At 41.1% G+C, this 72,089-nt stretch overlaps 1 protein-coding gene and 1 long non-coding RNA gene across 2 annotated transcripts; one reads left to right on the plus strand and one right to left on the minus strand.

Moving 5' to 3' along the window:
• Positions 1 to 31,755: 31,755 nt before the first annotated feature.
• On the minus strand, positions 31,756 to 32,178 carry LOC117661078 (protein LDOC1-like). The gene has a single exon (XM_034409584.1). It carries the CDS (start codon positions 32,176 to 32,178, stop codon positions 31,756 to 31,758), a length of 423 nt encoding a protein of 140 aa, XP_034265475.1.
• A 2,079-nt stretch (positions 32,179 to 34,257) lies between these two features.
• Positions 34,258 to 49,497, plus strand: LOC148114773 (uncharacterized). The gene is made up of 4 exons (XR_015733527.1): positions 34,258 to 34,556; positions 35,720 to 35,847; positions 40,083 to 40,113; positions 49,004 to 49,497. It is a non-coding gene; the product is annotated as an uncharacterized LOC148114773 (long non-coding RNA).
• The last annotated feature ends 22,592 nt before the right edge of the window (positions 49,498 to 72,089 follow it).

Here is a 72,089-nt window from a genome sequence, read left to right on the forward strand (position 1 = left end):
CCCTGGTCCCTAAGCTCTTGGCGAGATTTAAGTCTCCCATTAATATCCAGAATTTCTTTGTATCGTATTACTTTTTGAGTAGGTGATGTGTTGGGGTGTATTGTATTGGGGTGCATTGTTGCCTCTAACGTAGATATCCAGCCTGGTACTTTCATATAGTGCTTACGTTTGATTTCCAACCAAGTATCAATTAATGAATGTCTAATTATATGGTTTTTAAAATGTTTGTATGTTTTGTTTCCGATGTTCCACAAGTAGGCATGCCAACCTTTTAATAAGTCGTGGCCTTCCAATTTCAATACTCTTTGGTTGTCCAAATTAACCCAATCCTTAATCCATATTAGACTTGCCACTTTATAATATTTTTCCCAGGCTGGTAGGCCAAAGCCTCCTCTGGTCTTATCGTCTTGTAATATTTTTAAATTTATCCTCAATTTTTTCCTTTCCCATATAAATTTGGCAATTAATTTATTCAAATTTGTAAAAAAAATTTTTTTTCTAATTTAACAGAAATAGTTTGAAATAAGTAGAGGGCCTTGGGAGTATATTCATCTTTATCGCCGCGATTTTTCCTAGCAGCGATAGTTTAAGTTTTCCCCATCTCTCTAGGTCTTTTTTAATTTGTTGTATTAGTTCTCCATAATTGTTATCCTTAATTGCTATATTTCTAGTTGTCAAATTTATACCTAAATATTTTATCTTTTTAACTACTTGCAATCCCGATTGTTGTTCCAATTCTTCTATTTGTTTTATTGTTAAATTTTTGGTTAATATTTTAGTCTTGTTTTTATTAATTTTTAACCCTGCCACCCTGCCGAATTTCTCTATTTCCTCCATCAATTTTAATTGCGTTTCTAATGGGTCTTCTGTGAAGAATACAAGGTCATCAGCAAAAGCTTGGACCTTGTATTCTTCTCCTTTTACTTTAAGTCCTTTTATGTTTTTATTTAGTCTAATTCTTCTAAGTAAATTCTCCAGGGTTAAAATAAAAAGTAGGGGTGAAAGTGGGCACCCTTGTCTTACTCCTCTACTTATTTCAAAGAAATCTGTTAATTCCCCATTAACTAATAGTCTTGCCTTCTAACTTGTGTATATTGTAGATATTATCTTTTCAAGTTTCTCTCCGAATTTCATATTTTTTATTTGTTGTGTCATGAATTTCCAATTGACCCGATCGAATGCTTTTTGTGCATCCAGAAAAACAAGCGCTGCTTGCTTCTCTGGATGCACCTCATAGTATTCTATTATGTTGATCACCATTCTTAAATTATTTTTAATTTGTCTTGTCGGCAAGAATCCATTCTGATCTGGATGTATTCTGTTATTTAATATCATTTTTAATCTATTCGCCATTAAATTCATAAAAATTTTATAGTCTGTATTTAGTAGGGAAATTGGCCTATAATTACTAATTTGTGTTGTGTCTGTCCCTTCTTTATAGATTAATGAAATATGTGCTTCTTTCCAAGATTCTGGTATTTTTGCATCTTTTAGTGCCTCGTTGTGGACCTCTAATAATATTCCATTTAGTGATGTTCCTAATCCTTTGTATAGTTCTATTGGTAGCCCATCTGTTCCCGGGGTTTTGTTATTTTTTTGTTTCCTAATAATTTCCTGTAGTTCTTCCATCGTAATCTCCCTATTTAGCATCTTTTTTTCCTCTTCTGTTATCACGGGCATTTCCTCCTTTTTTAAATATTGATCTATTTCTTCTACTTCCACCTTTTCTTGTTTATATAGATTTTGAAAAAATTGAATTGCTATTTCTTTCTTTTTTTCTGGGCACTGATGTAGTTTACCTTCATTGTCCTGTAGTTGGTGAATTATTCGTTTTCCCTTTCTTTTCTTAATTTATAAGCCATCCACCTCCCTGATTTGCCTGTTCAAATTGATTTTGTCTTATAAATTTTAATGCATTGACATATTTTTCTTGTTCAAGTATGTTCAATTTATGTTTAGCAGCCATCCAATTAACTCTTATCTGTTCATCCCCCGGTCTTTCCTGTAGTTTCTCTTCGCAATTTTTAATCTCACTATAAATTTTGTTATATTCCTTTTCCCTCTCTTTTTTTCTTTTACTATTATAGGCTAATGTTATTCCTCTGATGTAGGCTTTAGTTGTGTCCCACAGATTTTGTAAAGATGTCTGGCTTTTATTATTAATCTTGAAGAACCACTTCAGTTCTTCTATTCTTTCAATATATTCTTTTTCTTTCATTACTTGTGTATTCATCATCCATCTGCTTTTCCCCTTTCTCCATCCTCTCCATTCTATTATTAATGGGTTATGATAGGCCCAATCGTTTGTCCCTGTTTCTACTGATTGAATTTCATGTGTTAAAGTCCTCGTAGCCCATACCATGTCTATCCTCGACCAAGATTTGTGAGGGTTGGAGTAATATGTATATTTTTCCTCTTTAGGGTTATATAATCTCCAAACATCTACTAAATTCAATTCTTCTATGAAGGATAAAAATGTTTTCGGCAACAGGTTTTTCTTATTATTTTTTTTATTTTGATTACTTCTATAATCTTTTTTTGGGTCTACAATGGCATTAAGATCACTTAACAGGCATACGTTTTCTATATTTTGTTCTATTATTTTTTCATGTAAGTTTTGGTAAAATTCTTTTTGTTCACTATTTGGTGCATATACCACAACTAATAACATCTTTTTACCTTTAAGATTGACTTCAATCATCACAATTCTTCCTATTTTATCTACATATTTGAGTTTGCTTTCTATTTCTTCTTTAACATAGACTGCTATTCCTTTTTTCTTCTCATCTGTTAATGACATGTATAATTTCCCTAATTTTTTACATTGTAGATACTTTTCTTCTTGTTTTCTTATGTGAATTTCTTGAAGGCATATTATGTCTGCTTTTTGTTTGATTAATTTTCTAAATGTTTGATTTCTTTTTACAGGAGAGTTAAGTCCATTTATGTTTATTGATATGATTTTCAAATTTCTGTCCATTTTTAAAAGTTAGTCTTCTTTCTTTTTATTCCTTTACTTCCTTTCCCTTTTTTTTGCTTGGTCTTGTGCTCTTGTCATTACTCCTTTTTCTTCTTCTTGAATTTCCCGTTCTTCCTCTTTTTCTTTCTCCTTATTGTTCTCTTCACATAGGGTTATTTGGTCTTCTCGTCTCGATATTATTTGGCCTCTCCTTCTTGGCTCTTCTCCTCTACCATCTGTCCCTTCTTGTTCTATAATCTGGTCATATAAGTTTTGTGCTTTTTTGTAGGCAAAACGTTCATCTATCTGGACCCGTGCCAGTCGGGCTTCAGGCAGGGGTACAGCACAGAAACGGCATTGGTCGCGTTGGTGGATGATCTCTGGAGGGCTTGGGACAGGGGTTGCTCCTCTGTCCTAGTCCTATTAGATCTCTCAGCGGCTTTTGATACCATCGACCATGGTATCATGCTGCAGCGGTTGAGGGGGTTAGGAATAGGGGGCACCGTTCTGCGGTGGTTCTCCTCCTTCCTCTCCGACCACTCGCAGTTTGTGTTGGCAGGGGGACAGAGGTCGACCTCGAGGCATATCGCATGGGGAGTGCCGCAAGGGTCAGTCCTCTCGCCCCTCCTGTTCAACATTTATGTGAAGCCGCTGGGTGAGATCATCCGTGGTTTGGGGGTGAAGTGTCATCTGTACGCTGACGATACTCAGCTGTACATCTCCACCCCAGACCATCCCAACGATGCCCTTGATGTGATGTCTTGCTGCCTGGAGGCCGTGCAGGTCTGGATGGGGAGGAACAGACTCAGACTCAACCCTTCCAAGACCGAGTGGTTGTGGCTTCCGGCATCCCGATATAGTCAGCTGGTGCCATCGCTGACTATTGGGGGTGAATCTTTGCCCCCCACAGAGAGGGCTCGCAATCTGGGTGTCCTCCTGGATGCACGGCTGTCTTTAGAAGAGCATATGACGGCCGTGACCAGGGGTGCCTTTTATCAGGTCCACCTGATTCACCAGTTGCAGCCCTTTCTGGACCGGGACGCCCTGCGCACAGTCACTCACGCCCTTGTTACCTCCCGATTGGACTATTGTAATGCTCTCTACATGGGGCTCCCCTTGAAGAGCACTCGGAGGCTCCAACTGGTCCAGAGTGCGGCCGCACGGACCCGTTGCGCCCATGTGACACCCCGCCTGCGTGAGCTGCACTGGCTCCCAGTGGTCTTCCAGGTGCGATTCAAGGTGTTGGTCACCACCTTTAAATCGCTCCATGGCATAGGACCCGGGTACCTTCGAGACCGTCTTCTGCCACCAATAGCCTCCCACCGGCCAGTCCGCTCCCACAGAGAGGGTCTCCTCAGGGTGCCATCGGCCAAGTTATGTCGGCTGACGACACCCAGGGGGAGGGCCTTCTCTGTGGGAGCCCCAGTCCTGTGGAATGAACTGCCCCCGGAAATTCGTAAGATTTCTGACCTCTGGGTATTTCGCTGCGCACTCAAGACCCTATTGTTCCGCCAGGCTGGGTTAGCAACATAATTTTAAATTGGATGTTTTAAATTTTGGGGGTTTTAAATTAAGCCAAATTTATTTAATATTTTTAAATTATTTTAAATTGATGTCTATTCTGTTTTTAAATAGGCTGTACACCGCCCTGAGTCCTTCGGGAGAAGGGCGGTATAGAAATAAAATAATAATAATAATAATAATAATAATAATAATAATAATAATAATAATAATAATAATAATAATAATAATAATAATAATAATAATAATAATAATAATAATCTTAACTGCTGCTATTCTTCCAAGTAACGACAGCTGCAGTTTTTTCCAAGTCTCCATATCCTTTTGTACCTCTCGCCATAACACCTCATAATTATTCTGAAATAATTTTATATTTGAATCTGCAACTTGAACTCCTAAATATTCAACCTTTGATACTATTTCAAAGCCTGCCTTGCTTTCAAGTTCCTGCTTTCGATCTTGTGTCATATTTTTAACTATCATCTTAGTTTTTTTCTGGTTCAGTCTAAATCCTGATACCATACCATATTCTTTTATAATGTCTTTCATCTGAATTATTGATTCCATCGGCTGTGTTAGGGTAACAACCAGATCATCTGCAAATGCCCTAGTCCTATAATCTTCTTGCCTAATAACTATGCCATGTAGAGAGTTTGAGTCCCGTATTGTATTCAACAAGACTTCTAATGTTAAAATAAATAACAATGGGGATAGCGGACAACCTTGTCTTGTTCCTTTTTCAATACTAAAATTTGTAGTCAGACTTCCATTAATAATAATTTGTGCCGTTTGTTGTTGATAAATTGCTGAAACTGCCTGTATAAACTGATCCCCAAAGTCCATTTTTCTTAAAGTCTTTAATAGAAAGTTCCAATCCACTCTATCAAAGGTCTTCTCCGCATCCAAAAACACCAGCACTGCAGAGATCTGTTTATTCTTCTCAAAATATTCCAATAAGTCTATTATTTGCCTTACGTTATCCTTCATGTGTCTGCCTTCTATAAATCCTGCTTGGTCATGATGAATCACCTCTTGAATAACTGGCATTAACCTGTTGGCTAATACTTTTGCAAAAAATTTGTAGTCATTATTCAGAAGAGATATTGGTCTAAAATTCTCAGGTTTTTTAAGACCTGCTTGCTCTTTCGGTATCAATGAAATATAAGCTGCTTTCCATGAAGGAGGTATTTTACTCCCTTGTTGTATACTACAAAATAAATCTTTAAGATGTTCAATCATTTCTGCTTGTAAAGTTTTATAATACACCGCAGTTAAACCATCCGTCCCTGGTGCTTTAGCTGTTTTCAATTGTTTAATTGCGGCAGTAATCTCCTCAACTGTTATTGATTGGCTCATTCTTTCCTTTTGATCACTAGAAATTTTCATAACTCTTCTTTCTTCTAAATATTTATCTATAAGTCCAGTCTTTATATCATCTTTTTTGATATAATAATCTAAGAAAGCTTCTTTAATTAGTTTTTGTTGAAAAATTTCCTTCCCTCCACTCTCAATGCTGCCAATAACCTGTGTGCTCTGACGCTTCCTCAATGTGTAAGCCAGCCATCTGCCCGGTTTATTAGCATTGCAAAATGTATTATGTTTCGCAAATTGTAAGTTAATTGCTGTTTGTTCCACCATAAGCATATGAAATTGATCTTTCAAAAGTTTTATGGCTCCTCGTATTCTTTCATCTGTTGGATTTTTTATAAGTAACTGTTCTTTTTTCTTTATCTCTGCTTCCATTTCAAGTCTTTTCTTTTGTCGGTTTAATTTATGTTTAGAATTCATATGAATGAGTACCCCTCTCATATATGCCTTGCTCACATCCCACACAATTTCAATAGGGGTACCCTTATTCAAATTCATTTCAAAAAATTCTTTCATTTGCTTTTTGAGTTCATTTACATTCTTTTCATATCTAAACAAGTTTTCATTTACTCTCCATGATCTTCTCTCAATCTTTCCCATTTCAATTTCTATCCATACCGGGCTATGGTCAGTTAGAGTCCTTGGAAAAATCTTTGGTTTTTTTTGTTTTTACAAGTAAGTCAGATGATAATAAAATAAAATCAATCCTAGAGAAGGATCTGTGCCTGTCTGAAAAGAAAGTAAAGTCCAAATCTTTTGGGTTATGTATTCTCCAAATATCTTTTAGTTCCAAATCTTCTTTCATATCAAAAAAAGTCTGTGGTAGTCTAATCCTTGACTTTGCCAAACTCTTTTTATCTATTTTGGGATCAATTACTCCATTCCAATCTCCCATAATTAAAACAGATCTGTAATCCCATTGCAATATTTTAGAATGCAATGTTTTATAAAAATTTTCTTGTTGTTGATTAGGAGCATAAATTCCAATCACCAAAATTGGACCATTTTCTGTATAAAGTTCAATTGCTATAAACCTCCCACAGTCATCTGCTTCTATAATTTTAGCTGACAATCTTTTATTTATATAAATCACTACGCCGTTCTTTTTTTCCAAATTCGAAGCTATAAATTGTGTTCCTAATCTAGAATTTATTAAGTATTTTTGGTCTTGTATTCAAATATGAGTTTCTTGTAGGCAAATAATATCATTGTTAAATTGTCTCAAATAATTAAATAATTTCTTCCTTTTCTGTGGTGAATTTACACCATTCACATTCCAAGATAAAACTTAATTGTCATCTGGAGCCTCTTGAAGCGATAAGAACATTTGCTGAAGACTTTCTTCCAGGTTGATAGTCTTCGGCTTAGCTCCTCCCATGGCTTCACATGCTTGTATATTGCCCTTAGCTCCCTTCTTGACTTGCTGTGGCTTGGACCTTTCCTGTTGTTGTTTTTCTTTGATTTGCTTATGTCATGATAAATGCCTAACTACTACATCTCCCTGACCACCCGGTCCTTCAAGGGTTAACTAACCACGTATCCCATAATCCCTGTAACCACTCCTTACCTCTTGGCCCCTCCTCCTGGGTACAAAAGGTCCAACCACATGTTCCACAATTGATTCCAGATGTATACCTGAAAGAGAAAGGTACAAGGTCAGTGACCTCCAGTACCAACTGATCAACAATAAAACTGCTGAAAAGAATTGGGCTATGTCTTTGAGTTATTGGGCTAGATCCAGTTTCTAACAAATTGGTAGCAGAGGTCGGTTGCCCATAACTCCAGACAATGACTGAACCCAACACCTACCCAGAAGAAGCAAACAGAGCACAGACCAGAGCTCTTACCAAGAAGATGGCTGAGAAGCTTCCAACCAAAGCCACAGCCATGGAGGAGACAGAAGCTGGAAGCGAGCAGGACTCCAGCCTGGACTCACAATCAGATGAAGAGGGGCCATCCAAGGAAATCACCGCCCCGGAAGAAGAAACAGCACAGAAAATGAAAAAATTCAAACTCTCCATCCTGAAACTGATGGAGGGAAACAGCGACAAAGAAAACCTCATCACGGACCTTCAAAGCCTCTTCGAGCAACAAGAAGCAGCAATCGAGGCCCCAAAGACCACCGAGAAAGAAAAGCCAGCAAAAAACGGTAAGCCACCCCAACCTGATGATCCTGAGCCGGCAGAATCCATTTCCGTGCCCACTTCCCGGCGGCCATCTTGGGACGAGCACCAGCCAATGGGAAGCCAGGATTTGAATCCCTTGGCGCGAAAATGCCCGAACCCCGAAACAGACGAGGGGAGCTCAGAGAGCGACTACGAAGAACCCAGCTCTGAAAGCGACCACGAAGAGATCGCAATAACAAAAAGAAAAACGCCTACCGATCTCGAATTGCAAAAGGCAATCGAGACCATCACTGCTGCCCTAGGCTCCGCTTTCGAGCCTCCTGCAGCACTCAAAAAATCAAAGAAAAATCCTGGAGGGCACAAGAAGGCCAGGACAACCAACAGAGACCAGGCAACCGAGTCACAGCATACAAAAAACTCCGCGCGCACCAACAACCGGCACAAAAGACCGCCCACCTGCAGGAAAAATCAACCGCAGAACTCGAACTCACCACCCGCTACACCGGCAACGCGAGGCCCGAGGCAGAAAAGAAGAACCGGCTACTCACCAACGCCACGACACCCATCAGGCCAGTCCATGCGACCAGGGACCAGCGACCACGAGGGAGGATCAGCCGCCGCCGCCGCCATTGCCGCCGAGCCGCTGGGTGCAGGGAATCCTCAACCTACGACCTCCGCTGCTGCCGCGCCGCCGACCCGCGAAAGTCCTCGACTTGCGACCGCGTCGCCCCCTCACCTTCTCCCCTTCTTCGCCGGGGATCCGGCCATCCAGCAGTGGTGTCCAGCCTCAGGGGGGATCTTCGGACCCACCGGGGGCGGGTCCAGCCTCCCACCGACAGGCCTAGGCCTAGGCCTGGGAGCTCCAGCAACAGGAACCTCACCCGATGGACTCCAGCGCGGAATGAGCTTCGCGCATGCCCAGTACCTGCCTGTAATAAGAGAAGCAAGTTACATAGATCCAAGCAAGTACAGAATGGCCACAGACATCCCAAAGCCTTATTGTGAGTTTAATCACAACTTGGACCATGGACAGCTCCCCCCAGTAAGTAACCTTACTAACATTTCTGGGGCAAATTATGCCAATTTGCCAAAACTGCAGTTAGATGGGTGTAATATTATAGAATGGAGCCAACAATTAAGAGTTGCTCTCATGAGAGAGAATGCACTGTTCCTAGCTAACAAACCTCCCCAAAAGCCCTGGTCATTGGAAATTGACTGCATTCATCACAGGGCATTTTGCATCATGTTAACCTCCATTCCATCTGCTATGTATCCATCTATTGAGGACAATCTAACTGTTTATGATATTATGCAAAAACTATGTAACCTGTTTTATAGCCAAAGCAGAGCCACCACCACTAGACTATCTAGGGAGTTCCACTCCACCAAGCATAAGGCAGGGGTCCCCATGAGTGAGCACATCTTAAAGATGAATGCTGCAAGGACAGAACTCATGCAGAGGGGGGAAATCATCACTGAAGAGAGCATGATAAGCATAATCATAAACTCTCTTGATAGCAGCTGGGACATCTTCATGACCCAACTAAATAGCCTCAGCTTGCAATACCTCACACTAGGCTCACTGACCAGTCAGCTCGTTGCAGAGGACACCCTGAGGAGGGAACGCCAACTAGCCAAGGGGGACCCTAGACCCACAAAGAGGGTGGATTTCCAGGATAGGGCCAGGGATACCTCAGAATGTTATTCCTGTGGATCGAGGAACCACTTAAAGAAGGATTGCCCCAGGAACCATAGGGACAGGGGACAGCACGACAGTAGAGGGGGAAGGTCACCTGAACGCAGGTACCCAAAGGAAAGGGGGCGAGGATGGTCACCCAACCCCAGGAAACACCACGAGCGCAGAGACCACTCCAGGGAGAGTAGCTCTGGCTCCATGTACGGGATCAGGCACGATGACCCAAATGACAAACATAAGATAGAGAGAAACTCATGGCTTCTAGATTCAGGGGCCACAAGTCACACTACCTGTAATCCAGAGCTGCTAGACTCACTCACAAAAATAGACTCAGAAATAAAGGTGGCAAACCAAAGCAAGGTCAGAGTAGTGGGGAAAGGAAACGTACACATCACACAGGTAGGGGACTTAAAAGAGGTACTGTACATACCAGAGATTCCCCACAATGTGCTAGCCATCACAAGGCTAACACGAGACACAAATATAGAAATAAAATTTAAAGATGGAAAGGCACACTTGATCAAGCAAGGGAAAGAGATAGGAAAGGTAACCATACACGAGGGACTTCCCTACTTCACACCCAACGCAAGGGAGGAAGAAGGCATTGATACCAGCACAAACCACAGGATAGATAAGTATCCAGAAACAGAGGGGGTGCAGCAGGAGGCAGGAAGTAGCCATGAGAAGACAAACAAGTCTATATCTATCGGCAAGCCATTACATGATAACTGCGCCCACCTCCTCCACAGGAGACTGGGACACATAAGCTTCCCCATTGTAAAGAGAATGACGGAATGTACCGAGGGTCTCAAAGTAAAGAACTGCGAAAACTACTTGGAGTGTTCAGTTTGTAAGCGTTCTAAGATCAAGGTTAAGGCCATCCCCAGGGGATCCAAACGAACCACGGAATACCCCTTCCAACTGGTGCATATGGACTTGGTAGGGCCAATGAAACCCTCTGTAGGACATAGGAAGCGGTTCTTCCTCACGATTGTGGATGACTACACCAGATACGGGTATGTCTACTCCCTCAGGCACAAAAATGAAGTGTTCCAAAGGTTTAAAGAATTCCACAGGAGAGTAGATATGCAACACAACATGAGAATAAGGCAGATAATGACTGATAGGGGCTCAGAGTTCATGGCCAAAGAATTCACAAGGTGGCTGAGGGAGCAGGGCATAGCGCATTACACCTCTTCACCTTTCTCCCCCTTCCAAAATGGAGTCTCAGAGAGAAAGAACGGGATGTTGCAAACCATGATGAGATGCGCCCTGGAGGATGCAGGGATGGGGCAGCATTTCTGGTCAGAGGCATTACACTACGCCAATTACACCCTGAATAGACTGTGGTCAAGCTCTATCAATAAGACGCCATACGAGATGCTATATAACAGAAAGCCTAACATTGCTCACTTACACATATTCGGCGCCCCAGCTGATGTCCACATTCCCAGGCAGCTAAGAAGAAAGGGGGAGAAATTATCAAAAAGGTTAAGGTTCGTGGGTTACGAACCGGGCACAAAGGGCTACAGATTTGTCGACAACAATAACCGCTTTGTAGTTTCCAGATCAGCCAGTTTCCACGAAAACGCAAACTGGTCGAGGGTACACTCCAATGACATCCCAACCAATAGGGTCACGTTCGAGCATGACCAAGGGGAAAGGGAGGTCAGAGAGGTCACAGGGCACAAAGCCAACCATCGCAAGGCGAGCGTCAAAGGTTGGAAAGAAGGGCACCCTTCACTGAAGATAGATGACCTGACGGACAACGAGGCAGACAACATGCAGGAAACCGAGCCAACCCCCAGCAGGCCAATCAGAGAAACCAGAAACAAGCTACCAAAGAAGTTAGAGGACTACATTATGACCATCCACAACACCCATTTCACGCCCAGCTCATATGAAGACATCCTCGGGCTCCCCCAGGAAGAAAAAGAAAAATGGATGTCTGCCATGGAGAAGGAGATGGAAAGCCTAAGAAACCTCCAGGTATACTCACCTGCCCAAGTTCCAGAGGACAAAAAACCAATAGGAACCAAATGGGTGTTCAGGGTTAAGACATTAGAGGACAACAAGGTCCTATACAAGGCAAGATTAGTCGCACAGGGCTTCGCCCAAAGATACCCCGAAGACTATACGGACACCTACTCGCCAACCGTCAGGGCGGAAAGCGTCAAAAGCGCCCTGGTGGTGGCCACCATCCTGGGCTTGGAGGTCTTCCAGTTCGACGTACAAACAGCGTACTTACACGCCGAGCTGGATAAAGAAATATACGTCAAAGCCTGGGTACAACAGAGGCGGGGACCAAACCTGGCTGCTGAACAAAAGCCTGTACGGGCTCAAGCAGTCAGGCAAAAGGTGGTATGACTGCCTGGCCAAGGCCCTCAGATCCATGGGCTTCGAGGCCACCTCAGCCGACAAATGTTTCTTTACGAGGAGAGAAAACAACGCATTCGAGGGTGTGCTCGTTTACGTGGACGACATCTTGTACATCAGCAAACACAAGGACAGATGTGACAAGTTCGCCACTGACCTGGGTAGCCACTTCTCCCTAAAGTCACTTGGAAAGATTGACAGATACCTAGGGGTCTAAGTGATAAAAACCAACAAGGGCTTCCGCCTCTCCCAGAGAGAAAAGATCATCGAGCTGCTGTTCAAATGCAACATGTCCGAAGCAAAACCCAGCGAGACCCCCATGCAACCTGAGTTCCTGAAGACCATGTATGAGGAATCTGAACACAGACAACAAATTGTATAGATCAACGATAGGGTCACTGCTGTACATATCCAACTGGACCAGGCCCGACATCGCCTTAGCCGTCAATCTACTGTCCAGGCATGTAAGCAAGCCCACGTTAACACACTGGAACGCCATCAAAAGACTACTCAGATATTTAAAATTCAGTGCGGATGCCCTACTCTGCCTAGAACCAGAAACATTCGAGAAACCAAAGCTAACCTGCTATGCTGACGCTGACTGGGCTGGGGACATAGGTTGCAGAAAAAGCACCTCTGGCTACGTGCTACTACTCAACAATTGCCCCATACATTGGTACACTGGGAAGCAAAAACTGGTGGCCACATCAACTACGGAAGCAGAATTTGTTTGCCTGTCAAAGGCCGCAAACAATTTAGTATGGTTCGATGACCTGCTCTGCGACATCTGGGCTGAACCCTCATATCCAATAGTTATCCACGAAGACAACAAAGCAGCAATAGAGATCTCTAGGGCCGATGCCATAGGTCAGCGTTCTAGGCACATTGACATTAAATACAAACACGTCAGACAGTTTTCAGAGATAGGCTTCATTAGAGCAGTACACTGTGACACAGAGGAGCAAACAGCAGATATTCTCACTAAACCCCTACCACATAAACAACATGCTTACCTAATGTCAAAAATGCGTGTTTGCTTGTAATTCATATCTGTACTTGTGTATTTCCTGTATGTATGCAAACATTGCCCCAGGTACCCAGTTAGGCATTTAGAGGGGGTTTTGTCATGATAAATGCCTAACTACTACATCTCCCTGACCACCCGGTCCTTCAAGGGTTAACTAACCACGTATCCCATAATCCCTGTAACCACTCCTTACCTCTTGGCCCCTCCTCCTGGGTACAAAAGGTCCAACCACATGTTCCACAATTGATTCCAGATGTATACCTGAAAGAGAAAGGTACAAGGTCAGTGACCTCCAGTACCAACTGATCAACAATAAAACTGCTGAAAAGAATTGGGCTATGTCTTTGAGTTATTGGGCTAGATCCAGTTTCTAACAGCTTATAAGATGCTCGAGTTATACGCTGATCTTTAGCTTCACATATCCAGACTAGGTCCAAAGCCACTTCTCTTGTATTTTTGGGTGATCCAGTTACAGTTTCCAGAGGGAGATCTAACAGGGGCTCATCCAGAAATCTCCCTGTAGCTCCCTGCATTTCCATTGCCTCCCGCTCCATCTGTTTACACTGCTCTTCAGTCTCTTGCTCAAACTGCTTCTCCTTATCACTCTCCTTTGTCTCCAGCACTGAAGATGTACGTGGGGATGTTGAACCTGTTTTAAAAACTGTAGAATAAAATTCTTCCGCTTTCTCAACAGTATTTAATCGATATCTTTCTCCTTCAAACCTCAATATTATGCCAGTTGGAGCATCCCATCTGAATGGAATTTGCTGTTTCTTTAATTCAGACACTAAAAATCCAAAGTCCTTTCTATCTTTTAACATCTTAGGTGGCAGCTCTTTATAAACTCCAATTTCCCTTCCATCCACTTGCACAGTAGAAACAAAGGACCTTTGCAGAATATTATTTCTTATTCTTCTATCTGTAAAATATATCACCACATCTCTAGGCAATTGTCTTTGTTTAGCCACCCAGGAATTCACTCTGTAAACTTTTCCATCTTGCAAAAAATCTCTTCAGGGCTAATCTTTAACATCACAGCTAAAGCATCAGCACAGATCCTTCTCAGGTCTTCTCTACTATTCTCTTTTATACCTCTAAGTCTTATAGCAAATTCCATAGACCTGAATTGCATCATTGTCATCTCATTTTGAATCCTTTGCATTTTATTATCAACATTAAAAATTTTATGGTCAGCCTCCTTCATTTTAACATCTACTTCTAATCTATATTTCTCCACTTTTTTATCTGTTTGCACAACTGCATCTGACAGACCAGTCACCACTGTCATTAACTTTTTGGTCATCTTGTCATATTTTTCTTGAACCACCTCTTTGATTTCTTTAATCTCCTGCTTAATTTGCTGTTGAGATTTTTTAAACTTCTCATCCATATTTTCATCTTGCCTCATCAAAGCCTGAGCAATAAACTCTTTTAAATTTTCAAGATCAATCTCCTTTCTCTGGCTCTGCTGGCTAGGAGGCTGTTGTTGTGGCTTGTGCGTGGGAGATTCCCCCCCCTGCCACCTTTGCTTCTTGCTTGGTCTGTTTTGAGGCCATTCTGCCACGTAGTCTAACTTTTTCAAAGAAGGAAGTCTTTTTTCCCTTTCTTCCTCCACAAAATCCTCTAAAGAATTCCCCCAGGTTTGGTCAAATTAAATTAAATTGAAGATGAAATTAAGTCAGAATCAGGCTTACTTTAAGAGAATTTCCCTTTCTCTTCGCTTGTTGCAAACAATGTTACTTTGTAGCCTATTGAAATAACTATGCAAATCCACTTTTGCTTTCAGCTTTCCCTAGCGCTGAAGCTGGGCGCCATTTTCAAGAGACTTTCAATCTTTCACTTAAATTTAATCACAGGGCTAGCACAAATACTTGCTGTTTTGAAGTTCAAGTCCCGATTTCACCCTGTTCGATTAGGAAATTCTCTTTGTTTTTGCTAGTAAGGTTGGTCACGCCGTCTAGTTCTATGAGGTGTAGAATTGTCCCCGAGGACCGGAGCCTCAGCGAGCTGGATAGGGAGCCTCGCCTGTTTCCTCCCCAGAAGCAAAAAAAGAACAGTCTGGGGGCTTCACAGGGGCTCTACCTGTTCTCGCTGGCTCTCCTCACGATTCCTTTGGAATTCAGAGTTTTCCAAGCCGCTTCTCCTTTCTCGAAGCAGCTCTTTACAGGCGACGGGGCTGGCGGTCCGAAAAAAGACCGTCTGGCGAAGACGGGAACCAAACCGGAAGTCCTTTTTGGTATTTGTTTTAATGCGATTATCTCTTTTTGTTTGTAATATATTGGTTCTTCTTTCGCTATTTTAAAGACAATGTCTCTGACCTTCTTTCTTACAAAACGTACATGGACTTCTCTTGGGAGACTGTGTTGTCTCGCATAATTTGTATTCACTCTAAACACGTTGTCTATTTCATTAATAATCTCTTCCTTATCCTTTTGCAAAATCTCAGCAATCATTTCAGCCATTACTTGTGTCAGATCTTCATCTCTCTCCTCTCTTACATTTTGAAATTATAGGTAGAATGCAGCTTTTTCCATTTCCAATTGTGCTACCGTACTTTCAAGTTCTTTATTAAGGCCTTTATTGGTCTAAGCACCCTGTTATTAACACAGCTGCCTGCAATTTACTGCTGGTTCGAATCTCTCCAAGGCTCAAGGTTGACTCAGCCTTCCATCCTTTCTAAGGTAGGTGAAATGAGGACCCAGTTTGTGGGGGCAATAAGCTGACTTTGTATAAATATACAAAAGTATGAAGGCTATTGCTTAACGCATTGTAAGCCGCCCTGAGTCTCTGGAGAAGGGCGGCATATAAATCAAATTTTAAAAAAAAAGGCCTGTCATTTTTATGTCTAGCAACTCTAATTTCTCTTCTGTGTGTTCTGTTTTTTTCCTATAGTTGTAATCCTTTGTTTGTTTTTTGAAATCATCTCCTGAATGGAGTCCATTTGTCCATCTAATTTTTGAATATCTTCTTTGACCGAATTTTTAATTTCATCTAGATCTCTCCTGGTTTCCTCATGATTTTTAAACATACATTCTTGCATTTTTTGCATAGTCTCTTGTATTGTTGTTAACATGGTCTGTACCGTCTGCATGCTCATGGTCGGGGTTTGTTTTTCAGTTGGGAAAATTCCTTCTATAGTTTTTTGCATCACTGGAGATGCCATTAATCCAGCTGGTGTTGGAGCAACCTTCTTCCCTGTCTTTACTGTGGTTACTGTAGTAGATGTCATTTCTTTCAAAATTCTATGTTGTTTTTCTAAAATTCTATCAATTGTTTCCCAAATCAGCATCCGCTTCTCAATCGATCAATTTTTTTTGTACTATTTAGTATTAGTATTAAGATTTTAAATAACGTTAAGTATCTTCTATTTCTATTATTCTTATGGTAGATATATTCTAATTAATTTTCAATTCAGTTAGTTATACTATACCCAACTATAAATACTATGTATCCTATAAAAATTATATTAATTAATTGATTTTCTAATAGACGTTCAATCACAACATAGAAAGAAAACAAATTATTACAATATTACAATATTTAAGCAATACTAAGTTAATGTATATATCTATTAATACTATTTGAGTTAAATTGATCTTCTAATATATAATTAAGATAAATTAATTAAGAAATAATTGCCAATAAATAAATTACTATAGTTATAATTACACAGTAAGAAAATTAACGATTATTTTAGAATATCTTAAAAAAATATATAGTATCTAAGTATATAATATAAATATAAATATATATAGATTTTGCTTTTTTAACTTAATTACATAAAATTTACTATTCTTTGCATGGATCTCATTTTTGCGGTTCTCCAAAATCCACTAATATTAGTCCACTCTTCTTAAAGTTAGGAAATTAGAAGTTAGAAAGCAAAGGGGAAATTTCCAGTCTTTTACTCTTACTGTCCAAAATGGCGATAGTTATTTTCTAGATTCTTAATGTCCTGATTTAGTTGTTGTCTCTATTGTCCTTCTCCGTCAGTGTAGCTTAGCTCAAGAAAGAAAAATCAGCGTCCTGCTTCCTATTGCTCCTTCCTCCAAAATGTTCTCTCTTTCAAATGTTTTTTTAGTCAGTAGAACTAACATGACAGGTTTCGCTGAGTCACTTCGCTCCCCTCGTTGTTTGCCGCCTGCACCTTTCCGAGTCTTTCTGCTTCTCCACTACTCCTCCGGATTCTAGAATTGATCTCCTCCTTGCAGCAATCGTCAATAAAAATATTTTAACTTTTTATCCACCTGCTCACATCGATTTCCACCCCGTGCTCACTCTTTCGCTTCCTGCTTTTAAGATTTGAAGCGTTGGGTCTATGGTCTGGCCAACTCGGCCGTCTTCTTTTCGCGTCCGGAATAAGGGCTCTTCTCAGTGCGGCAGGAGACGTTCCAGAGGGCAGGAGCTGCCACAGAGAAGGCCCTCCCCCTGGGGGTCGCCAGCCGACATTGCCTGGCTGACGGCACCCTGAGGAGTTCCTCTCTGTGGGAGCGTACTGGTTGGTGGGAGGCTATCGGCGGCAGAAGGCGGTCCCGCAAATATGCCATAAATAGAAGCATTTTTTCATGACTACCAAGCCAAGGGGCCAGTTTGATTCTAGTTACTCAATGTGGTTTGATATTGACTGCAAGGAAAGGAAAAAACAGCTTAGGAAATCACTTAGGAGATACTTAATCAGCCCAAACATGGAATTACAGAAGGAGTATATCACCATAAGGCAGAAATATAAGCAGCTATTGAAGAGGAAAAAGTCATTTTATATTGATGACTTATGGGCTGGCCTAGAACAGGCAGCAAAGCTGGCTTCACCCACACTTTTCTGGTTGGAGGTCTCAAAAATTATTAGAGATAGAAAACCAATTAGTGACCCAAACATTACTGCAGAAAGTTGGGAAAAGTATCTGGCCACTCCAGCAGCAGCGGAAAGCTCTGATGAGGTGATATCCTCTCTGAGCTTGATACAGGGATATGAAGCCTTATCCCAGTGGGAAGAAGTGTCAATCATGGAGGTGAGGCATTTAATTTCCTCCCTGAAGACAAACAAAGCACCAAGACAAGATACGCTCCCGGCATTGTTATTTAAAGATAACATAGCCTGGTGGGCATCTGTCTCGGTGGGTCTCTTTACTTTTATCAATAGAATAGGGCAAATTCCTGCCAGTTGGCGTTCATCAATAATTATTCCATTATATAAAAAAGGCTCTAGAAATAACCCAGATAATTTCCATTTAATTAGTCTAATTGATATATCAGCAAAAATTTATGCTAAGTATTTGTTTCATAAATTAGAAGATTGGTTAATGAGAAATAATGTTTTAGCTAAAGAACAGACAGGCTTCAGGAGTAGATGATCTACTATGGACAATTGTTTTCTGTTGGACCATCTAATAACAAAGTTTAAGTTCTGGAAAAAACTACTGTATGTGGCATTCATAGACCTGAAGGCAGCCTTTGACTCAATTGATAGACAAATTGTATGGGATAAATTAGAGGCCATGGGAATAGAAAAGAAATTGTTATATTTAATTAATTATACATGGAAATCCAGGTAAGAGTTCAAGTGAACAGGACAGGATCGGTAACAAATGCAATCCCAATAAAGAAGGGAGTTAGACAAGGTTGCATTTTAGCCCCAACACTTTTCAATTTATATTTAAATGACCTTCCAAAATGTTTGGAAGACATATCACTCCATGGGCCTAGTATAGGAACAAGACAGGTAAATTGCTTGTTATATGCCGATATAATTTTGCTGTCGGCCTCACAGGTGGGGCTACGAAGTTCACTTGGGAAGTTGGCAGCATATTGTATAAAAATCACTTGACAATTAATGTAGAGAAATCAAAGGTAATGATATTTAGCAGGCAACAGAAGACGAGGAGATGGGTTTTAAATGGCAGAAGAATAGAACAAGTTCAGTCATTTACCTATTTAGGGCTAGTATTTCAGACAAATGGCAAATGGAATAAGCAGGTAAAAAAAGGAAGGCCTTGGCTCGGATGGCCCAACTAAACAAACTTATTTTAGAGAAAACTCCATCTTCATTAACCCCAGTGCTAAAGGTCTTTCAGGCAAAAATTGAACCAGTACTTACCTATGGAGCAGAAATATGGGGGTCGGTTAAGTTGCCTGGGCTGAAAACTCCTCAAAATAAGTTCTTGAGAATTTTGGCAGTGTCCCCTGGAATCCCAGCTTGTGTAGTAAGGGTAGAAATGGGAGTCCATGCAATTGGCACTAGGGCCATGCTGAAGACCGTTTATTATTGGTTAAGAATAATCGAGATGGAGGAAGGGAGGTTACCAAAGCTAGTGCTAATGGATCAGATTATCTCAAGTAATAAAAATAATTGGTTATCAAGAGTTCTGAAGCAGGTATCTAGCTCTGGTATTCCTTTAAATTGGCAGCAGTATAATCATAGGCAGATCTGAAATTGGATTGCACAAAGATTTAAGGACATAAGTGCACAATCGTATATTGCACAGGTGACAGCAGTAAAAGTTTGCCCCTGGTTATCGGCCAATAAACAAATTTTTAAAATAGAAAAATATTTAACTGTGCCTTTGTTTCCTATCATAAGGAGATTTTTTACCAAATTGAGATTAGACCAACTTCAAACAAACATGCTTTGGGGTAGGTATAGGGGTATCCCTGCAAGTGAAAGAGTCTGTTTATGTGGGAAGGGGGAAGTTGAAACAATGCCCCATGTAATTTTTGACTGCCCCCTGTACTCAGATTTGAGGGAACATCAGCTGGGCAGGATCTTTTACGCCAGCACCCCTAAGTCTAAAGAGCGCTTCTTGCAACATTGGTGGGTTTGTTTTTTTTTTTGCTTTAATTTATATGCCGCCCTTCTCCGGAGACTCAGGGCGGCTTACAATGCGTTAAGCAATAGCCTTCATACTTTTGTATATTTATACAAAGTCAGTTTATTGCCCCCACAATCTGGGCCCTCATTTTACCTACCTTTGAAAGGATGGAAGGCTGAGTCAACCTTGACCCTGGTGAGATTTGAACTTGTAGTAATTGCAAGCAGCAGATGTTAATAACAGTGCTTTAGTCCACTGTACTACAGGCTCTTTTTAAAGTTTGTTAGGTTCTAAGCTGCAAGTTTGCCAAATTTGCTATAAAATTGATGGAAAAAAGGACAAAGTTGGTGCAGCAGAATGGGGTAGATTGCAGGAAAGAGCATTTGACTTAGTAATGTAATTCTAATAGTAGTTTTAAGACTGATTGGGTAGACGCAGGGGTGACATTGTAATATAATCTTAATCTTATTTAATTGGTATCTCAAATTATTGTATTTTATTCTGATTTCATTCTAGATTGTATTTTACTCTAATTTCATTTTAAATGAAATTTAAAATGAACACATTTTAAATCATGTTTTATTCCTATTCCAATTTCATTTTAAATTGTTTCTACGAAATTTTTGTAATAATTGTTTCTGGAGCTCTGCACTTTGATATGGCTAATCAATAAATAAAGAATGAGTTAAAGGGTTGTTATTATTCCAATTTTAAGTTTTGTTATAATCCACCTTCTTTAATTGTCTTCTAATTTTTTAATTATTTCCACTCATTTTTTTTTATTGCAAAAGTTTTACAATTACATTTTCACCCCTTTCCCCCCCGCCTCCCCCCCAGACTTCCCAACCTCCCTAACCCTCCCTAACCCTCCCCTCCCCCCAGACTTCCCTATAATATACTCATACTCATAAAAAACCCTTAATATAACACTTATATATAAACTTGAACCCCTCCCTCCCCTGTATAATTTTTTTCTTTACCTCATTACATTAAAATATTTCCAATACATTATTTTCAAATAAAAGCTATTTGATACTTTCTAGTTTGATATTTGTTCTGAACATATTCTATCCACTTTTTCCATTCCCATTCATAAGTCTCTTGTGAACAATCTTTTAAATATGCTGAAATCTTCGCCATCTCTGCAAAACTGGCCATCTTCAAAGTCCATTCCTCGATAGTGGGCAAAGCTTCATTCTTCCAGTATTTACCTATCAACAATCTTGCTGCTGTTATCATATACAATATCAATTTTGTTTCACCCAATGTAAAACCCTTAACTATACCCAATAAAAACAGTTGTGGAGAAAATTGAATTTTTTTCTTCAAAACATTCTGCATGACCCACCAAATTTTTATCCAAAAAGCCTTAACTTTCCTACAGGTCCACCAAACATGATAATACGTAGCATCCAAACATTCACATCTCCAACATTTTGGCTGAACATTAGGGTACATACATGACAACTTTTTGGGATCTAAATGCCATCTATAAAACATTTTATAGAAATTTTCCCTCAGGTTCTGCGACTGTGTAAATTTAACATTCTGAACCCAAATTTTTTCCCATGTTTCCAACATCACTGGTTCTTCAAAATTTTGTGCCCACTTAATCATACAATCTTTAACTAATTCAGTTTCTGAGTCCCTTTCTAGCAAAACATTATAAAGCCTTTTGATATGCATTGGACCTTTCTCTCTTATATGTCTAACCAATTCTTCCTCATGCAACATAATACCAGTTTTTTGGTCCTCTTTCCATCTCAATTGTAATTGATTATATTGTAACCAAGTTAAATTAATCCCTTCGTCCAACAGTGTCTGCAATGTCTTCAGCTGCCATCTGCCCGCATCTGTAAAAAGAACCTCTTTGTATAAAAACCCCCCGAGTGACATTATATTTGTATTCCACAAAGTATGACCAAGATCCAGCCATAGCGGTATTTTATAATCCCATTTGAGTCGATGCTTCTTCCAAACTCTCATCAAAGAGTCTCTAAGTATATGACTTTTAAATACTTTATCAACTTTGTCATCATAAAATAAGTAAGCATGCCATCCAAATTCAAGATCAAAACTTTCTGCATTCAATATTCCAGCCTTTTTACTTCCAAACCAATCACTTGTTAAAGTTAAAGCTGCTGCATCATAATATAGCTGTAGGTTTGGAAGTTTAAGACCTCCTCTTTCTGGAACATCTTGCATAATTTTCAATTTCACTCTCGGCTTCTTCTCGTTCCAGACGAACTTATTCACTCCAAATTGCCAAACTTTCATTGTTTATCACTTTTAAGCACCGGAATCATTTGAAACAAAAAAGAAATCTTGGCAAAATATTCATCTTAACTGCTGCTATTCTTCCAAGTAGAGACAGCTGCAGTTTTTTCCAAGTCTCCATATCTTTCTGCACCTCTCGCCACAACACCTCATAGTTATTTTGAAACAATTTCATGTTTGATTCTGCAACCTGAACTCCTAGATATTTTACCTTAGGTACAGTCTCAAAACCTGCCCTCCTTTCAAGCTCATGTTTGCGATCTTGTGTCATGTTTTTAGCTATCATTTTAGTCTTTTTTGGATTCAATCTAAAACCTGAAACTTTACCATAGTCTTGTATAATGTTCTTCATCAAGATTATTGATTCCATTGGTTGTGATAGGGTAACAACCAGATCATCTGCAAATGCCTTTATTCTGTAATCCTCTTGCCTAATCTTTATACCTTTCAAGATATTAGAGTCCCGTATTGTATTTAGCAAGACTTCTAGTGTTAAAATAAATAAAAGTGGGGACAACAGACATCCCTGTCTTGTTCCTTTTTCAATTTTAAACTCTGTTGTCAGACTTCCATTAATAATGATCTGTGCCTTTTGCTCTTGATAAATTGCCGAAATCGCCTGTATAAATTGATCCCCAAAGTCCATCTTTTTCAAAGTCTTTAATAGAAAATTCCAATCCACTCTATCAAAGGCCTTCTCTGCATCCAAAAAGACCAGCACTGCAGGGATCTGTTTATTCTTCTCAAGATATTCCAATAAATCTATTACTTGCCTTACATTGTCCTTCATATATCTGCCCTCGATAAATCCCACTTGATCATCATGAATCACCTCTTGAATTACTGGCATCAACCTGTTGGCTAGTACTTTCGCAAAAATTTTATAATCTGTATTCAAAAGAGATATTGGTCTATAGTTCTCTGGTTTTTTAGGACCAACTTGTTCTTTTGGTATCAAAGATATATAAGCAGTTGTCCAAGATGGGGGTATTTTGCCCCCTTGTTGAATATTGCAAAATAAATCTCTAAGTTGTCCCACCATTTCAGCTTGTAAAGTTTTGTAATACACTGCGGTCAAACCATCCGTGCCAGGAGCTTTGGCTGTTTTTAGCTGTTTAATTGCTACTGTTATCTCCTCCTCTGTTATAGGATAATTCATTCTTTCCTTTTGTTGATCAGTAATTTTTGTAACTCTTTTATCGTTTAAATATTTTTCTATAAGTCCATTCTGCACCTCCTCTTTAGCATATAATTTGGTATAATAGTCCACAAAAACTTCTTTAATTAATTTTTGTTGAAAGATTTCTTTCCCTCCAATATCAATACTATCAATAGTCCGTATACTTTGTTTTTTCCTCAATGTGTAAGCCAACCATCTGCCCGGTTTATTAGCGTTACAAAATGTGTTATGCTTCGCATATTGTAAGTTTGTTGCAACTTGTTCCGCCATAAGCATTTGAAATTGGTCTTTCAAAAGTTTTATAGCACTACGTATTCTTTCATCTGTTGGATTTTTAATAAGTAACTGTTCTTTATTCTTTATTTCTATTTCCAATTCAGATCTTTTCTTTTGTCGGAACAGTCTATGTTTAGAGTTCATGTAGATAAGTACCCCTCTCATATAAGCTTCCGGTTTCCCTGTCTTCGGCGACGGCGGCGCCTTTTGAAGCTCCGCCAGCCCCGCCGCCCGTAGAGCCGCACCGAGACGAAGAAGCGGCTCGAAAACTTCCAAATCCGTAGGATTGAGGAAGAAGAGATCGCAGGGCACAGGTCGAGCCCCTGCAACCCCCCAGGGAAGTTTCTGGGGAGAGAACAGGCGTGGCTCCCTCCCAACCTGCTGAAACTCCGGGCGACGTGGGACGATTCTGCTTTCGCAGAACAAGCCGGCTGCAGGAAACTCAAAGCGAAAAGAACCAGCTTTAATAAACAGCGAAATTACCTGAATCCTGAAACTTGGAAACGCAAGTATTAGCGCTTTGTTGACTTGTTAAACTGAGAAAAATGCGAATGAGTGAAAGTGCTTTGAAAAAACATGGCGCTCAGCCTTAGAGTTAACGAGCCAGTGAGTGTGGATTGGTGAAGTTATCTTGTTTTGTTACAAAGTTTCCAAGTTGCTACAAAGTTGCCTTGTTTGTAATAAGAGAAACAAGTGGAAAATTTCTCCCTTTTCAATACTTGACTTTGCTTTACTTCAACCTTTATTTGATCAAATCTGGGGGACTTTTTTAGAAGTCTTTGTGCAGGAGGGAAAGGAAAAGGAACTTCCCTCTTTAGAAAAACTAGATCACGTGGCAGGATGGCTTCAAAGAAGCAGGAAGGGAAGGCAACAGGGGGGGGATCCCCCACACACAAACATGAAACGCAGCTTCCCCCTGCTCAACAGCTACAGACTCAGAAAAAAGAATTTGATGTGGGAAATTTAAAAGAATTTATTTCTAGAACTTTGGATGACAAATTTCAAAAATCTCAACAGGAGATAGATGATAAACTTCAAAAATCACATCAGGAGTTTATGCAGGAAATTAATGAAGTTAAAGATATGGTGAAACAGAATCAAAACAAGGTGACCAAAAAAATATCAGAAGTGGCATCTGGCCTGGCAGAATTTATTGGGAAAGTTGATTTTAAAGTTGAAGAACTTAAATCAGAAGTTAATGTTAAGATGAAAGACAATGATTATAAAATTGCTGATGTTGACAATAAAATGCAAAGAGTTGAAAACGAGATTGTCATGATACAATTCAGGGCAATGGAGTTTGCTATACGGCTTCGAGGAATTCGAGAGGAGGAAAGACAGGATTTGAGACAAGTTTGTTCTGAGGCCCTGGCTAAGATTTTACAAGTTAATCCAGATGTGGTTTTTCACAAAATAGACAAAATTTACAGAGTGAACTCCTGGGTGGCCAGACAAAGACAATTACCTAGAGATGTGGTCATATATTTTACAGATAGAGAAATAAGAAACGATATCCTGCAAAAATCCTTTTACACTTCTGTACAAGTGGGGGGCTCACGAATTGGAATTTATAAAGAATTGCCTCCTAAAATGCTGAAAGCTAGAAAAGAATTTGGCTTTCTTGTTAAGGAATTGCAAAATTTACAGATACCTTTCCGGTGGGATGCACCAGTTGGCATAATTTTCAGATACAAGGGAGAAAGATACCGTTTGAATACCGTGGAGAAGGCACAGCACTTCTACCCTACTATTCTTAAGGAAAGAACACCATCTCCACGTACATCTACAGTTTTGGAGATTAAAGAGAGTGAAGAGAAGCAACCTCAACGAGAACTGCAAGAACAGTCTAAGCAGGAATTAGAAGAAGTGCAAGGTGCAGAAGGAGGTTTTCTGGATGAGCCCCTGCTGGAATCTTCTCCAATCTTGGACCCGGTTCGGATGATTGAAGTTAAGGATCAACGTATAACTCGAGCTCAAGCTAAGTTACTTAAACAAAAGCAACAACAACAACAGGAAAGACAAGACAAGGAGGCAGATAAGAGTATTGCACAAGAGACTGGAGCTATGGGAGGAGCAAGATCGAAGCTTTCAGATGACCTTCAATTATTTTGCTCTTTGCTCCAGAAAGAGGCTGATGATGTTTAAGTGTTTATCCTGGAATGTTAATGGGTTGAATTCAGCACAGAAAAGGAAGAAATTATTTACATATCTGAAACAATTTAATAATGATATAATTTGTTTACAAGAAACGCATATCACAACTCAAGATCAAAAATATTTGATAAACTCCAAACTAGGAACACATTTTATATCTTCAACTTCGCAAAAAAAGAATGGTGTGGTTATTTATGTAAATAAAAAGTTAACAGCTAAAGTTATAGAAACAGATGAAGATGGTAGGTTTGTAGCAATTGAATTGTCTACAGTAAATGGCCAAATTCTTCTGATTGGGATTTATGCTCCCAATCAACAACAGGACTATTTCTATAAGATGTTACATACTAAAATATTGCAATGGGATTACAGATCTATTTTAATTATGGGAGACTGGAATGGAGTAATCGACTCTAAATTAGATAAAAAGAGTTTGGCAAAGTCTAGAATCAGATTACCACAGACCTTTTTTGACATGAAAGAAGATATGGAACTAAAAGATGTTTGGAGAATACATAATCCAAAAGAATTGGACTATACTTTTTTTTCTGATAGACACAGATCCTTCTCTAGGATTGACTTTATTTTGTTGACAGATGATTTACTTGTTAAGACAAAAAGAACAAAGATTTTTCCAAGAACTTTGACTGACCATAGCCCAGTATGGATAGAAATTGAGATGGACAAGGTTGAGAGACGTTCTTGGAGATTAAATGAGAATTTGTTTAGATATGAAAAAAATACAACAGAACTTAAAAAGCATTTGAAAGAATTTTTTGAAATAAATTTGAATAAAGGTACCCCAATTGAAATTGTGTGGGATGCAAGTAAAGCTTATATTTCCACTCATTTTAATCCAAAAATCAAGTTTCATTTCGGGCTTTGCTACTTTAAACTTCCGCTTTATTATCCTAAAAAATTATCATGTATGTACCCGAATTTGCAAGCTAAATGTTAGAGATGTGAATGTGATGATTATTATCATATATGGTGGGCTTGTAAGAAAATCAAGGCATTTTGGATAAAAATTTGGTGGGTAATGCAGAACATTCTGAAAAAAAAGTTGAAATTTACTCCTCAATTGTTTTTATTGGGTATAACAACGGATTGTACAGTATTAGAGACTAAACTGATCTTGAACTTAATATCAGCAGCTAGGCTGTTGGTAGCGCAATACTGGAAGAAGGACTCTTTGCCTACTATTGAAGAATGGACATTGAAAGTAGCGAACTTAGCGGAAATGGCGAAAATTTCAGCATATCTGAAGGACTATACACAAGAAAGATACATATCGGAATGGAGAAGATGGATTGATTATATTCAAAATAAGTATCAGACAAGAAAATATCAAATAGCTTATGAATGAATGTTAGTATTAGAAGTATTATGTTATCCATAGTGGAGTTAAGGTTTCAGGGAGGGATTAGGAAGTTTAAGAATAGTTAGGCTAATTTAGCTTATGATTGTTATAAGCTAAATACAGAGTATTTATTGTTATAAATACCCTGTATTTTGCTCTGGGAAGTCTGGGGGGGAGGGTGGGATGGGAAGGGGGGAAGAGGTGTGGGGGTGGTGGGGAGGGGGAAAAGGGTGGGGGGAATATTGGAGGGGAAAATTTTCTTTGTAAAACTTTTCAATAAAAAAAAACTTCCGCTTTATTCTTCTTCCTTCATTTACATTCCCCCACGCCCCTTAGCTGCTGTTATTTTGCTGGGGCACCTTTTAACAATTTAAAAATGTTTCTTTTTTGCCTATGAGCTGACAATCACTCACCCAGCATCAATACTCCATTCAAATCACCGCTCCTGCTCAGAACTTGGTCCAGTTGCCCCAGCTTTATGGCCGCTGCAATGGCTACCGCCCCCGCCACCGAGACAAAGAGTTTCCTTCGACCTCCGAGGAACTTGCCGGTTCTTCTTGGTTATCCAAGGTGCCTCTCCTTCTTCTCTGTCCCTACAGGACAGTTCTGATCTGAAGACCCCTCGACAGTGGTTTGTCAGCCTGGGATTTCACAAGGCTCATCAGAACCTGCTATTTAAAAATTTTAACGGCTGTGAATTCCTTTCATTCACAGCACATGCTGAATCACCAAGAGTTTATAAATAGTCCAACAGAAGTCTGTCATAGTCCTTCGGATAAGGCTGGTTAACACCCACCTTCATCTTCTTTTACACTAATTGGCAATTATCTTGGCAAGGCCACACAGCCACACGGAAACACAGAGTCAAAAATGGAGCTTCAAAGTACAAACTGACACCATCCATAACATTGCTTCCTGCAAAGGCCCATGTGCCTTTGCTCTTCCTTTATGTCTTATAGGAGGGGCCAATCATCTCCAAGCCTTACTCCCGAGTCGTCCCTTTTGTTTTAATTGTTCGTGCCTTCTGGCAGCTCTGCACATGCGTGCACTAGGAACAGGCTCCCGCTGTTCCTCTGACTCTCTGATATCCAACTCTGGAGGCTCCTGAGTTCGCACATAATTCCCAGATGGCCCTGGCCTCATCTCTGCCTCTGTCACAGAGTCCTCGTCTGAGCCTTCCCCAGATTCCAGGACTGGCCCATGTTCCTCCCCAGCCTCCTCACTGTCTGACTCTGCTGCCAGCTCTGCAGGCTGCTGGTGGACCACAACACTATCCCTCATCGCAGGGCCCTTCCCCCTGGTCTGGTGATTCAGATGCAGCTGTGACAGGAATTGCGTAGAAGAGCCCATATCCCTTCTACTCAATGAGATACTGGAACCATCCTTTCAGCCATCTGGAGTGCTGAATGCTGACGACCTTGTATTCGGGTGGTCCATCTCTGTCACGTGGTGCTGGTTGGGGACGGTCAGGTTGGCAGAGTGGACAGGCTGGCCATTCTGGAACAAGGAAGATCTATGGAAGACTGGGTCAACTGGAATGTCAAGTGGTAGGCAACCGGGTTAATAACTGCCTCAACAGGGAACGGGCCAAGGTACCAGTGGTCTAGCTTCCTGACGGGCTGGTATGATGGAAGGTGACTGGTAGACAACCATACCCGATCTCCTACAGCCAACGGTGGCATTGCCCACCAAGATTGGTCCACGACTCTTTTATAGTCCTCCTTGGCTTTCTCCAGATACCATTGCACCAAATGATGAACGGCCTGCAACTCAGACAGATAGTCATTAGCTACTGGAACCAATGAGGTGAGTTGTGTGAGGGGAAAGAACCAAGGACGATATCCCACATTGGCCAAGAAAGGGGTCATTTGCATGGAGGTGTGCTGCAAGTTGTTGAACGTGAACTCTGCTACTGCCAAATAATCAGACCAATTTCTTGTTGCTGGTTCACAAAGCAGCACAGGTATTGCTCCAGGATCCCGATGACTTTCTCAGTCCTGCTGTCAGTTTCCAGATGATGCATCAATGGCAGATTTTCACATCTAAGGCTGTCATTTTTTAAAAAATTTTTGATTTATATGCTGCCCTTCTCCAGAGACTCAGGGCGGCTTACACTGCGTTAAGCAATAGCCTTCATACTTTTTTTGTATATTTATACAAAGTCAGCTTATTGCCCCCACAAACTGGGTCCTCATTTAACCTATCTTAGAAAGGATGGAAGGCTGAGTCAACCTTGATCCTGGTAGGATTCGAACCTGCAGTAATTGCAGGCAGCTGTGTTAATAACAGGGTGCTTTAAACCACTGTACTACCAAGGCTCTTGATCATCAGCCCTTTACATAACTGGGCTGTAAATTGAGACCCTCTGTCTGAATCGCCCCTATCAGGTAGGCTGTACAGCCAGAAGATGTGTTGAATAAACATGTGGGTGGTGGTGCGAGCCATCAGTAACCCACGACATGGAATGAAATGCACCATCTTTGTCAGCATGTCTACCACCACAAACACGGTCATGAATCCAGAAGACGGAGGCAAATCCATCAAAAAGTCCATGGAAATGGCACCCATGGTCTCTCTGGTGTCGGCAATGGCTGCAGCAACCATGGGGGGGTTCCTGTTGCCAACTTGGCCTGTCAGCAGCGAACACAGGACGTGATGTAGGCCTGGACATCGTGTCACAATCGGGGCCACCAAAAGGTGCGAGAAATTAGATTCATTATCTTAAAGAGGCCAAAGTGCCTCGCCGCAGGATTATCATGGCACTGCGACAAGATAAATTCCTGTAGCAGCCCGACCGGCACGTATAGCCTGTCTCGGTACCACAAGAGGTCCTTGATAAAAGTCCATGGAAAGATAGGCTCTACCTCTTCCTTCCGTTGCTCCACGTAACCATCGTGCCACTGCACTTCCCGTATGTGAGCCCATAAGTCCAATGGTTCCTGAACTGTGGAGAAAGACTCTACAGGCAAAACTGTCCAGAGTGGAAACAGGTCTTCGATGTGGCAATACTCCAGTTTCCGTGAGAGCGCATCCGCCCTTTGGTTGCGACCATTGGGGATGTAGCTGACGTGGAAATTGAACCAGATAAAGAAGAAAGACCACTGAATCTGGCGTTGGTTCAGTTTCTGGGCGGTCTGCAGGAACTTCAGGTTTCTATGATCTGTCCGGACTTCAATTTGATGCAGGCCCCCTCCAGAAGATGGCCTCAAATGCTGTCTTAATGGCCAGTAGCTCCTTCTCCCAGATGCTGTAATTGCACTCGGAAGGGTTGAGCTTCCGCGACTAATGCACGCAAGGGAAGAGGATACTGCCGGACGTGTGAGCCTGGAGTAACACCGCTCCAACAGCAACATCCGACACATCTGTTTCCACTACAAATGGATGGTGGGGGGTCAGGATGCTTCAAGGTGGGCTCCTTCATGAATGCCTGCTTCAAGGCCTGGAATGCCTGCTGCTCTGGTGTACTCCACCAGAACGGGATCTTTTTCTGCAGGAGCTGAGTGAGGGGTGCGGTCAAGGAAGCAAAACCAGGGATAAAGATCCGATAGTAGTTGTTAAGCCCAAGGAGTTGCTAGACATCCTTCACTCACCAAGGAGGTTGCCAACTACACAAAGACTCGATCTTGCTTGGCTCCATGGCAATGCCCTCAGGAGAGATGCGATGCCCCAGGAACTTGATGGTGGACTGGAAAAATTGGCATTTTTCCAGTTTAGCATACAAGTGATGCTCCCGAAGCTGTTGCAGGACCAGGTGGAGGTGCTGTTGGTGGCTCCCCCAGGAGGGAGAGTAGATCAGAATGTTGTCCAAGTAAATCATGACAAACTGGTCCAAGAGGTCCTGGAAAATGTCATTCATAAATTGTTGGAAGACGGCAGGAGCATTGGTCAGCCCAAACAGCATGACTCAAAATGTCTGTACCTGGTGCCGAATGCCGTCTTTCATTCATCCCAAGGACGGATCCGAACAAGATTATAAGCTCTGTGCAGGTCCAATTTGGTGAACATGGTAGCCTTCTGGAGCCGTTCCAACAGTTCGGAAATAAGGGGCAGAGGATACCAGTTGCGCACTGTGATGGCATTTAACTTGCAGTAGTTGCAACAAAGCTGCAATTCTCTGGTCTTCTTTTTCATGAACAGGACCGGGGCGGACAGTGGCAACAACGAGGGCCAGATAAAACCCTGAGCCAGATTTTTGTCCACAAAGTCCCACAGTGGGGCCAACTTAGGGTCCGACATTGAATACAAATGCCCCACTGAGAGCGGCACATCCAGAATCAAATCAATGGGGCAGGCCCAGGAGCCGACTCCCCTCATTGCTTCTTGGGGCAAGTGGCGGCATTGTGACAGATGGGGTCTGGCTGCACCTATTTCCATGGCCTCCTCCTGTGGAGCTGGGGTCTCACGCATGACTGGTACCATGTCCTGGCAGGCACAGCGACTGGACAGTATCTGCAACCGGGCATTGATCCTAAGGCACAGATGGACCAGCACATTGAGGGTTGGAGGAATATCAACCCGGACCAGCTCGTCCTGCAACTCCTCCGATAACCCATTCTGGAACATGTCCATGAGGGCAGCCTCGTTCCAGGCCGAATCCTGGCTAAGCAACTGAAACTCATTGATATATTCCTACAGTGGTTGCCAGCCCTGCTTCAAGGTCTTCAGACGTTGGGTAGCAGTCTGTGTTTTGATGGGGTCCTCATACAAAAATCTGAGATAATCACAAAACCCCCTGAAATTGTCTAACAGAGGACTAGCTTGAACCAGCAGGGGCGTGGCCCAGCGAGCCGCAGAGCCGGAGAGCAGGCTGATCATAAATCCCACTTTATCCCAGTCAGTGGGGAAGTCTTCAGCTCTCAGGCTGATAAAAAAGTGGCATTGTCCCAAAAAAGCAGGAAACATGGCCTGATTGCCATCAAACTTGTCTGGCACAGCAACCGGACATTTTCTATGGGGAGGTGGAGCAGCATGAGCTTGGAGCTGAGCCATCTGTGCTGCCAACAAAGCTAATTGCTGCTGAAGCTGCACGTTCTCAGCACGAAGCTGCTTCATCGTGATAAAGGTTTGTTTGTAATTAGTTTTGGGCAGGAAGCAAATTGTTCTGACCTAGGCTTTCTGATATAGTAAAAAGCACACAATTAGTCCCAAAACCCCTTTTTTTATTTTAACGGCTCTGAATTCCTTTAATTCACAGCACGTGCTGAATCACCAAGAGTTTATAAATAGTCCAACAGAAGTCTGCCACAGTCCTTGGGATAAGGCTGGTAAACACCCATCATTATCTTCTTTGACACGCTGCCAAAGACCTAATTGGCAATTATCTTGGCAAGGCCACACAGAAACACAGAGTCAAAAATGGAGCTTCAACACTGACACCATCCACAACATTGCTTCCTGCAAAGGCCCACGTGCCTTTGCTCTTCCTTTATGTCTTATGGGAGGGGCCAATCATCTCCAAGCCTTACTCCCGAGTCGTCCCTTTTGTTTTAATTGTTCTTGCCTTCTGGCAGCTCTGCGCATGCATGCACTAGGAACAGGCTCCCCTTGTGTCTCTGCCTCTCTGATATCCGACTCTGGAGGCTCCTGGGTCTGTACATAAGTCCCAGATGGCCCTGGCCCCATCTCTGCCTCTGATGCAGAGCCGTCGTCCGAGCCTTCCCCAGACTCCAGGACTGGCCCATGTTCCTCCACAACTTCTTCACTGTCTGATTCTGCTGCCAGCTCCGCAGGCTGCTGACAGACCACAACAGATGGAGCTGATGAGAAGAGGAGCTAAGAAAGAAATAATGGAGCAAACCTACACAACAAGATTGAACTGGGGTTTGGGGGGGATGGATAAGAAGCATCAAGCAAAAGAGTTACTAGTCCCATAATTGCATCTTCTATTATAGAAACATTATAAGTGATTACTCTTTTGGGTAGGGTAGCCAATTCCATATTTTAGTTTGGATTAATTAGATGGTTACTAATAATATGTCAAATTTTTGTATCCTTAATGGAACTGTTTTAAAAGCTGCTGTCAGTCCCTCTCATGTATTAAAATATCTTAATTGGTTCATAAAGATATTTAGGAAACAGACAGCAATTTTTACCTATTAGGTAGAAATGAAGAAGTCCCTGCAGTTCTTTTTCGCCAATTTTTTTTTATCTTGAGGCACATCCACCACATATGGTAGTATGTGCCTAATTTGTAACTACATCTCCAACAATTAGGTGATAAATTTGAGAACATTTTGGCCAATCTCACTGGTGCCAAGTGCCATCAATGGAACATTTTATACAAATTTTCCTTATAGGCTACTGCCATTGTTAATTTATAATTTCTATCCTACAATTTGTCCCACTTTTCTAATTCTATATTGTGCCGGAGGTTTTTTGCCCAACAGATCATTGTTTCTTTTACTGTTTCATCTTCCATTTTGTATTTTAATAAGAGATTGTAATTTTTTTGTGATCATTCCCCCCCCCCGCCCCGGTCCTAATAGAATTTTATCTATATCCAATTGTTCTCTGTATATGCCATATTGCTCCTGATCTTTTTTTGAATCTAATTTTTATTTGTAACCCTGCAGTTCTTTTTCATTTCATTGTGGAGTATGCTAATCACAGATTGACTGGTTGATATTCTGCAGTACAATTTTGTGAAATTTCATAAATATGAACAGCTGATGTATAAAATTCTCCCGGCATTCATTACATAGCAGATGCTGGGCTCCAAGCCAAATGAAAGTGCTATTTTCTTATATCCGTTTTGTTGTCTTGGTGCCCTCTTTTATTATTCAGTTATGATGAAATGCAAACCCCACCCATTTGTAAAAGGCAAGTATATAAATACCTTTTCTACAGTCAGGTTCCTAACTTCTGAAGAAGTTCTGAAGAAATTTTCCATTTTCCTGGTTTGAGCTCCTGGAATATGGAAGCTGTCAGCGTTCCAAATTAGGCTCTCTTCCAGCGCTGACATAACAAGATGAACTTTTACCTAGTTTTGTATGTACAGATAGTGTTTCCTGGGAGACGAGGGTGGGGGCTACATTCTTGTGAAAAGAACGTGCCAGGAGGTAGAGATGGATTTGCATGATGGCCAATGGGACATTGAGGTTGGAGAGCGGAAGAGGAGGGGGTTGGAAGGAGGGGCCAGTTTGGCTGCAAAAATGAAATCAGGATTGTCGGCTTTTTATGTTCTTAAATAAAAATGTTTCATTAGAGAGATTGCGCTTGAAAATGAAACTCATTTAAGATAGCACCGAAACCTGACAGACAGCCAAACTCTCCTCCAAATCCAGGCTGGCTGAGTTTAAATCATCCCGTTCCCTCCCAGACATCTGGTCGGACGGACTATGGCTGAAGCCAAGCTCTCGGAGGAAAGCCTGCTTCAAGAAACGGGAGGAGCAGAAGCGGTCGTGATTCCAGCCAACTTGGAAAATACAAAGGTAAAAGATAAAGAAAAACCCCTAAGTGAATTGGGAAGGGCGAGCTGGGGATGGGAATGGCAGCGAAGCCTAGACAAGGCAGCACCTCCCCACCCCAGGATGAGAGACGAGGCAGAGGACTACCAACACCAAGGCTGGCCCTCCAGAGCTCAGCACAGAGAGGAGAGGGCAGAGAGGGAGGAACCACCCCAGTTCAGAGGGAAATTCGATGGTGACCCAGACAACCTCGCCCAATTCCTCGATTCAGCTGAGATATACATAGAGCGGTTCGGACACCTCTACCCTTTCCCCAGAGCCCTAGTGAATGCTATCTCGGAAGGGCTGGAGGGAGAAGCAAAGAGGTGGTCAGCATCACTCTACAAATACAGGGCCCCCCAGCTACAAAATGCGGATGGGTTCTTGCAACTATTGAGAGCCCGTTATGAGGAGGAGGAGGAGGACCCCTATGTGGAAGACGAGCTCAGAAACCTAATGCAGAGGGGGAAGCCTATCAGAGAGCATATCCGTGAATTCAGGAGAGTCATTGGGACACTGCCTCCCCTACCAGAGCGATTGCTGGTGTATTTTTTTAGAACAAGCCTAGATAAAAGAATTTCCCAAGTGACTGCCTATCGTGACATCCCAAACCGACTCGCTGAATGGTTCCGGGTAGCGATAAAAGTCGACAGAGGGCTGCGGGCGAGTGACACGTCAAAACCACCAGAGGAAAAAGAGAGAGGCCGACCAGACCAGGGGCTGATGAGACTAATCTTGTTGTGTTTTCCCTATGGGATAGGTGATGTCGCAGAAGTGAAGGGAGAGGGGCCGGATGTCAGTGTTCCAAATTAGGCTCTCTTCCAGCGCTGACATAACAAGATGAACTTTTACCTAGTTTTGTATGTACAGATAGTGTTTCCTGGGAGACGAGGGTGGGGGCTACATTCCTGTGAAAAGAACATGCCGGGAGGTAGAGATGGATTTGCATGATGGCCAATGGGACATTGGGGTTGGAGAGCGGAAGAGGAGGGGGTTGGAAGGAGGGGCCAGTTTGGCTGCAAAAATGAAATCAGGATTGTCGGCTTTTTATGTTCTTAAATAAAAATGTTTCATTAGAGAGATTGCGCTTGAAAATGAAACTCATTTAAGATAGCACCGAAACCTGACAGAAGCATTGGCTTTCACAGAATCAACCAACTTTTCCAAGGATTCCAGGAAAGGAAGACATAATTGCATCATCCTATGCCTTATAACATGTTTGGTCACTTCTGTACTGCTTCTATTTTTATTAGGATGCATTCATCTTCAAAAGCAGGTAAAATTTCTATTTATTGTACGTATTTTTTAATTTCAGCTCTTCAGTGAAAGTGGCTTTTACAATGAATTACAAGACATTAGTTAGAAAGCAAAGCCCCTGGCTTTAGATTTATGAACTAATAGATGGGACACAAATCTCAAGGCAAAGATTTAGGGTTAGAGTTTTTTCCCCCTAAACTCTAATCTTAAAGAGAAAAGCCAGAAAGATTAAGGTCTGTTACAACAAATGAAATTTCTCATATTAAGTTGGGCCAATATTTTGAATTATTTATAGAGGTTGCTAATTATGATAGTTTGATGCTTCAACAGTAATGTGTTCAAGAAAAATATAGTTGCTGTACAAATACTCCTCAAATTACAGCTGGTTGCAGTTCAAAGTTGTAGCTACAAAAAAATGAGTTATGACCTGGTTCTGAAATTCTGACTCACCCCGCTCCCCTGCAGTTATGTAACCACTCTTTGGGCAGTTGGCAACATGGCTGCATTTATGACCATTTGTAATGTTCTGCAGTCACATGATTGCATTTTATGACAGTTTTGCCAAAAACAATTACGTTTTTTGGCAAAAGTGTACCATAGCAAACTATCAGTCCGTTTAATTATCGTAGCATGCAGTTTTACAACCACTGCATTCGCAAAACTCATACAATTGGGTGGATCATGTGATAGACTCAATTTGCAACTACCACAACATGCAACTAGAATGAGCAGTCTCCATTATAGTCGTATGTTGAGGGTTATCTGTAATATTGTTCATTGCTTCTGATTTGATGGATATCATTTTGTCAGTGTTGTCAGTAATTGTTCTTTGAGTACTTGTGCTCCAGGCTGTGTGACAGCACCTAGCCATCTACTCTTCTGTCAGCCTCTTTTTCTATTGCCTTTGATTTCTCCAAATTTGAAAATCTTTTCCAGTGATTATTTCCTTAATGTTATGTGCCAAAATATTTGAACTTTAACTTCATTATTAGTGCTTTTAGTAGCAATCAGATTGTACATAATCCAGCATTGTTCTACATACAGCCCAAGATATTCTCAGCATTTTCCCCTAGCAGCATGGTTTAAAGACCTTCATTTTTCTTTTTTTTCAGCCTTTCTGATGGTCCAGCTTTCACATCAATATGTTACAATTTGTATAGATTTGTCCCAAAGAACAGTTGTTTCCCAATTTGATAGGTATCATGAATTTCTGATGTTAAGAAAATGAAGTTTGTTGCTGATTTAACTTCTTTTCCTATTTGTCAATTCCTGTTGACATAAACTTAGGATGTTTCTTTGGTATGAATGAGCAGACTGTCTTTTGCACTTTCTTCAATATGAGATTCTTTAAATCTTCCTTTCTATTGATTATCAAAGTGGTATCTTCAAGAAACCAACCATTGAGCTTCTTTGCAGCAACTTTAGTTCTAATTTCTATTTCCAGCATTTTGGATTATATATTCTGCATATACTTTTAAGTAAATCCGGTTCCATGGAATCATATTTGGAAGTGACCTTGGAGGTTTCTACCCTAACTCAATGCTGAGGGCAGGAATTTTCAGACCATCTCAGATAAACCATTGGTTCTTAACTTCCCCTTCAGCACTATGGAGAATAAACCCATACTCTATTCTCCGTGATGGTCCTTTATTTATTGGAAAACTGCTATCATGTGTCCCCTTAGCTTACTCTTCTTTAGGCTAAACATTTACTCAGTTATTTTAACTGATCTTCATAGGATTTGGCCTCCAAGACTTTCACCATCCTTATTGCTCTTCTGTACCCTCTTTCCAATTGTTCGACATTCTTCTGGTATGATGGTGGCCAAAATTGGACATAGTATTTCTTTCTTTTTTTTTAATAGTTTTTATTGAATATAAATATTAAAAAAGACATACGTAACATATACACAACAAACATTTATACAACATATACACAAAAAGAGTATAATTTCTTCTTAAGAATTTTTTCAGAGTGACATTCTACAATTCTACTTATGATATATTCCTTCACCTCTCCTTAATCTAATAACATTTTTTATTATATATATATATATTTAAATCGGTAATATTTCCCCCTATATTTTTGTATATTTCTGATTTTTAACCAATTATACCAATTATTCCATATTTTATAATAATCTGATTCTTCTCTTTCTTGTAATTCTTTGGTTAACCTATCCATTTCAGCGCATTCTAAAATTTTTCCTATTACTTCTGTTTCACTTGGTATTTTTTCTTGCTTCCAATTTTTTGCGTAAGTTATTCTTGCAGCAGTTAATATGTGAATTGTGAGATATTTGATATCCTTAGGGTATGATTTGTTAAAGATTCCTAATAGAAATGTTTCTGGTTCTTTTTCAATCTGTGTTTTTGTTATTTGTTCCAACCATTTTTTGATGTTAGACCAAAATTTATTTGCTACCGGGCAAGTCCACCATAAATGATAGAAAGTCCCTTGTGCCTTTTTGCACTGCCAACAAATCGGGCTATTTTTAGGTTGTATTTTTGCCAATCTGGTTGGAGACATATGCCACCGATAAAACATTTTCAGTTGGTTTTCCTTGTACGCCGTTGCTTTTGTTAAATTTAGGTTTACCTGCCAGAACTTTTCCCATTTTTCCAAAGGTATTGTGTGTTTGATATTTTGAGCCCACTTAATCATCGTTTCTTTGACTGTCTCTTCTTATTGGCCATAGTATTTCATCTGTAGTTATTGGTTAATATTTTTCATGCAACATAGGGACAAAAACAACAATCAGAATAATGGTCCTCTGTCTGTTTCCTAGTATCTTTCAAAACTGCTTGGATTTGAAAAATAATCCCCACTCAAAAATGGAATTTCCTTAAATATTATTCCATTCATAGAAAACATGCTTGCAGATGTAAATGAAAAGATTTTCCTAATTTTCATTGCCACACAGGCCAGATTTCCATAAATTGGAGAAAGAATTTTAACCCTCCCTTCCCTGTTTGCCATGGTGCTCAAAAATTGCCACCATGTTGCATTTCAGGGTTGAGAAAAATTATTAATAACAGTGGAATTGTTTTTTTCCAAGCTTAATTGGAAGGTGGAGGGGAAATTGTTATTGAAGGAAGAAGAAAAAGAATGGAAAGAGAGAAGGATGAATGGAGGTAGAAAAAAATTAATTGATCTCTTAAAACAAACTGGGCAGAAATACATTCTCTTCAAATATGTTGGAGCATGGCCAGTCATATAGGCAAGCAAAGGGGATAGCTGTTCTTGATGTTTTTCCATTCCTTGACCTTCCACTGTGATGTGTGTGATGGCATTAAGTATGATGTTTCTTGGGATTTTGTAACTGGCTATATATGGATTTGAAGGTGGAAGGGAAAAAAATATTGAGTTCATTAACCTCAGAAATGACACATCACATAAGTAAGAATATTACACTCCAGTTCTTTGTGTCATCTTTCCCTTTTTCTTAGCAAACCCCTTTTCATTTTTTCTTTCATATTGTTTCACTCATTCTTCTTTGGTTCCTTTGCCAAAATCTATTCTTCCTTCCTCTCAATTCTTTAGTCCTCCCATTATTGTTGGACTGTGGAGATAGGCCCAATTCCATCCTAGAGAATACTCCAAGGCAATGTAACACTCTTAACTCAGCTTTGGCAGTTTTGTTGTGAAGCTAAAGAGTTCCTTGGTATGTCTGAAACAATAGGGGGTCTCACTCTGGATAATAATCACACTGTTATTCTCTGCTTAATTATAATAGTAATGGAGAAAGAAAAGGCTGTAACTTTGGAGATATTCTGATTAGCCAAACTCATTCTTTTAATGAGCACAAGAATGCCCACTTTTATGAACTTATACCAAAGAATATTTTAAAAAATGAATATCCTATAACAGTGATAGTTAACCTTTTTGGCACTGAGTGCTGAAACAGGAGCGCACGTGCACACCGGAGCACTGGAACCCAGAAGAGAGTAGCTGTCTGGCACGCATGTGTGCCGGACCAGCTGTCTGGCATGCATGCGCATGACAGAAGCCGGAAGAGCAGCTGGCGATGGCGCACATGCCCACAGAGAGGGCTCTGAGTGCCACAGGTTTGCCATCACGGTCCTATAATATCCACAGTTAAGTATAAAGAAGCCACTTCACATATGTTTTCAGAGTGGTAAAACACCATCTTAGCATTATATCAACTCTGTAATGGAGGTTAGAGTTTTAAGGCTGACATACAAATGCCTGAATACAATGCAGTGCAATGTCTCATTTTTCTTTCCTTTACAGGCATTCAAGACATGTTGGGTTCATGGTTCTTGTGAGTACTTATATCTCCTTATCAGTTTATTCCTGAAAGTTTTTGCTATTTCTCTGAGACATTTTGACACCCCACTTCACAAAACAAGGCCTAGAGTGATTGAAGTTTTTGTATTGTGAGGAAATGACATGAAACCCTTATCTGCAGAGTATGAGAGATACTTTTTGGTTCATAGATCTTATATTACAACCTAAATTTCCGCAATATCAAGATACACATCTATTTTCTACTTTTGCTTCTTGAGAGACAAAAAAGTAGGAAAATAGTACTTTGCAAACTAAAACAAAATCCACATTTCTTATGGAGTTAAACTCTACAAAGTTTGACATTCTCTGACCTAGAGCTTTTCCTCTTTTGAAGAGTTGCTTTCCTTATATTTTAAATCAGAACCCTCTCAGCAGTGTGTAACATTCATTTATGTTTCATTCACTAGAGCAAGCAAAAAACTTAAAAATAATATTCAAGATCCCCTTAGCTAGTTATAGCAACAAATACGATGTGGAATTATCTCTGTGAATGTGATAAATTCTGCCAATGGCTAATCTATCAGGCATGCCTCTGTTCAAAACTCAAGGAAGGAAAACCCCAACTCCATGTTTGTAGAGAAAGGTACTTTGAACTGATAGCAACAAAAGAAAAAGCAAGATCTGAAGCAAAAAGCATGAAAGTTATATATTGAAAGTATCTCTAAATCCCTCCCTGAAAGACCCAGGGTCAATGTCCAATCCCCATCGCAATTGGTGTCATGTGGGCAGCATCTTCAGGTGTTTTCGTCCACCTGGTATTCCAGGATGGTTGACCTTGACTGGGCATTGTTGTTGTTAGTTGCGAAGTCATGTCTGACCCATCACAACCCCATGGACAACGTTCCTCCAGGCTTTCCTATCGTCTACCATCCTCTAGAGCAGTGATGGTGAACCTTTTCGGCAGCGAGTGCCGAAACCAGAATGTGTGCACGCTGGAGTGCCAGAAACCTGAAGACCAGCTGGCCAGTGTGCATGCTGGTCTTCGGGTTTCCAGCACTTCGGTGTGCGCAAAGACCAGGTGGCCAGCGCACACGCATATGCTGGAAATCATAAGAACAGCGCATATGCCCACAGAGAGCGTTCTGCATGCCACCTCTGGCACACGTGCCGTAGGTTCGCCATCACGGCTCTAGAGTCCATTTAAGTTCACGCCTACTACTTCAGTGACTCCATCCAGTCTCTGTCATCCCGTTCTTCTTTTGCCCTCAATCTTTCCCAGCATTAGGCACTTCTCCAGTGAGTCCTTCCTTCTCATTAGGTGGCCAAAGTATTTGAGTTTCATCTTCAGGACCTGGTCTTCTAAAGAGCAGTCAGGGTTGATCCCCTCTAGGACTGACTGGTTTGATCTCCTTGCAGTCCAAGGAACTCGCAGGAGTCTTCTCTAACACCATAGTTCAAAGGTCTCAATTCTTTGGCGCTCAGCCTTTCTTATGGTTCAACTTTCACAGCCATACATTGCAACTGGAAAACCATAGCCTTGACTATACGCACTTTTGTTGGCAGGGTGATGTCTCTGCTTTTTAGTATGCTGTCTATATTTGCCATAGCTTTCCTCCCCAGGAGCAAGCGTCTTTTAATTTCTTGGCTGCAGTCCCCATCTGCGGTGATCTTGGAGCCCAGAAAAATAAAATCTGTCACTACCTCCATTTCTTCCCCATCTATTTGCCAGGAATTAAGAGGGCCGGATGCCATGATCTTAGTTTTTTTAATGTTGAGTTTCAAGCCAACTTTTGCACTCTCCTTCTCCACCTGCATCAAGAGGCACTTTAGTTCCTCTTTGCTTTCTGCCATTAGAGTGGTGTCATCTGCATATCTGAGGTTGTTGATATTTCTCCCGGCAATCTTAATTCCAACTTTGATTCATCTAGCCCCGCCTTTCTCATGATGTGCTCTGTATATAAATTAAATAGGCAGGGTGACAGTATATAGCCTTGCCAAACTCCTTTCTCAATTTTGAACCAATCAGTGGTTCCGTGTCTAGTTCTCATTGTTGTTTCTTGACTTGCATATAGGTTTCTTAAGAGACAAATAAGATGGTCAGGTACTCCCATCTCTTTAAGAACTTGTGACAATTTGTTGTGATCCACACAATCAAAGGCTTTAGCATAGTCAATGAAGCAGAACTAGATGTTTTTCTGGAACTCCCTAGCTTTCTCCATGATCCAGCATATGTTGGCAATTTGATCTCTAGTTCCTCTGCCTCTTTGAAATCCTGCCTGTACTTCTTGTAGTTGTTGATCCACATACTGCTGGAGCCTAGCTTGTAGGATTTTAAGCATAACCTTACTAGCATTTGAAATGAGTGCAATGGTGTGATAGTTTGAATATTCTTTGGCATTGCCTTTCTTTGGAATTGGAATGTAAACTGACCTTTTCCAATCCTGTGGCCACTGTTGAGTTTTCCAAATTTGCTGGCAAATTGAGTGTAGCACTTTTACTGCATTGTCTTTTAAGATTTTGAATAGCTCAGATGGAATACTGTCTCCTCCACTAGCTTTGTTGTTGTTCAGATTTCCTAAGGCCCATTTGACTTCACATTCTAGGATGTCTGGCTCAAGGTCAGTGACCACCCCATCATGGTTATCAGGGATGTTAAGCTCGTTCTTGTATAATTCTTCTGTGTAATTTTGCCACCTCTTCTTGATCTCTTCTGCCTCTGTTAGGTCCCTGCCATTTTGGTCCTTTATCATGCCCATCTTTGCATGAAACATTCCCTTCATATCTCTAGTCCTTCCTATTCTATTGTTTTCTTCTATTTCTTTCCACTGTTCATTTAAGAAGGCATCCTTATCTCTTTTAGGTATTCTCTGGAATTCTGCATTCAATTGGGTGTATCTTTCTCTTTCTCCCTTGCCTTTTGCTTCCCTTCTTTCCTCAGCTATTTGCAAAGCTTCCTCAGACAGCCATTTTGCTTTCTTGCATTTCTTTTTCTTTGGGATGGTTTTAGTTGCTACCTCTTGTACAATGTTGTGAACCTCTGTCCATAGTTCTTCAGGCACTCTGTCTATCAGATCTAATTCCTTAAATCTATTTGTCACCTCTACTGTATATTCATCAGGGATATGATTTAGTTCATACCTGAGTGGCCTAGTGCTTTTCCCTACTTTCTTCAATTTTGCAACGAGAAGCTCATGATCTGAGCCACAATCAGCTCCTGTTTTTACTGACTGTATAGAGTTTCTCCATCTTTGGCTGCAGAGCACATAGTCAATCTGATTTCTGTGTTAACCGTCTGGTGATGTCCATGTGTAGAGTCATCTCTTGGGTTGTTGGAAAAGAGTGTTTGCTATGACCATCGTATTCTCTTGACAAAATTCCATCAGTTAGCAAAGCCTAGGAAGCTTTGCAGCTGCTTGCGGATGCATGGGGCAGCCCACTCCAAGACTACCCAGACTTTCTCCGGATCCATTTCATTACCCACATGCGATATGTGGTAACCCAGATAGTCAATTTTAGTCTGGTAAAATTTGCAGTTTGACAATTTGGCATACAGCTCAGCAGCCCTGAGTTTTTTCGGAACTGAACACACTATTTTCACATGTCCCTCCAGGGTTTCAGTGTAAATAAGAATGTCATCTAGGTAGACCAGGACCTCCGTGTAAAGATGTTCATGTAGCACCTCATTTATCAATTGAATGAACACAGCGAGTGCCCCCTGTAGCCAGAACAGGAGCACTCTAAACTGGAAACAACCCAAAGGGCAATTGAAGGCCGTTTTCCACTCATCCCCTTCCTTAATTCGAACTCAGTAATAAGACTCTCTCAAGTCCAGCTTAGTGAAAACCTTCCCCCTAACCAGATGAGCTAACATGTCCTTTATAAGGGGTAGTGGGTAAACATTTTCTATGCAAATGGCGTTGATATTTTTGTAATCCATCTTTTTTCTCATGGAACACCGGGACTTGTGGCCTAGCTGGTTGTATGAAAGCCCAGTTTAGGTTTTTATCAATAAAATTTTGCAATTTCTCCAGCTCATAAGGGGCCATGGAGTAGATCTTTAGTTTAGGGAGTTTCACCCCTGGGAGGATTTCTATACTGCAGTCAATGGAGCAATGGATTGGGAGCACATCTGATGCCCTCTCGCTGAACGCTTCCCTGAGATCCCAATATTCCTTAGGGATTTTCTCCTCCCCAGCAATGTGTTTGCTCACTGCTGCTGCCAACTCCCTCATGCTTTGGCTATGCATAAGGGTTTTCCCCCTTCCTTCCCCTGCTGGGTGGAGCAGATGTGCAACAACCCCTTCCTCCAATTCACATGAGGGTTCCATTTCTGGAGCAAGGGTAATCCGAGCAAGAGGGGCTATTCCATTCCAGGGGCTACAATAAAACTCAAAGTCTCTCAGTGGTCCCCCATCCACATCTCAACCAGCTTGGTCACAAAGTGGGCTGCCCCCCCCAGCCACTGACCATCCAACTGGCCATCCAACACTATGGGTACTTTCATTGTTCTCAGTCTCAGCCCCAGAGTCCAAAATGGCTAGCATCTTTCCATGGGCACCAGATGAAGGCACCCTTAACTCCACCAGAATAGTAATGGGGCCCACATGCTGACTTACCAGGAGGTCATTGTTGGAGTCGGTTTTGCTGTCCCCTGGGTTGGTCAGATCTCCCAACTCCTCCAGGCCTGGAGGAGCGAACTCTACGACTTCCACTCCTTGCAGAGCTGTTTCGCGGTTCTTTGCTGGCGGCTTCTTGGCTCTCTTCCCTCCAGTTGGGGTTGGCTTGGAGCCAGGCTTGGTGAAACAATCAGCAGCTCGGTGCCCCTCCTTCCCACATCTGAAGCATGCTGTGGATCTGGGCTTGGATGCTGGTCCCCCTTTGGCAGCTCTAGGGGCCTCTTTCAGGGTGGAAGGGGAAGGCTTGTTCCAGCTGTGGTCCCCTCGGTACTGGCCAGGTCAATTTCCACCTTGGCTGCCAACACATACCAGCGCTGCAGGTTTCAGGGGACCTCTCGGGCACAACAGCTTTGGTAGACATCCTCATTGAGGCCATCCTTGTAACATTCCATCAGGGCCTCCTGGGATCATCCCCACATGTGGCAAATCAACTCGTGAAACTTCTCGGTGTATTCGGCCAATGATCTCCTCCCTTGGTTTAGAGTTTTCAACCTGGTTCTAGCCTTTCATTCAGCTAAGGGGTCATCAAAGCACACTCGGAGGGCCATCATAAACAGGTCATAATCCCTCAGCAATGGGGAATCTTCATTATGAAGGGCCACCATCCACTCAATTGCTGTCCCCTCCAGGGCCATGGTGACACACCACACCTTTGCCGCTTCTGAAGCAAAATCCTCCCCATACTCCTGCATATGATTCTAAACTTGGACTAGGAAGAATCCCAAAGCCTTGGGATCTCCTCCATATTTTACTGCTAGCTGAGGCACTTTGGAATTTGGCACCCCCAGGGAACTAACCCTCCCCCCCCACTGGGGGGGGGCTGGGCTGAAGTCGCTGTTTGAATTCCTGGAGCCTGTGCTGGCTCTGGCCAAGCTCTAGGAATCTCATCTGGGTATGCAGGGGCTTCTGCTCCCCCCCTCCTGGTTGCTCAGCCTCCTCACGCGCAGGCAAGGCATACCTTTCACATGCTCTCTGACTTTCAAGAGCTTCTTGCAGGAGATGCAGGGCTTGAGTCAGCAGGAGGTCTTCTTTGTCAGCTTCCTGCCAAGCAGCCTCTCCATGCCGGTGTCTTGCAGCTGTTACCCCGGGGGGGGGGAATCTCCTCCGGAGCCTCCATCTGTCCTATGCCCAGCAACCATTTGTCTTGGACTGGCTTTTCCTCAATCAGCAGTTCAGACATTCACTCCGACTCTTCCCAACAGCAGTGGGACTCGGGGGAAGTCGACCAGGGGTGAAATGCTACCAGATCAGGCAAAACAGGAGCGATAAAAACTACCGGTTCGGGAGAACTAGTAAAAAAAACTACCAGTTCAGTTGAACCGGTAGCTAACTACCGGTTTGCCTGAACCGGTAGCTAACTACTGGTTTGCCTGAACCGGTAGCTAACTACCAGTTCAACTGAACCGGTAGCTTTTTAAACACGCAGTGCACGTTTGGTGGGCACTGTGCATGCGCATGCAGAATACATTTGGTGCTCACTGCGCATGTGCATGCAGCACGCATTTGGTGTGCATGCATGCTTGGTGCACAATGTGCATTCATGGCCAGTGAACCAGTAGCAAACTGGTTCAGATTTCACTCCTGGAGTCGACCTAGCAGCTCCCATGTCCTCGTGGTCGCTGCCTTGGTTAGACATTCTTTGCTCAGCCCCCATGGTAGAGTTTTCTCTGGGATGGCTGATAAAGCAGATTTGCTTAATGTCAGGCATGCCTCCATTCAAAACTCAAGAAAGGAAAACCCCAACTCTATGTTTGTAGAGAAAGGTACTTTTACTGAATTTGAACTGATAGCAACAAAAGAAAAGCAAAAGGCATGAAAGTTACATATTGAAAGTATCCCCAAATCCCTCCCACAAAGACCCAGGGTAAATGTCCAATCCTCATCCCAATTGGTGTCATGTGGGCAGCATCTTCAGGTGTTTTCGTCCAGGATGGTTGACCTTGACTAGGCATAAACAAGTCCATACAGCTGCGCAGTAGAACATAGGAGCAATCCTCCCTATTTGTTCACATAAAGCATCTCTCTCCAGCTCACATCCCCCCCACCCAAATGCCAATCTCCTCCCCCCCTGCTATGGCAGCTGATAACAAGCAAGCATCATAGATGCTGACTAATAATAATAAAGATCAGAGATTCACCAAATTTAACACAATCTTTCAGTTGCAGACCTAACATCTAGACATAATAGCTGGGTGAATGCTTGAAAGTTTGCTCTTCTGTATTTTAAGATTTAAAAAAGGGAATTTACAACTAGTAGGCCACTTCTACTCATTACTTAATTGTAGCTGATATACTATCAGAAGCATTTGTGAGCTAAAAATATAAATTGCACTTTAGAAATTTATCTATGTTAAATATATGTGGCTTTGAGTCAGTCTTGACACCCAGCAACTGCCTAAACAAATCCTAGCATTTTTCTTGGCAAGATTTTTGGAATTTATTTGTAGTTTCTAATCTGAGAAAGAGTGACAGGCCCAAACCCTTACTTCTCATGAAGAACACTTTTGAAAGCATTGATTGTACTGTTACTAGTCAGCACAACCCACCTTCAGAGTTTTCCTGCAGCCCCAGCCCCAATTAGTCTATTAAAATAAAGTTCATTGTAATTCCAAATATTCTTATTGTGCTGTTATGTTGCATGCCAAATTATTTCCAGTTCCAACCAATTGATGACTACCAAGTAATACATCCCATATTTATGAGCCAGGAAAAGGAAAATGGAATCAATCACTTCTATCTCCATCTCCCATTCTACCAAGAATACCTCAAACTTGCAGAAATGGAGATTGCTTCCCATACTATACCACACACTCTTTGTCAAATACTTAAGTTAGAGCTACTATATTTTGATTCCAAAAATCTGGTCAAGACCTAGATCCATGATGGCGAACATATGGCACGTGTGCCACAGGTAGCACGCACAACCATATCTGTGGGCACATGAGCATTGCCCTAGCTTAGCTTCAGCATGCATGTGCGCGCTAGCCAACTGATTTTCGGGCCTTCCAGGCCCACCAGAACTTGGGAACCGGGCTGTTTCCGGCCTCCGGAGGGCCTCCGGGAGGGTGGGGAAGGCCGTTTTCACCCTCCCCAGGTTCCTAGAAAGCCTCTGGAGCCTGGGGAGGGTGAGAAATGGGCCTACCAGGCCCACTGTGCCATTGTGTGCCAAAAGTGGGGGAGAGTGCAGAGTGTTGTGCATGCATGTGCGGTGGGATGGGGCGCATTATGGGTGTGGGCACGCGCATACGCAACTCCCCCTGCTTTTGGCACGCGATGGCAAAAAGGTTAGCCATCACTGACCTAGATGATCACAAATATATATATATATATATATCTCATAGGTTTATATCTCTTTGTGGCCATTTAGTGCTTGTTCAGCATTTTGCAGCAGAGATCCATCAGCCTAAGGAATAGAAAAAAACTCATTTATTTATTTACTTACCTACTTATTTTCTTATTTATATTTCATGTTTCTAGATGGCCCTTGACTTGAGGATAATATATAGCAACTGATGGCTATAACCACTAGATGGCAGGAAAGATCTATAAAACATCTAACTCTCTGCTTTCATCTAATGGTTCTCCAGAGTTTTGCAGCTTAAATATGTGCCGATATTAGTAACAACAAATAGTAAATAGGTTGTTTCCCACACATTTGCTTAATGATTGCAGCACTCACTTTATGACCACCATGTTCACTTAACAACTGCTGCAAAAGTCTTAAAATCCGGGCATGGGCACCCATAATGTGATCACCCACTTAATGACCATCACAACTTATGACTGAAATTGTAGGCTCAATTGTAGTCATAAGTCAAGGACTATTTGTAATCCTACAAAAGATTCTCACTACTAAAATCTGTATTATTATTAATCTACCCCCTCCCTCCCAAACCTCTGCCTGAATTCTCAGTAAATTGATGTAGGTGTTAGTTAGAACAAAACAGTTCTATTTATTTATGTTTATATGCACACAGTGAAGCTTCTGATGGTGTACAGAAGTACAAAACCTATGAACTTTCCCAAAAGTAATCTGGGAAAGATGAACCTGCTTGAGTGCCAGTGGACTAGAAAAATAAAAGGTAGGTGAAGTGCAGAGTATTCTGGTGGCAGCCATGGTTGAACAAGACCCTGAAATAGAGCACCTCTGGAATTGATGGTATACTGGAATATTTTGTTGCATATAAATAAATATTTTTGTATTTTCTTTTGGATTCCCCCAACCCCAATCTTACTTATGCATGAAAGCACCAGTCACTTCTTCAGCAACTCAGACATCTATCATCTGGAAATGGGAACACGACTGTGATGATTCAACAGTTCAAGTGGATGCTGGTAACTATAGACTTGAAATCCTGGAAACTGGCATGTATTTTGTCTACATTTATGTGGCCCGTACAGATGATGCCTCTTTTGAGGATTTATTCAATGTTCAACTGAAGGCAAATTCCAGCCAAGTCCCTCTCAGCCTTCTCAAAGGGGTTGATGCTTCCTGTGCTTCTATACTTATGGGGAGACCTTATTTCCTGAAAAATGAGGTAAACTTGCACTTGGAAGTTAATGCAGGACTGACACATATTGATTGTATTCTTACATACTGGGCACTCTTTAAAATCTGAAGAGACCATGAGTTCCTACCAGCATCAACTTAACCCAGTTAGTCTGTATTTGAAATTGCTGCCGATAGAGATGCTGTCAGGTTCTGATGTTATCTCAAATAAATTTCATTCTCAAACACAAAGTCTTTGATGAAATCTATTATTTATTGAAGAATAATGATCTAGTCCTGAACTCATTTGCAGCCGAAACTGATCTTCTGATCCCAAACCCCTCCCTTTCCATTCCTCAAATCTCAGTGTCTCATTGGCCATCTTCCAAGTCCATCTTCCATCTCAGTTACTTCAAGTCACAGGAATTTCCCCCCCTCCTCCCATCACCTAGGTGGCGTTATCTGCCGGGAGGAAAGAACGGGGTGAAAAGTCAAGCTACTGCTTCTAACAGGCTCTTTCCCACTCATTCATGTCAGCGCTGGGGAAATCATAGTTTGGAGCGCTGACATCCGGCCCCTCTCCCTTCATTTCTCCAGAGCGGCCTGCCGCAAAAGAAAAAAAAAAACACAACAAGTTAAGTATCGTTATCCCCTCCGAGGGTGTGTCCCCCCCCCGGCTTCCCCGAGTGATCTGCATGGAATTTGGCTATAAGGCGGTCAGCTTGGATGTTTGTGCTCTTCACCCAGGAAGCCTCTGATAATGCGTAACCCTTCCATTTAATTAAGTATTGGAGGCGGCCCCTGTGCCATCTTGAATCGAGAATTCGCTGTACTTCACAATGAGTTTGGCCCCCAACAACCAGGGACATGGGGGGGGGTCACGTGGTGTCGGCCTTAAAGTAGACCCCACTACAGGCTTCAGGAGGCTGCTGTGGAAAATGGGGTGTATCTTCCCTCTGAACCGGGGTGGTTCCTCCCTCACTGCCCTCTCCTCCCTGTGCGGGGCTCTGTAAGTCTGGCCTCGGTGCTGATGGTCCTCTTCCTCATCCCTCATTCTAGGGTAGGGAGGTGCTGTCCCATCTAGGCTGCTCTGCTTGCTGGGCCAGGGGGGAACCTATGGATGCAATGTTGGGCTCCTTCTCCTTCTGCTGGGGAGGGGGGAAGGGCTGCGCTTCAGCCTACGGCCTCTCGGTTCAGCAGCCCAAACTGGTTCCCTCTTTTCCTTTGGTCTGCATGATGGCTCCTCCTCTCGAAGGATGGCACGGTCAAATTTCTCCTTCAATTCATCTATGGGGCTATCGAGTGGCTTCCTTAAAATTTCTTGGTGCTTTCTGGCTTGCTCCCAGTCCCATAACCAGTCTGCCCTCCCCAATTCACTTAGGGGTTTCCCCTTCTCCTGCACATTTGGGAAGGGAAACTCAGCCTCTGCGGCTTTTGGCAAAATTCCTGGATACTTATCTGCCTTCTTCTTGGCTTGAAGCTTTGCCGGGGGAGACAGGGAGGGTTTAGATTTTGTAGTTTCCAAGCTGGCTGGAATCACGGCTGGCTCTTCTCTAGTTGCTTGAATTAAACTTTCCTCAGATAGTTTAGCTCCAGCCATGGCGTCAGGTGAAGATCTCCATTCAGTCCATACGTCTGGGAGGGAACTGGAGGATTGGAGGTCAGCCAGCCTGGCTTGGAAAGGAGTTTTGGCTGTCTGTCAGGTTCCAATGTTATCTCAAATAAATTTCATTCTCAAACACAAAGTCTTTGATGAAATCTATTATTTATTGAAGAATAACGATCTAGTTCTGAACTCATTTGCAGCCGAAACTGATCCTCTGATCCCAAACCCCTCCCTTTCCGTTCCTCAAATCTCAGTGTCTCATTGGCCATCTTCCAAGTCCATCTTCCATCTCAGTTACTTCAAGTCACAGGAATTTCCCCCCCTCCTCCCATCACCTAGGTGACGTTATCTGCCGGGAGGAAAGAATGGGGTGAAAAGTCAAGCTACTGCTTCTAACAGGCTCTTTCCCACTCATTCATGTCAGCACTGGGGAAATCATAGTTTGGAGCACTGACAGATGCTAGATTTCTCAGCAGCCCATGCTAGTGTTTCCTGTGTTATTCAGGCTCTCTGCTATCCTTTGCATCTGGTTCCGTATAATACCAGTACCATAGATTGATTAATCTGATATTTTTGCACAGGGGAACCACACTGCAGAACTGTGACTTTATGTAATACTACCCAAAGAGAAAGTAAATTTTAATACATCATTAAAGTGCATTGTTGTTAGAAGCTTGAACACTAAATGTATAGAACTGTTAAAGTAAAATGCAATCTTAGGTCTAGTTTTAATACTGAAATACTGCTTCAAGATGTTCTCATATATAACTATAGTAATTTGTACAGTTATGATTGCAAGATAAATATTGTAATTTCTTTGTATCACTGTAAATTTTCTAGTAATCTGTCAAAATTCTATCTTTTTTAACTATTTCATTTTCTAAAACTAAATACTTTGAGTTTGAAAATCCAAATAACAATAAAAATATATAAGAAAAAGAAATACTGAACAAATGTTTAATTGTATTTGACAAATGTAACTAAAAGTAATAAAAGATTTACAACTTCTTAGACATTTATTATATAAATTATAAATTATTATAAATTATAAATATATAATTATATTATTATATTTTTATTTTCCTTCTTTGTGAGGAAATGTCTTAATTTCACCAGCCTAACATATTTATCCACCTAATTTTTAGTAGATGATTAAGAGGATGGTTTTTAAAAAATATTTAGAACCCGATCTAAATATTATAAAATAGGAATAAAGTGGGATAAAACGAAACTATTTCCTTTTTCAGTGTTCTTGGTTAATTTAAATTCTCCAGAAACAAGAAGATTGAAAAAGGGTTGGGGACTGCTTGGATAAAATCTTCTTGCTATATGCTCTATTCCTATCCAGTTGCACTTTCTCTGATTCTAGCACTAAATGAACTGAAAAGAAAACCAACCTATCTTAAAGTATTGCTCATTTATTTTTTTTTCAATTTGATTTATATGCCACCCTTCTCCGGAGACTCAGGACGACTTACAATGTGCTCAGCAATAGCCTTCATCCTTTTGTATATTTATACAAAGTCAGCTTATTGCCCCCACAACTGGGTCCTCAATTTACCTACCTTAGAAAGGATGGAAGGCTGAGTCAACCTTGAGCCTTGGCGAGATTCGAACCTGCAGTAATTGCAGGCAGCTGGTCTTAATAACCAGCTTAATAACAGGGTGCCTTAGACCACTGTACTCCAAGGCTCTTCTAACTTCTAATTTTAACTTTTTAGCTTTTAAAATTCCTATGAGAAACTCTGAAGCAATCCCCTACAACAAAGCTGCTCTCCCTTTCTTTTCCTGATTTCCAATCTAGAGCCAACTTACTAGAGCAAGGGTGGGAGTCCTCTGGCCCACAGATGTTCTCTATTTCTCTTCATAATTCACCACACTGTTCGGGCTTGAGCCTATTAACATTTGGAGGGTTGTCTCTTTTTTTTTTTTTGCTGTGCTCCTGTAGAATTATTTTAAAAATAATTGTTGTTTTGGAGTGCCCAAACCAGACAGGGTGTTCTTACACAAAGACCTGAAAATTATGAACTTTGGAGGCATGACTCTTTCAGAATAAATATGCTGTTCAAATTCTGTCTATAATCAATTATTAGCCATTTTTGTTTATGCAAATATATGTTGATTTTGGAGCAAGATTTCACTCAAATAGGAAATTAAAGTAATGATTGAATAAATTTTATTGAGCTTGGTTCTCTGAAATGGATGCAGATTTGAAGACGAATGAATTGGCTTTCATATCTGAAATATAACTTCCAGCAATTATACGTACATTTGAAGAAATACAAAATGACAGATATTTATATTATACAAATCAGTGCTCTATGGTCTTGGGACTTTTAGCATCTGCCTCTAGCATAATTATTCTTATCTGACTCCTGCATCTAATTTGCTGAGATTAAAATATTGTTGTCCTCAAAATGACATATTATTTCACAGAATAGATTTCAAACACTGATGGATTTTTTTAACCTCAACCCAGATACAACAAGCAATTCTCTCTGCATTAAAAGGAAGACAGTTTCATTTTCATTATGACTAAAAGTCCTATTTCAGAACAAACCATTTTAGAACAAGTTATTAAAAAGAACCATCTCGAAATCAGAAAGACTGATATAAATGGAACCAGCCATTCTTTAAATGTTATGAATACCTCTATAGCAGGACAACTTTTAAGAAACATTTATTTGATGAGAGTGCACACAGAAGTGCATCCTACTTTCTTCTCTAGGAAACAGATGGAACAATCTACTCCAAATCTCTGAGCAAATGCATCTCTCCCTCTTCCCATTGAAATTAAATAGAAGAGGAATTTGCTAGAGGGTTTTTTTCTTTTGTTCTTTGAATCTTCCCAGTAGTTAGTTATAGGCAGAAAAATTGCTGCAAGGAATATATTTCCCAGAAACTTGGATTGGCCCCTATGTTTCTGGCCTGGCCTGAAGGTATAGCTGAGCCATCATGCTAATTGTCAAACAATTAGTAATGGCTATATTAAATAACTACAGTATATAATTTATATTCAACAGCTGTTATTTTTTTAAAAAAATAACCATGGTTTAAAGATAGTTGTACAGTGTGCTCTTGTGTTTATTTATATTTTATTATTTTTGTTGTTGTTTTTTCATTATTACAAGCTCCAAAGTCAGACTTGTGAGATGGGCAGCTATACAAATTTAATAAAATAAATAGGTTTCATAAATCCTGTTCATATACAGTATTTCCTACTTAGATGTACTATTAGTTTCCAACCATTGCTTTTTGTCTTTCCTTCTGGTGCTTTGGAAAATAGGTTGACCCTTCTTTTCTTTGTGGCAGCCCCTCAAATATTGGAACACTGCTATCATGTCACTTCTAGTCCTTCTTTTCACTAGACTAGACTAGTTTTGATGATTAGAAATAATGCTATGTAGAAGGAATGGAATTATATGTATTTTTAGAGAAGTTGATTACAGAAGTCACATTTTCATATATTTTTTCATGTTTTCCATTCTTTTATTTGTCTTTTTCTACCTCCTTTTTTCTTTGTATCTTCCTTTTATTTTTTTCACATTTGCTATATTTTTATTTGAATTCATTTCTTATTACATATATTGTTGAGTGACCACACACACAAAGGTTGAGAATATATGTGGTAAGTTTATTGCCTTACATAGTGACATTATATAGTTTGTTACTTTCAAGTTACAGCGTACTTGGCAGCATATCATTGGCTCACAGAAACTTCCAGGTAACTTAAATCATAAGTTAATCATTACTGCTTGCTTAAGCACTTCTAATATTTAGCTATAATTAAAATCTAAGACACATCCCACTTCCTCTCCTCTTGTTCCTCTTATTTACAGAGTTAGGGTCTTATCTTCTAATGTCATTTCCTGGCACTTAAGTGCAAGTAACCTTCCTTATCTGAGGTTTGCCATCCACGATAGGAAAATTCCTGCACATATGCAGACTGCAGACTCCTACATGTCCTCTCTTTTTATTTAATTTTGAGGGAACAAAGATTTTTGTATATGTCACATTTGGTGAGGAGGCAGAGAGAGAGGAGCAGGACGAAACATAGCAATTAATGAGGGAATACACTGAATGAAACAACAGCAAGCAACTAACATGACAATAATAATCACAGCATAAAAAACAACTTCTTAAGCCAGGACCAATCAGGAATCCAATTGGTCAACCAGTCAAAAGGAGAAGAAATAGCATGAACATTATTCTGAAAATATGATTGGAGTTTAGCAAGTTCATCTTCAATGGTTTTGTTCAGGGAATGAAAATGAACAGCACATCCACGACGGCCAACAAGTTTACAAAAATCTCCTTGTCGTGCTAACAAATAGTCAATAGCAAAATGTTGCTGGAGCACATCCTGATTCAGGTCCTCAATTTCATTTTGGAGATCATGAACAATAGCAGCAGTGGCATTAATTGATTTCTCCAGGCGACATGTTAAGTCCAGGATAGAATGTCTATTTTCTTGAGCTATTATTCCAGGGTAAGCCCCTAAGGTGATCACCCCAGTAATAGCTCCAGCCACAGCACGGCCAAAGGTATTTAAAGAGGAAAGTTGTGTATCAATGATAACTTCATCATTACATGTAGGATCTAATGGAGAACGTCGTTGTCATGAAGAAGATGAAGAAACGCCAATTTGTACAGGTAGGGAAAAGTAGCCAATAGTCTGATAGTCCTGAAGGTGTACGTTGGTTATATATTTGTCAAAAAAGAACCACATATTAGGGTCCTTTAGTTGCCAGCCAGCACAAATGGATCCAGTATCAGTCAACCAGGAGCAACCCACCACTGTGCTGGAGGCATTTTTTAAAAGCCAAAACTGGCCTTTGGAACAATGTTCCTCCTGATGTCCACATGGCCTGGACTCAATTACCATTTTAAAAACTCTTAAAGAACTAGGCCTTCACCCAGGCACTATGTGTGAAAGTGCATGAATTTCAGATTCAAATTAATTCAAAGTGGATTCAAAACAATTAAACTGAAATTGAAGTTTATTTTTCCTTGATGTGGCTATTTTTTTTACTCACTGTTTTTATTACATTATTAATAATGGTTTTTCAATTTTCAAGTTGCTAGAAAAATTGGTGGGTGGGTAACCTTAAAAAAGAAATGAACAAATTTGTGTGGTAAGATAAAAAAGCAAGAGTTAAATATAAAGTGTTGCAACATTTGATAGTGTATTTCACAGTTCGTTATTTAATTTGGCTGAAAGAAGGGTGATGCTGAGAAATAGAATGTTATTTGATTCAGAATTACATGAGAGATTTGAGATTGGGTGGTACACCTATTTATGGTACGATAAAATTAAGCTTCTTCTGTCCCTTGTTTGTGCTGAGCACACCTTGTTTGTGCTGAGCACACATCTCAGGGAGATGTGCCACTTGCTCTCCGGCCCGGCTGCGGCTGATGCTCCGCATTGTAATGGGCTCCAGGAGGAGGAGGGGATGCCATCTCCTCATTGTGAAGTGTGCTAAATTTAACTGTGCTGTTGCAAGGCACTGCAAGAGTAGCAGGCAGGCCATGAAGGTGGCAACAGCACCGGCAGTGGCCACAGCTAGGCCAGGCCAGTGTCTCAGGACAGAGAGCAAGTTGCACATCTTCCTGAGCGACCGAGGTGTGCGCAGCACCAAACAGGGGCGGAAAAGCACCCATAATATGAGGCAAGTACATGGGCATTTCGCTCCCACTCTGGAATATGGAGTGAGTCTCCATCCCCCGCCGTCGACCTTACCTTCTCAGGCCAGGCAAGGAGTGACTGGGAGGGGAGGGTGAGGGGCAGGGCCAGCCAGTGGTGAGTTCAGCCAACAGGGAGCCACAGCAGGGGGACTAAAGAGTCACATGCAGTTCTGGAGCTGCAGGTTGCCGACACCTGGACTAGACAGTCACTTATCTGAAATGGTATAGGTTCTCCTGCTTGAGCAGGGGGTTAGAATAGAAGACCTCCAAGGTCCCTTCCAGTTCTGTTCTGTTCTGTTCAGATTGCACTGGCTTTTTTTGGTAGCTGAAGCATTCTGCTGGCTCATTCTTTTTTTTTTTAAAATTTTCTTTTAATACAAACATTCCATCTTACATTAAACAGTGTGTCGTCTGGGTATAAAATTCTTTGTGTCTTAACAATTAAACTTACCACCATATTAATTTCTTACATTCATTCTTATATTAATACTAAATAATAATAATACTGATAAAATAACATAGACCTAACATTTCTCTTCTTTACTTATCTGTCAGGCGTGCTTCCTTCAAAGTCCAGGAAAGAATGACTCAAACTCCATTGTTTATAGAGAAAGGTACTTTTACTAGAAAATGAAGTGAACGCAACCAAAGGAAAGCAGAATCTAAGGCAATGCATGCGAAAATTGCATATAGAAAGCATCCCCTCCCACTGTCCACCGTAAATCATCCAATCCAAAGGTCTCCCAGGGGTCAGGTGAAAGCACACCTCTGGCAGCATCATCAATCAGGAATGCCACGACCGTTGGCCCAACAGCAGCTTCAAAGATACAGTCCGGTGGCTTAACTATCGGTTTCGTTTCCTCCAGCACGCTTCCCCCCCCATGCTACCTAGCTCTCCCCTCTCCCGTTACTATGGCAGCCAAAGCAGTAAAGGCGGAGGCTGACATTATCTATTTTTGCAATACATTGCTTTCATATTTATTCTCTAACCATTGATAAAATAATATATTATAATAATCAGATTCTTCCTTTTCTTGAATTGTAGGTGTTAATCTGTTCATTTCTGCACATTCTAATATTTTCTTAATCACTTGTTCATCTATAGGGATCTCTTCACTTTTCCAATTTTGTGCAAGTACAATTCTAGCTGCGGTTATTACATGAATAATTAAATATACAGTTTCTTTACTATAAATTCCCGGTAAAATCCCCAATAGGAACAATTCCGGTTTTAAATCAATATGTTGTTGCATCATCTCCAGCCACATTCGAATTTTTGCCCAATATCTTTTTGCTTCCCCACATGTCCACCACATATGATAATATGACCTGAGTGTCTGTTGGCATTTCCAACATTAAGCTGATTTATCTTTAAACATTTTTGCCAGTCTTTCAGGTGCTAAGTGCCATCTATAAAACATCTTATATAAGTTTTCCTTGTATGCAGTTGACAATGTTAATTTGTAATTCCTATCCCATAGTTGTTGCCATTTATTTAGCTCTTTCGTGTGGCCAAAGTTTTTCGCCCATGCTATCATTGTTTCTTTGACTTGTTCTTCTAATTTGATGCTCAATAAGTAACTGTACAATTTTTTTATCATTCTCTCATCTATTCCTGTCAATATCTTATCCAATTCTGTCAGTTCCATAATAACCATAAAGTTTAGCATCTTTTTCATATCTAGATCGTATTTGCAACTGTGTATATGAATCCATATCAATCCCCTGCTTTTCTAGTTCACATTTCATTTTAAGTTCCCCCTTTTCTGACAAAATATCATTGTATCTAACAATATTTCCCATATTAATAATATTTGGATGTATAAGTGCTTCCATCGTTGAAAGCCAGACTGGTATCTTCAAGTAATGTTGCTCTCTAATTTTTTTCCATATTAATAACAAAGCATTTCTTATATAGTGTCTTTGGAAGTAACCATGTATCTTATTTTTCCCATACCATACAAAAGCATGCCAACCTAACTGCAGGTCATGTCCCTCCAACGTCAATAACCTTGTATTTCTCAATACAATCCATTCCTTCATCCACGTTAGCGCTGCTGCCTGGTAATATAATTCCCAGTTCGGTAGTCCAAACCCTCCCCTAGCTCTTACGGCTTGTAACATTTTTAGATTAATTCTCGCTTTTTTCCCCTGCCATATATATTTCACTATTATCTTATTGAGCTATTCAAAATATTTTTTCTCCAATTTTATCGGGATTGTTTGGAATAAAAACAATACCCTTGGTAATATGTTCATTTTAATCGTAGCTATTCTTCCTATTAACGATAATTGCAGGTTTTTCCATCTATCCAAACCTACCTCAATTTGCTTTTTTAGCTTATAGTAGTTGTCTTCCTTAATCGTTACACATCTTACTGTTAATTGTATCCCTAAATATTTTACTTTCTTTGTAATCTGGATATCTAATCTCTTCATCAAGTCCCTTTTCTGTAATATTTTTCACTAAGATTTTCGTTTTGTCCTTATTAATTTTAAGTCCTGCCACCTCACCATATTCTTCTATTCTTTTTAATAACTTTGGTCCTGTTTCTTGTGTATCTTCTAAAATAAATACCAAATCATCTGCAAATGCCTGCAACTTATATTCCTCCTTTTTTATTTCCATACCCTTTATCTCCTTATCCTGTCTTATATTTCTGTTTAATACCTCCAGTGTCAATACAAATAGCAATAGGGATAAAGGACATCCCTGTCTTGTACCCTTCATAATATTAACCTTTTCAGTCATATCTCCATTTACCATCACCCTTGCTGATTGCTTATGATATATTGTTTTAATCATATTAATAATTTTTTCTCCAAAATCCATAACTTTTAGTTTAGTTGCATCAGCATAAATTGCCAGTTCATGTTGTCAAAGGGCTTCTGAGAGTCAAGGAAAATCAAGGCCATTTGTTTCCCTGGATGCTCTTCATAATATTCCAGTGTGTTCAAGATTATTCCCATATTATCTTTAATTTGTCTCTTAGGTAAGAATCCATTTTGATCTGTATGTATAAATTCATTTAAGAATCTCTTTATTCTTTCTGCTATAATTGAAGCAAATATCTTATAATCCACATTCAACAGAGAGATCGGTCTGTAATTTTTTATCTGTTGCAAGTCTGTGTCTTCTTTCGATATAAGAGTAATATACACCTCCACCCACGAAGTCGGTATTTTCGCCTCTATCCGCAGGTCATTGAATACTTCCAACATTGTATTACTTATAACATTTTGTAGTGTTTTATATAGTTCTGCTGGTAGCCCACCTGGATCTGGTGTTTTGCCATTCTTTTGCCAGTCTTTTGAGAGCTTCTGTGAGTTCCATCATTGTTATTCTTTCCTCTAGTGCCTTTTTAAATGTCTCTGGTATTGTAGGCAATTCAGCGTTTTCCAAATCTTGCTTATATAATTTTTCATAGTAGTCATGGATCATTCTCTTTTTTTCTTCATTTCTATAATGTAAAGTCCCTTTCTCATCCATTAATTGGTAAATTAGCTTTTTCTCCCGCTCTTTTTTTCAATCTATATGCCAACCATCTTCCTGGTTTATTTGCATTTTCAAAAAAGTTTTGTTTAGCTCTTTTAATCTTTTATGCTGTCTTCTTTTTCTATTAAGTTCAGTTTATGTTTTTTCAAATCCATTTGATTTTTGATGTTCTTTTTTCGTGGGTCTTTTTGTAGTTCCATCTCTAGCTTCTTATATTCCTCTTCCAATTTCTTTTAAGTTTGTCTTTTCTTTTTATTCCTCTTTCCCATATATGTTATTGTCAGTCCTCTGCTTTTGCTGTATCCCATATATTTTGTAATGATGTTTCTTCTTTTCTATTCTCTTTGAAGAAAAAGGCCAGCTCTCTTTCCATGAATTGTATAAAGTCATTTTCTTTTAAAATTGTTTGGTTCATTGTCCATCTTAACTTCTTTTTTTCTCCTCTCCATATAATTTTCATTGGATTATGATCCACCCATGTGCTTGCTTCTATACTTATTTCTTGTATATTGGGTAGTAGCTCAGTTGATATCCACATCATGTCTATTCCAGACCAAGACATATGTCTATTAGAGTAAAATGTATATTGATTTTTGTCCAAATATATCCCTCACCAAGCATCTTGCATATCTAATTCTTTCACCATTTAAAAAAAGATTTTTCAAAGTGTCTTCCTAGCTCCTTTATTTCTTTTTTTTAGTTTTATAGTCCAATTCTGCATCCACATTCTCATATTCCAGTTCTATTATTTTTCTATATAGTTTACTATAGAAATCTTCTTGGTTCTCATTTGGTTAGTGGGATATGCATATTGCCACTAACAATATTTGTTTGTTATTCAATGTTATCTCCACCATAAAATTCTTCCTTCCTTATCCAGAAATATTTGTTTAGCTTTAATTGTCTCTTTTATATATAGTGCTACACCTTTCTTACTTTGCTGTGCAAGTGAGGCATATAATTTCCCCATTTTTGGGTATTCCAAAATTTTTCCATGTTGTTTTCTAATGTGGACTTCTTGTAAACAAATTATGTTCTGTTTTAGTCTCTCTAATTTGTTAAAAACTCTTTCCCTTTTTATTGCCAAATTCAATCCATTTATGTTGATTGACATTAACTTTATTTCTCCTTCCATAGTTTTACTTGTATATAGGATTTGATGCTCAAGTCATTCTTGTCTGTCTTGGTTCTTTTGCCCTTGCTCCTTCTCTTATTGCTATTTCCTCCTTGTCTCTTGCATCTTTTTTCTGCTGTTTGTCCCTCTCTTTCACAAATTCTTCCTGGTGTCTAATCTCTCTCTTCTCTTAATCTTTCTTCTTCTTCTGGTCCCAAGTATTCATCATAAAATTGTTCTGCCTTCTCTACTGAATCTAACCTATGCCTTTGTACCTGCCAAGTCACCAGTACTCACTTTGGTATCAATCATCTAAAATTCACTCCTTTTTTGATCAAACACTTCATCAAAAATTGGTATTCTCTTCTCAAATCTCTAACTTTCCTCGTAATTTGTTCCAACACTACCATTTCTCTACCATTATACTTAATCGGATTGTCTCTTGCTTTCTGTAGAATCTCATTTTTATTGCTTTCTTGGTGAACCTAACATGGACCTCTCTAGGTAACTTATTTCTCATTGCATACCTTGTATGCACTCAAAATATCTCGTCAATCTCATTCAATATTTTTTCCTTATTTTCCTCCATCGCTTTCGCCAGCAAGTCAGCCATTATCTCTGATAAGTTTTCTTCTTTCTCTTCTTCCATGTTCTGGAATCTCAAGTGCCCTGTCCATTTCTAAAGAAATAATTGCTTTATCTTTGTTTCTATCTGCTGCTGTTAATCTATAATCCAGCTCTCCCACTCTTTTTTCTCTTGCTTCAGCTTTTTCTTCTACTTTTTGTACTCTTTGTTCATGTTTTTCCATAATCCCTTGAATGTTTTCTAATTTGTCTTCTACTTTCTCCATTCTCTCATCTATCTTGCCTATTCTTTCCTTCAAATCCTCATGAAGAGCTTGCATCATGGTTTGCAATTCTAGTTGCATGGCATTAGATTTTTCTAATTTTTCTTGTTGTTGTATCATGGCCTCCAATGTTCTCTGACCCACAGGGCTAGAGGTTGCAGACGAACTCACTCAAGCTGGCGCTGATTGTGTTTTCTTCATTTTGTGATGTCTTATATCTTGTAATCCATCAAGTGTAAAAAATATCATTCAAATTCAATTTATAATCCAAATATAGGTCCTCCAGCAAGAAGACAGGGAGGAGAACAAAGAGGGGGGGAAAGCAAGGGAAAAAAGAATAATCCAGTTCCAATTCCAGTCCAAAACCCAATCTTTGATGTCTTTCTCAGAATTTTTCCAACTTCTTTACTTCAGGTTCTTCTAACCTTAATCCAAATAGCCTCTAAAAGGGGAGTTTATAAAAATAAAATTTTATAATCCAAATTGGCCCACCAAGCCCAAAAAATATTGTTATCCAGCGTATATATTCCAGTAAGCAGATTCACAATTCAACCCAAAACAACAATGAAAAACAAAAAGAGACTCAAGAAAAAAATCACCAATATCAACCACAAGAACAACAAAAAATATATAAAAAGAAAGAGAGGACAGAGAGGCCTTATTCCAAAATGCCAGTGTAGATTTCCTTAGTTTGTCTCTGTTGTTTTGTCTTTTGCCTTTTAGGTTCCAAGAGCTGCACTGTTCTCAAAGAGAACAAACAAAATCTCCAGTGTTTCACTCTATATCTTGAATTGTTTAGTCAAAACAACTGCTTATCAATTTAGCTCACAAGCTTTCTTAGCTCCCAAGGTCACATTTCATCTTTGTTAATATATCCTCCAATTTTAGCCTTTGCCTACAGGTGGCACTGTTGCTTTATTTCTCTCTCCTTCTTCCCCTCTTTACAGAACCATCACAGTAAGTTAAAATCCAAACTTAGAAAAAAGTTCCAAGAAAGTTCATCTAATCATGTATTCTTTAGACAATAATCCCCAATTTAAAAATTGAAGTATCCAGCCTGGATTAAGACTTTACTCTTCAGCCCAATCTTTATAAGCCAATTTTTCTCTTATTCCTTTGTTTTCTTGGCTTCACCTGCCTTCCTCACCGCCATTCTTCCAGGAGTGGAATAGGTAAAACACCCAATTCCACCACCTCCTTTGAGGTCACACTCTCCTCTGCTATTTCAAGGAGGTTCTTCTTTAATCCAGTTTAAAAGGTAGTAAAAAATATTCAAAATATCTCACCCAGACCAATCACACCTTCCTTTTGCTTCCGCGCTCTGCAGTGGCTGCCCCAGCTTTATAGTGACTCACAATGGTCACCTTCCCAGCTGTCTGTTTAGGGAGCTTATCCAGCTGTCTCAGGGAATTTGCAAGTTCCCTGAGATCCACAAAGAGTACTCCCCTTGCTCATTGTCACTACAAGACAACTTGGGTCCAAAAGGACCACCTAACAGCTGGGATATCAATGGTCCCTCGGAAACCCCCAAAAGATCCATTGTTCCACCGTGACACTAGCTATGCCCCCCTCCCCCCACTGTTGGCTCATTCTTAAGTGGTGATCCACTAGGACACCTAGATTCCAGTTTCTACTGTTGAGCCAGGTATTGACTATTCCCATGATGGCGAACCAATGGCACATGTCCCAGAGGTGGCACACAGTGCCCTCTCTGATGGCACATGAGCTGTTGCCCCAGTTTAGCTCTGCCATGCATGCATGTGCGCCTCCCACCAGCTAGCTTGTCTACGGGTCTCTGCTGTGAATGTGCAGGGCACAGGGTGCATGCAGGGGTCTATGTGTGCATGCGCAGGGGGCTCATGTGGGGGCCCACATGTGGATTTGTGGGGGGCAGGGCATTGCAGGGGGCATGTGTACATGCACGTGGGGTGGGGCATTTGTGGGAGGGGCATGCATAAATGGAGGGCGGGGCACATGCAAAGGACTGTGCATGCATGGGGGCATGAGGCAAGGGTGAGTATGTGCATGCACAGGGTGGGGCACATGCACGGAGGCTGCATGTACATTGCATTTTGCGGGTTCGGGTGCATGTGTGTGCTTTGGACACTCAGTCGGGAAAAGGTTAGTCATCACTGGCCTATTCTATACCTGTGCATTTGGTTTTTCCTGCCTAAGTGTAGGACCTTACTTTTCTCACCATTGAACTTCATCTTATTGGATAGGACCGAATGCCTAAGTCATCAAGGTCCTTCTGAATCTTGAGTCTATTTTATAGTTAGTAATTCCCACTAGCTTTGTTGTCTGCAAATTTGATGAACTCCAGAATGAGCATCAGAACATGAGTGCCACAGTAAGCAAGCATAGTTTAAAGCTGGTATGATAATTATATATTATTTGAGTCTAACAATATAGTCAGATTATAGACTTAAATGCACATTATAAACCTATTTGATAGCAGACTAATGATGAGAACTTCATAGATTTAAAAAAACCTCTCCTACAGTTTTGAACATTCTGCTATAATGTCTGAGAAAATTGTTCACTTTTAGTATATGGGATAATTATTGTTCTTTTTTGCCTATTTTTATATTTGTTATTTGAACTTGTGGAAGGAATGTTATTTCCCACTCTCTCAGCCATAGAAAACTTATTTTTCCTGTATGCTGATGACCAAAAGTTTACATTTTCAGCTTTAGGGAAGTTCCCATTCTTTTAAATGTGACTGGCCAAATGATAAAAGGGGTAAAAGAGATAGGATCTCAAACTCTATTTGAGTAGGTGGAATAAATTATGTGATTCACTGGATAGAGGTTTATAGAACTATTGTTATGATCTATGATTAAGTGGTATAATGATGATGGTAATGATAACCTAAACTGTTATCCTCCCACTCTATTTCACATGAATGGGTATGTTTTCTTTAGTTCAGAAGTGGGGGGGATTCCATTCTCCTACCCATGCCTCTTTCATCAGATCAAAGTTTGCTATATGGTTTTATCTGGGTCCTTCATGTTCAAGTTATTACTCAAATGCTCGCAGGAAGGTTTTCTGATTTATTCATCAGAATTGTGAAAAGTACAAAAGGGAAGCCCAAGAATTCTTTAAATGTTTTGAACACAAATTTACTGGATTAGCAAACAGATAAAGCTAACAGGAATTCATTACTAGAGTTCAACAAGAGAAAGAAAAAGGGAAGTCACTATGAAGTTATATGTCCTCAAAGACTGCATGCTCAATTGAAGGTAGGAGTTTTAAAAGATTGCATCTTGAACAGAGATAATTGCAAGAGGAGTGTCCTATCTGTGATAACAGATAATGCAAATGTCCGGTTTCCAAGTGATGAAACCCATTCAAAAAAGAAATATGCAAAGTCCATCTTCCAAAACAAATTTCTTTTATTTAGGTGGACATCAAATTGGCAAAGTCTGTTGTAATTCCGGATCTAACACAAACTGGAATTACACTACATAATATTGTAAATTAGAAACATCCCACAAAAGTCACATTCCTCAATAAAAATAAAAATCAATATTGCCTGGTGTCTTCAAACTCCACCTCCAGCTCTCAGCAAGGACAGTCTCTGTTCCCACAGGAAAGAATGTCACCTAGCCAAAACAATCCTCACTATCTATTCCCTCCTCCCAACATCAAGAATGTAGCATTCTGCTAAACAAATAATTCCCTCAACACTATTAAACTATTTACTAAGTCTGCACTACTATTAACCTTCTCATCATTCCCATCACCCATCTCCTTCCACTTATGACTGTATGACTGAAACTTTGTTGCTTGTATCCTTACAATTTATATTGCTATTGTTCCTGATTGCTTATTTGTATCCTATGACTATCATTAAGTGTTGTACCTTATGATTCTTGATGAACGTATCTTTTCTATTATGTACACTGAGAGCATATGCACCAAGACAAATTCCTTGTGTGTCCAATCACACTTGGCCAATAAAAAACTATTCTATTCTATTCTATTCTATTCTATTCTATTCTATTCTATTCTATTCTAGTCTAGTCTAGTCTATTCTATTCTAGTCTAGTCTAGTCTAGTCTAGTCTAGTCTAGTCTAGTCTAGTCTAGTCCATTTCAGGGGTTGGCCAGGTTTTGGCTTAGTTGGTTCTCCCCTGTTTTTAGTAATTCGGTTAGTGGCAGTGCGATTTCAGCAAATGAGGGGACTTTTGCCAGATCCATTTCTATCCCCTGGTTTGAAATGTATTAGCCAAGATAATCTAGTGCATTTTTATGGAATTTGCATTTGGACAATTTTACATACAGCTTTGCAGCCAGCAGTTCCCTTAATACCTTTCACACTAATTTTATGCGTTCTTCTAGAGTTTCATTGTAAATAATACACCAAGACCTCCTTATACAGATGCTCATGCAGGACCTCATGCAGGACCTCATTTATCAGTTGCAGAAAAACTCCTGGGGCTCCTTGTAGTCCAAATGGCATTACTCTGAACTGAAAGCTTCCTAAAGGACAGTTGAAAGCAGTTTTCCATTCATCTCCCTCTTTGATGTGGACTCAATAGTACGCTTTGTGGAGATCATGTCTTTCATCAGTGATAGAGGGTAGGTGTTGTGAATACACACTGTGTTAATTCCTTTAAAATCTATGCATAATTTCATCCCACCATTTTTTTTCCTCTTTAAATAGCACTGGAGCTGCCACTCTGGACTTTGCTGGTTGTATGAAACTTCTGGCCAGATTGGAGTCGATGTATTCTCTCAGCTCTTTCATTTCATTAGGTGTCATAGAGAACATTTTGGGCTTAGGCAGTTTTGCTCAGTGGTGAAATCTAAAAATTTTCCCTACCAGTTCTGTGGGCGTGGCTTTGTGGGGGGTTCCTGTGACTGAGTGGGCATGACCAACTTGGCATCACTCACAGCCATGCCCACTCAGTCAAATGACCACCTCTCCCACCAAGCCACGCCCACAGAATCCAGCAGGGGAAAAATAATTTCTATTTTCTATTCTAAAACTCTATTTTCCCCTATTGCGAGATGCATGCAGCTGCAGCCTCTTTTTTTCAGTGCACTTGGAGGCACTTCTTGTGTCGAAAGATTCAGTGGCTGCAGGCTTCTTGTAGTGAAACTTACCGGAGCCGTGCTCCATTTCTTAAATGTGTGGGGAGAGGGACAGGCCCGGTCCTGCCACCAGGAAGACCGTGGCACTTTCCCTTCAGCCTGGGCGGCAGCATTTACCCAACCAGGCCAGTGTGGGTAGCCCTTCATCTTGCCGAAGACCAAGTTGCTGCACTTATAGTCACGCAGCCAGCCAGAGCGAGACATGGTGCAGGTGGAGAGGCCAATGCAGCCCCCGCCGCAGCCTCCCTGGCTGAGCGATTGCAGTGCCTCTGCAGCAACAGTTGTGCTGCCATGGTTGCCTTGCCCACCTTGCCTGCCTTCACCTCCGTGCACTGTGCTTGGAAGGGGCTGCCGCCACTCTCCCTCCCCCCTGGCTGCACAGTGCGAACTGTGCCACCGCAGCACATGCAAGACATTCCTCTTCTTAAACACACCATTGCCTGCTGTAGCTGATGAAAGCGAACGGCGGTGCTCAAGGAGGGCAGGCTGGCCACAGATGTCCTGGATCTGCTGCACATGCACACGTGCATATGCCGCAGCAGCACCATTCATATTCTTCCTTCTATTGCTGGGAAATGAAAGCGAATAGCAGCGAGGTTGCTTCGGAAGGGCAGGTGGATGTGTGCACACTGTGCAGCCAGGCAGGGAGGGAAAGTGGTGGTGGCCCCTTCCAAGTACAGTGCACGGAGGTGAAGGTGGGCAAGTGGCCATGGCCCACCTGTTGCTGCGGAGGCACTGTGATCACTCAGCCAGGGTAGCCTCGGTGGGGACTGCATTGGCCTCTCCATCTGCACCATGTCCCACTCCAGCCAGCCACACAACTATAAGTGCGGTGACCTGGTCTTCAGCAAGATGAAGGGTTACCCGCACTGGCTCAGCCGGGTAAACACCACTGCCCAGGCCAAAGGGAAAGTGTCATGTTCTCTGCAGTGGTGTGGCCGGGCCTGGCCCTTTCCCCATGCATGGGGCTGCCACCCTGCTGGCCACCAGAGGCTTCTCGCTTCTCGCTCCAGTTCTTCGCTGGCAGGAAGCGGTGTCACAGCTGAGCCTCCTTTCCCTGGAGCACCGGACTCTGTAGGCCAAGTTCTCAGAGTGGTGCCAGCGGTCAAAGAGAGCAAGCAGGTGGCCAGGTGGGAAGCCAGTGGGCTGCTTCAGAGTCCCAAGCCCCATGGAGCCAGCATGGGAGGTACGTGGGCCCGAGTGGAAGGTGGCCTTTTCTGCAGGATCACCCTGCAAGGGGGGATCTGCCTTTGCAGAAACAGGGCAGGCACATGTGCAGTAGCCCAGGGATGTCCACTTGCCCTCCCAGAGCACCGCCACTGCCCCTCTCAGCCCCAGCTCAGCTTCTGTGTTTCCACCAAGGGCCGCCCATCCACCCACTGGCCCAGCTGGGCTGGATGCCAACCTTGGAACTCAAGCGGGCATGAGGAACTGCCGGGAAGGCAGCGTGGAAGGCAGGCAAGCATGGCAGGGCTGCAGGGAAGGGAGTAGGCTGTTAGCTCCCTTCCCCACAGCCCTGCCATGCTTGCCTGACTTCCACATGGCCTTCTGCTTGCCTGCCTTTGCAAGCTGGCCACGGGGATGCCGGGAAGGCCGCATGGAAGGCAGGGAAGCATGGCAGGACTGCAGGCCACAGACTAGTTCAGGGGCATGGCCAGCCAGCAGTTGCTACAGGTTCGGTGAACCAGCCCCAATCTCTGCTACTGGTTCACATGAACTGGTCCGAACCAGTAGCATTTTACCCCTCCATCTATGAATTCAATGGCACAGTCAGTGTGGTGATATGGGGGGTAGTATGTTGCAATCCTCCTCACTGAAAGCTTCAGCTAGGTCTTGATAGTGGATTGGGATTTGTGGGATCCCTAGGGGCTGATCAGCAAGTGCTGCTGTTGGGGTCTCCTGGGTCTCCTGGGGTTTTGAGCTGTCAATTTGGTTGTCATTCGGTTCAGGAGGCAGTTTGGGGGCGAGTGCCAGTTTGATTTTCCTGTAGCTGCCCCCCCAGCTTATCATTGGATGCTATTTGTCTAGCCAGTGAGGCCCAGGATTACTGACTGAGTCATTTTTGGCACTACTATAAACCGGATTACTTCCCAGTGTGCCCATAGTCAGTTTTATTTTTTTGGTTACATGCATGGCTGGACCTTCCCCTATCATGGACCCATCTACTTGTTGGAAATGGATGGTAATCATTAGCACATTTGTTTCTATGCCTACACTGTACACAGAATCGGAGCTAATGAGGCATCATGAGCTGCCAGTGTCAGTAATAATGTCTATGGGCCATTCTATGCCTGTGCAAGTCACAGTCAAAGTTCCTTTAATTTTAAATGGTTGGATGGCTTAACTTACCATCAGGTCATCTTCTTCACTATCCGCATCCTGTACAATGGGTAATCCTGCTACCAGAGTTCCCTCCCCTTCAGTTTATTGAGGGTTTGGGACCTCGATGGCTTGGTAAACAAATTTGCTTTTCTCAGGCAGTTTTCACAATGCTTTTTTCCCTTTGGGGGGAGTGGGTGCTCTCACTTGAGGTATTGGGGCTGGTGCCAAACATTTTGAGGTGCAGTGCTCTTGTTGGCCTCAACGGAAGCATTTTGTGGAAGTGGGAATGGTAGCTGTTCTGCTGTTTTGCTCTGGCATGGTTCTGAGCGGTGTCCAAGTTGTCTTTTGGGTTGTCTTTCAGTGTTGCTTCTGCAGTGTTGTCTAGACTCATTGTCCATTGCAGTGGCCACTCGATACCAATCAAGGATTCTGTCATTGGGCACTCCACGGCAAAGGCAGATTTTCAGCAGCTCCTCATCCAGGCTTTCTTTGAAATACTGCATTCTCTCCAAAAACTGCTCGGGATCAGTTTTTGGAGATCCAGAATAATGTCAGGTTTCTAAGTGATGAAATCCATTCAAAAAAGAAATATGCAAAGTCCATCTTCCAAAACAAATTTATTTTATTTAGGAAGACATCAAATTGGCAAAGTCTGTTGTAATTCCAGGTCTGACACAAAGTGGAATCACACCACATAATAATGTAAATTAGAAACATCCCACAAAAGTCACATTCCTCAATAAAATCAAAATCAACATTGCCCGGTGTCTTCAAACTCCACCTCCAGCTCTCAGCAAGGACAGTCTCTGTTCCCACAGGAAAGAATGTCACCTAGCCAAAACAATCCTCACTATCTATTCCCTCCTCCCAACATTAAGAATGTGACGAGCCCAAAAACCTCCTTACATATGCAGAGAGATAGAAAAGGAATAAATAAGTATAATTTGGAGCTAACTAAAATGGCTATACATATGTCAACTTTTGGGTTCGACAGCAAATATGTGAAAAGTGTTTCATCAGTACAGGTAGTCCTCAACTTAGAACAGTTAATTTAGTGATCGTTCAAAGTTACAATGGTGCTAAAAAAAGTGACATGACTGTTTTTCACACATATGACTTTTGCAGTATTGCCATAATCACGTGATTAAAATTTGGATGCTTGGCAACTGACTCATATTTATAACTATTGCAGTGTCATTGAGCCATGTGATCATCTTTTGTATCCTTCTTACAAGCAAAGTCAATGGTGACATAAGATTCACTTAACAATTGTGGCACAAAAGGTCATAAAATTCATTTAACAAATAAAGTGCTGCATGAGCACCTATATAAGGAGGTGTTAGTGTACCTGAATGATATCCTCATTTATTTTGAGACAATGGAAGACCATATGAAACTAGTATGGGAGATGCTAAGAAAACTATTGAAAGCTAAGCTATAGCGAAGTGCGACTTCCACAAAACCAGTTCAGACTACTTGGGGTATCACGTGTCCAATGAGGGGGTGGAGATGGACCCTGGAAAGGTGAAGGCCATTCTGACTCAGAAGCCCCCTGCATCAGAAAGCAATTGCAGAGCTTCCTGGGCTTTGCCAACTTCTACCGCCAATTCATTCTCTCATTCACACAGATCACTGCCTATCACTGAACTATTAAAAACAGGCAAAGGGGGAGTGAAGCCTAAACCAAGCCAGCCACTCTCTTGGACTATGGAATGCCAAGCATCTTTCAAAAAGCTTAAGCAGCTTTTTGCAGCAGAGCCAATCCTTATGCACCCGAATCCAAAGGAGTCATTTGTTATACAAGTCAATGCCAGTGATGGGGGCCATTTTGCTCCAAAAAAATGTGAAGGCACACCAAAGCCCTGTGCCTACACTTCCCAGAAGCTGACCAACACCGAAAGGCATTGGGTGATTGGATGTGGGAGAAGGAAGTGCATGCCATTTGATGGGTGCTGCTGAGTTGGACACAATTCCTAGAAGGTAGTAAGATTCTGTTCAAAGTGTGGACTGATCACAAGAACCTGGAAGCCTTAAGAACCCTGAGGAAGCTGTCCCCTAAGCAAGTGAGATAGCCACAGTACTTTAATCAGTTCAAACTTCATCCTTCGATATTTGCCAGGGGAAAGAATTTCCTCACTGATGCACTCTCTCAGATGCTCCAATAAAAAAGCACTTAAGAGGAAATAGTTAACTCTATCATTCCCTCCAAGAAATTGGCAGCACAAGTCTCAGTGAGGTAGTGGAGTCAAGCTTCTCCTCAACTGGCTGATGGCACATTGCTCCAACAGCTAAAATAAGCCCTGAAGGAAAATGAATGGCTTAGAGATCACAGAGACCTGACAAGGAGGGATGGCTTGGCATAGAAAGGAGACAAGCTTTATGTTCCAGCCAGCCATAGAATCCAAATCTTACAAAGGAGCCCCAACATAAAACCAGCTGTACACTTTGGGTTTGTAAAAACCCTTTACCTGGCTAAAAGACAATTTCCAACCCTAACTTGGAAAAAATTGTAACCTATAAAGACATTTTAAACCAGAAAGGGGAACTTAAAGCCAGACAGGAATTACAAAACCAAGGGGTGGATTTAGCATGATGGCCACACTTGCAAATACAATTGGATATGAGAAAGATGCGAAAACATGAGGTTTCTATAAAGAACTAACAGCACTTGATAA

Source organism: Pantherophis guttatus, chromosome 3 (assembly GCF_059756535.1).
Source record: "Pantherophis guttatus breed Tessera chromosome 3, ASM5975653v1, whole genome shotgun sequence".
In the NCBI taxonomy this organism is placed as follows: Eukaryota; Metazoa; Chordata; class Lepidosauria; order Squamata; family Colubridae; genus Pantherophis; species Pantherophis guttatus.

Coding starts and splice junctions, on each gene's coding strand:
- LOC117661078 (XM_034409584.1), bottom strand. CDS start 32,178: ATGAAGCAGCTTCGTGCTGAGAACGTGCAGCTTCAGCAGCAATTAGCT.